We start from the raw sequence: 72,089 nt of genomic DNA, 5'->3' as shown, positions 1-72,089 counted from the left end.
TGGACTTTTTGTCAGGAAGAATGAAGTGGTCTAAAGAAATGAAAACAGAAACAGCAAAGGAAAAAAAATAGATGCTGAAGTTTCTGGTTAAAAAAAAATACAACAAACATCCAACTCCATATTATCTACAATCCTGCTTCCCTCCCTACTTTATAACATTAGCTTTTGAGTAATGTAAGAACAGAGCACCCTGCTCTCATGATATATTACATTAATACATTATCAGAACCAGCTGTTGGTCTAACGGTATGCAAGAAGGATGAAGGGTTTGGGTGATATATTGCTTAAGGGGAGTGCAGAGGAAGCATCAAGCAGATCCCATAAAGGATAGCAATATGTCTGGGAAGCCCACAGAACTACCCAGATTGATTTATCAGGGACAACCCTCTCCACCATCAAGAAAGAAGAGTCTGCTGGGCTAGTAGAATTTATCAACATAATTATGCTGAATGATTTATTAAGTGGTAACTAACAAAGGCATCCAAAGATGTTTGCTTAGTTGAAGTTATTTATCCATACTTAAAACTTTGTGAAGCATTATATATATGTATATATATACATGTATATATATATATTCATTTTGTCCTCACAAAAAGTCTGTAAGGGTAAATATTACATGTATTCCTATCCACATTTTTGCATATGAAGGGCAAGGTTAAAGTAATTTGCTCCAGATCATACATAAGCACCAGAAGAAAGATTCATTTCCACATCCACCCTTCTGGTTTCAAGGCTAACATTCTTTCCATCAGACCCTGATGTTTTGATCCGGTGTATGTTGTATATGTATGCCCTCCACAAAAAGTCCTATTCCAATAGTACTGTAGCACGAGGCGACCCTAGGATCTTATAAGTTATGGCAGCAGAATTCAAATTCTGCTAGCTTCTACCATGCCCAAGTGGTTTTGAGGAGGAGCCAAGGCTTTTCCCTTCCTCATATCCCCAGCACCTAGGCACAGTGCACAATTTCCTATATGAATGTAACCAACATAAAGTGGCCCCCACAATAAGATTCTAGTGATGATTACAGACATCACTTCAGCTACCAAACATTGATCTTGCCAAGAGGGGAGCCATGCCATAGAGGCTCTTCTGAGCAGAGTCTATAGGGAAGAAAGATTTCCTATATATTGAAGTCCTCCAAATGTTCGTGTTTACAAATGTTATTAAACATAAAATATCGATAAATAGTGAGAGAGGCCAAGAGTTGAACAAGAGGAAAAGAATAAACTTTTGGGGGAAACTGTGTGGTACTTTGAACTATTCCAAGCTATTCCCCCAATTAAAAAGCTATCCATTTAAATGCCAATTTTCTTCTGATAATAATACATTATTATTGATCATAGAACCCTGAAATATCTGAAGATTCAAAATTAAGGGAGACCCAAGGACTCTGGAAAGCTGTATAGTATACATGGCAAGAATGCAATGTATTAGAGTTATGTCATGCCCACAAAGCACTACTCTTAGCTACTCCCAAATTAAATATGGATTTTGAGGAGGTGATAACCTTAAACCATGTTTGACATCCCAGTCAGTGTGACGCTATATTGCTAGACATACCAGAGACACATTTAGTCCAGTGACCAAAATATATTTAATTTGGACATGAAACAATGTAATTAAGAAGAGAGTGAAACAAAGAATTAAACATTCTTGGTACCAATACACAAAGGCAAGCAAATCGCCTATGTATCCAAGGGAGTTATTAATGAATATTGATTCAATTCTTCTGTCTCAAAGCATAGCAAGAAGGTGCTTGTAAAATGCTCTAAGGGTTGGATATAGCACCTACTGGGATTAGTTCTTGGTCATCCTGGAGAATGCTGGAAGTTTCCAACTTGTCTTTATAGAAGACAAGTTACAGATGGACTTGTAGGTTTCAGCACATGATAACTACTGCCCCAACATTGTCTTCTCTATCTTTACTCCCATGCTGTAGCTCTCTCTCATCACTCCTAGAGTAGCTCTTCTCATACACTTCTTACGATAAAGAGCCCTCTAGAGCAGTGGTTCTCAGAGACTGGTTCCCTTTCATGGGATCTATGAATTTAAAACTATAATATAAAATTATTATATGTAACTATAACAGGGTAATAATACTGACACATTTTGATGTCTAATATGATAAGTATCAACAAATAAAAAACACAAAAAAGCTCTTTGGGGGAGTCTTCAATAATTTTTCAGGAAAGGAAAGGGAGAAAAAAGCATTTTTGAGTACCTATTAAGTGCCAGGCATGGTTCTTTATGCTTTACAAATACTATCTCATTTGATTCTCACAACAGCCCTAGGAGATTATCTTTCATTTGAAGGAAACAGACAGAGGTTAAATGACTTGTCTAGGATCACAGAGCTAGAAGGTGACTGAGGTTAGATTTGAACTCAGGTCTTCCTGGCTTAAGACTGGAAAAGGAGTAATACAAAGCTCTTTATTGCCACATTATTTATTTAACTTGTATGCAGAATAAATCATGCAAAAAGAAACAAATAAAAATTTCTGGGGAAAATATCAACCATCTCAGACATACAGATGATACCACTATGATGGCAGAAAGTAAAGGAGAATTGAGAAGCCTCTTAATAAGGGTGAAAGAGGAGAGTGTAAAAGCTGGCTTGAAGCTTAACATGAAAACAAACAAATAAACTAAGATCTTGGCCACTGGTGGCATCACTTCCTAGCAAATAGAGGGAGAAGAAAAGAAAGCAAAGTCAAATTTTATGTTCTTGGACTCAAAGATCACTGTAGGCAGTGACCAGTGCCATGAAATTAAAAGATGTTTGCTCCTTGGAAGGAAAGCTATGGCAAATCTTGACAGCATACTAAAAAGCAGAAATATCACATTGCCAACAAGGGTCCATATAGTCAAAACTATGGTTTTTCCAGTAGCAATACATAGCTATGAGGGTTAGACTATAAGGAAAACTGAATGCTGCAGAAGCAGTGTTTTCAAATTTTGATTTTGGAGATTTCTGAGAGACCCTTGGACATCAAGGAGATTAAATCAATCAATACTTAAAGAAATTACCTCAGGCTATTCACTGAAAGGTCAAAGAGTGAAGCTGAAGTTTAAATACTTTGGTCACATGATAAGTCAGGAGTCATTGGAAAAGACCCTGATGTTGGGAAAGACTGAAGGCAAAATGAAAAGGGTAAAGCAGAAGATGAGATGGATAGTGTTATGGAAGCAATGACCATGACATTGGACAGACTTCAGGAGATAGTGGAGGATAGAAACACCTAGCGTGCTATGGTCCATGAGCTCACAATGACTTGGACATGACTGAATAACTTACTGATTCCAGGCCTATTGCTCCATTCATTGTGCCAATTAGAGAATAAAGAAGTCCTAAGAGGGGGGCAGCTAGGTGACTCAGTGAATAGAGCACCAGCCCTGAAGTCAGGAGGACCTGAGTTCAAATCTGGCCTTAGACCCTTAACACTTACTGGCTGTGTGACCTTGGGCAAGTAACAACCCCAATTGCCTCTCCAAAAAAAGAAGAAGAAGAAGAAGGCCTAAGATCAAAAGACTATTTAGAGCAGCTACTCTAGGCCAATCCAAGTTCTGATCTGGTGATGTGATCATACTTTAAGTTTAGCACACTCCCAACAATTGTGGAAATGGAATCCAGAGACTCTCTTCCATGAATAATGTTCTCTTTGGTCCCACTTAATATGTAAAAAGAGATTTCTTACACACTAAAGAATTAGAAGTAATATGAAATATATAACCCAGTAAAAGTATAATCAGAATAAAAGGTGTCCAGTTCTCTAGCAATATTCTCTGGCATTTACATAGTACTTTAAGGTTTAAAAGGCACCTTACATAAATAATCTCATCACATCACAACAACTGTGTTGGAGGGAGAGTGCTATTATTAGCCCTGTTTTACAAATGAGGAAACCAAGGTTGCAAGAGGTTAAGTGACTTGCCCAGGGTCCCAAAGTTAGTATCTGAGGCAGAATTTGAACTCGGGTCTTAGTAATAGAAGCTAGGAAGTACATAATGCTTAAAGATTTTAAAAGGGTTTTACAAGTATGATCTCATTTTATCTTCTCAACAGCTCTGGGAGGTAAGTGCTATTATTTTACCCATTTTACACATGAGGAAACTGAAGCAGACAGAAGTTAAATGATTTGTCCAGGGTCACAAAGCTGGTGTCTGTGTGTCAAGATCTGAATTTAGGTCTCCCTGACTCTAAGTGCAGCACTCCTTCCTTTGCACTGCCAAGATGCCAAGAGCAAGAAAGAACAGATGAACAGCCTGAGTTCTGCACTGGTGCCTACAGAATGTTAAGTCATAGAGGAAGGCTATTTGTTTACTGGGTTGACTCTCTCTGGAGGACTCACGGGAGTACACAGGATAAGAAAATAATATGCATGGGTTGCAATCAGCCTTACGGTAGGAAGTACCTACATTAATGATATCACATATCATAGGATCACAGATTTAGAGCTGAAAGAGACCTTTGAGATCATCTATTCTAAAGCCCTCATTTTATAGGAGAGGAAAATCAGACCTAAAACATTTACGGAATTTGGTCAAGGTCACACAGGATTAAGTGGCAGAGATGATTTGAACCCAGATCTACTGACACTAAACACAGAACTCTTCCCACTGAACTAAACAACCTCCTAATATGTGTGTTTGTTTGTGTATGAATGTATGTATATACTTTTCAACCATTGTCTGCATGCTATGAAATTCTTCAATTTGGAATAGGAGAAAATCTAGAATAAATGAAAAAAAAATCTTCTGAGAGCGTATGTTTTGTTGCTAAGTGTGTTCTTACCAGATCACATACAAAAGGACTACTTGTCTTCTTTGCAAAAAAAAGTATTAGGGATGCTTGACAAAGAAAAAATAAAGGAGGGGGGAACAAAAATAAGCTTGCGCTATCTCATTATACAAATACAAGATGAGACGATGTTCAATTGGATGGGATTACATGCTCACAGAGAAAATAATAAGGGCAGGAAGCTTTACTTACCTTCTGGTGAATTATCAATGGGACAATATACAAAATAATGACATGTGTCAGATGACCTCTGAAAATAAGTGGCTGATTCTTTACCCCCTCAATATTTCCTCTTTACTCTCCTTTTCAGAGGTAACTAAATGGTGTAGTCAATGAAGCACTGGAACTGGATGGAGTCAGGGAGACTTGACCTCATAGTTATATGACCCTGAGTAATTCACTTCACCTTTCTCAGCCTTAGTTTGCTCATTTGTAAAATGGGGATAATAATAGCACTTATGTCTGAGGGTTGTTGTGAGTACGAAATAATTGGAGAGTGCTTTGCAAATGTTAAGGCAGGCACTATATAAATGCTACCTATTGGTACCTTTCATAGAAAGAGAGCTAAGGTTAAAGAAACTTGAACTTGACCAGGAATTCTTTTTTTTTTCTTTTTAGAGGGGGAAGGAATCGGGGTTAAGTGACTTGTCCAAGGTCACACCACTAGTAGTATGTGTTAAGTGTCTGAGGCTGGATTTTAACTCAGGTCCTCCTGACTCCAGGCACAATGCTCTATTCACTGTACCACCTACCCATCCCTTGACCAGGAATTCTTACCTGATTTTTCATTAACTATGCTGATGTTATTTCATTCTAAGAAAACCCACCTTTGAAATTTCCCATCAGGAGGAATTTCTTTCTATCGATTATGTTAGAGGAAGTACACACGTTTCATTATGCTGGGCCTTCTTTTTATATATGTTCCTCCAGAAAAAGCATATTCTCAAATGTCTGGTTGTCCCAAACCTAGGGTAGTCTGGCTGCTCCTGTTTCTCAGCCTGGGGTTCTGAGAGGAGGAGAAGGGAAAAGGGATGACCTTGACCAATATATACTGTTTGTGTTGAGGAATATTCCTATAGCTGCAAAGGCTTTCAGAATCTGACAGTAGCTTTATATTACAATGTCTGGCCACAAAGGACCTTTCATCAGGAAGCAAGCCCCTGAAAAAGACTGACAACTCTTAAAACAAATTGCCATGGTGCGGGGGGATGTTAGTCAAAGGACCACAGTTCAAATCCCACTTACCAAAACATGATAACCTTTGAACAAGTCATGACATGTAATGTGATAGAATTATGTTGTCTTGTTAGAATTAGTAAAGGGGATGGATTCAGAGAAACCTTGTAAAACTTGTCTGAAATGAAACATAATAAAGTGAGAAGAGCCAGGAGAACAATTTATATAATAATAATGATGTAAAGACAAACAACTCTGAAAATCTTAGAAACTCTGATCAACACAGCTACCAACCACAATTCCAGAGAACTCATGATGAAACAACCTACCCATCTCCATCCAGATAGAGAGGAGTGCTCAGCACACAGCAGGTATTTAGTCAATACTGATGGACACACACACACACACACACACACACACACACAAACCACAATATGGCTAAAGTGAGAATTTGTTTTATTTGACTATATATATTTGTAGTAAGTTTATTTTTCTTTCTTTTCAATGGGGAATGGGGTAGGAAGGAGGATTAGTGAGAGAAAAAGAATTCAGACCTGAAAATAAAATAAAATTGAATAAATATGAATTAAATTTTTTAAAAGCCCATAACATTAAAGTCCTATGTAAAGGCTAGCAGGCCAACTAGGTGGCACAGTAGCTAGGCTTGGAGTCAGGTGATCTGAGTTCAAATCCAGCCTCAGACACTTACTAGATGTATGAGCCTGGGAAAGTCACTTAATCCTGTTTGCCTTAGTAAACATCTGTAAAATGAGCTGGAGAAGAAAATGGCAAACTACTCCAGTATCATTGCCAAGAAAACCAAAAATGGGGTCACAACATTTGACATGACTGAAAGGACTCAACAATAAAGAAAGGTTCGCTATGATTACCCCACCTCTTCCATTTATTACTTTTTTGACTTTGGGCAAGTCTCTGGTTTCCAGTTTTCTTATCTGTAAAATGGGCAGGGGGAGGGCAGTTGGACAAGGTGGCTTTGAGTTCTAAACTCTTGATCTTATGAATAAATAGGAAGTGTAAATCTTGATGTCAACTGTAGCAACTGAAGTCTTCTTCTCTGGGGGATCCCATAGGCATTAAAATCTTGGTGCACACTTTTGAGAATGTTTGTTCTGCTATTCAAGGGATTGAGAGCCCATTGGAAATACTGAGAATACTGAGAACTAGGGAAATGGATGATGGTAGTGGTGGTGATAGCTAGTATTTACATAGTGCTTTAAGGTTTGCAAAAAGGCTTACATATTGTATTTCATTTGATCCACATGACAACCCTGTGAAGTAAGTGCTATTATTCCCATTTTATAGATGGACAAACTAAGGCTCACAAAAGAGAAATAACTTACTGAGGGTCACACAGCAAGTAAGTTTCTGAGATAGAGATCATACTAGGTATTCCTAAATTTAAGTCTGGCATTCTATCTCAACTCTTTCAGATTAAAGCAGGAGCACAAAGACCTGAATTCAGTAACTAATTAGCTAGGTAAACTCAAACATGGCATTTAGCTTCTCCGTGAGTCAATTCTCTTATGTGTAAAATGGCACAATTATTTGACTTCTCCAGCTCACATGGCTACTGCCTATATAAAACTAAACCTTAGATGGTACTTGTTATGTGTTGTCCATCCTTCTTTCCTGAAAAGATCAGTGACATCAGGAAGGTGATATCTTGACTTGTAAAGGATTTTAAAAGAGCCACTGAATGACATCTAGGTGATCTGAGTGCAGATCACAGGCCCTTACTAAGAGGTCTTTGTTGCTTGCTATGGCTGAAAGGATTTACCCCCAATAGCTGAGTTTCTGACTTTTCCAAATGTATCTCAGCTTGGCTGACAGGCACATGATCCATCGTCAGATCTGTACTCAAAGCCTAACTAACTAATTGCTGCTAACTAACTTTGGATCACTGCATAACCCCAACATCATAACCGAGTCAGTAGAATGCAGCAGAGTAACAGGACCTGAACTTAAATTCTGGACTTTCTCATTTACTATCCGTGCCACTTTCGAGGATGTCAGTTTCCTCATCTGTACAATGAAGGAGTTAAATTAGATGACTTCAAAGATTTCTTCCATCCCTTAGAGCTATGAGCTTATGATCTCCCTGCTATGATGTTGTATTCAAGGCTTTCCCATTTACCTGAGTTTCAATCATGGGCTTTCTTTCCCATTTAGCACTTGTGTGATCTCCTTGGGTCTCATTTTTCTCATTTGTAAACTAAGGAGATGGGACTAGACAGCCTCTAAGATGTCTTCCAGCTGCATAGTTATGATCCTGGGATGTCTCTGCCATGATGAAACACTGGAGTAGACATTTGTGGAAGTCTATACCTATGTTAGGTATTATTAATGTCTGTATCTTAGCTAGATTCTATTCATATATTTTTCAACTTGTGTCACTGACAGTTGTAAATTAATTACTTACCACTGTCTCCCTTCTTTCCCTTTCTTTTCTCTTGCCTCCATATTATCCAGTAGAGGGGCTGCCTCAGGGCATCTCTACCACTTCTGCCTATGCCTAATCATTTCTCTCAGTGTGATAAAATAGGAGTAATATTCTCAGGTTTGTCTCTACCCAGGGGACAGCTAATAGACTTGCACACCAGTCGGCCGCACACCCCATGTGCATCCTAATCCCTAAAATAAAACTCACTTTTCATCATGGAAGGTGCATCTTATCTGATGACATGATATGCTTGACAGCTTGCAAGGCAAATATGTTCCAATCACCCCCACATTCTCTGCTGAAGCACAGACCCCAAAGGGAATGGTGATTCATGTAAAACCTTGTTACCGCCTGTGCAGAAGCCTGGGAAATTGGAGCCGGATGGGTTCCTTCCAACATTAAATTGCAATCTCAAAGACAAAAACCAACCTCCCTACCACTCAGGAAACCAACCAGCCAAGACCAAGCAATGCCCAGGAGTGAACCATCCAGGTAGCAGATCAACCAGAATTGAGAAACAGGAAAAGAAATAACTCAGATGCATACAGCCCTCCTGACGCATTACACAGAGTGTTCAGAATGAGCCCAGTGTACCAGAAGTTAGCCTCAGCTAATGCCCACTCCAAGAAAAACTGGGGAAAATGTTCACTTCTTGTCCTTCCACCTCTCCTTTCATATCCCTCTCTGACTTTTCTATTCAATCTTGCCCTCTGAAAGGAACTGGCCCACTAGACTTTGCCACTCTTAGAAAATCATTATTTTATTAAAGTACTAGAAGTAGGAACTCAAATACTTATTGTCTTATATTCTCTGTATATATATATATACATGCATATGTATATAAATATGAACAATGACACAGATAACTAAATCTACGTTTATGTCAATATCTATATTTCCATTTAAATAAATATATATACATATACATAATACATTACAATAAATATTTGAATTAGTATTCCATGAGAGGTGCCAAACCTGTTTTATCTCTCCATGTGGATTGACTGGGGAACCTGCTTCCAGAAGAATCAAGGTAATGAGGAATGGAAGTGCTTTGAATAGATGTTTGAGAATATGTAGATATTCTATAACTGGTTCTGTTCTGCTAACCATATGGTTAGGAGGAATCTTTTTCAAATGTCTATGTGCCTAGAACTGGGAATGTCTTCCAGCCTCACCTACTGTCTTTTTTATAACTCACTTTGGCTATGTTATGCTTGTAGTTGGACTCCTTTGCTGATCTGTCCAATGAGAGACAATGCTGTGAGGCGAGAGGCCTTAGGCCTTCTCCACCAAGGCTGAAATGTGCCCAGATCAAACAGTCCCCTTTCTTTGGGCTATATATTTATTCTCTTCTAGGTGAAGGGACTGAAGCCTTTGCTCTTGTGAGTTCCTAAAGGTCAGGAGAGTTCCCTAGTGTGCCAATATTCCAAAGTCCATGATTTTCAATCAGCAAATCAGCTAAGTATCAGTTCCCAGGGGGTCATGGATAGACATTAGGGATCTAGCCAGGTGATAACTGAGATGGAGATTCACATGGCATTAATGCCACAACCGGACATAAACTTGATGACTCTAATATTCCACTGGAACTGAGGTAAGAGGGAACACACTTCCCCCGAAGACCAAAATATCACAGAGAACAACATGTATACCCTTTAGGTATTAAGGAAAATATTTACACAGTGTTCTGGCTGTATCTCTGAGGTAAATATCCATTTGGAAACTAATTGATTTTAAGTGGTTAAATAGAATTGGGCTGCCAGTCACTGGAATCTAACAGTGGGGTAAGGGGGACACAGCTAGTGAGAATTTGAGCCGTGATAAAGAACATACCCCAAGGGGCATCCAGGTTGCGTAGTGAGTAAGAGTGCCGTCCCGGGAGTCGGGAGACCTGGGATTGGTTCCGGCCTCAGATACTTAACACCCAGACAAAATAACTGGCCATGTAACCTTGAGCAAGTTACTTAACCCCAATTGCTCTAAAAAAAAAAGAACATACCCCAAATCCCTTGAGGGTGCCGACCCCTGAGAAGCAGATGTAACCTAGAAGAGTAAGGTCAGGAAATTCTTGCTACATACTTATCATTAATAAATGCTTGATTGATTGGATGACATTCCTATCATCAATATTTACATTTTTGATAAATGGCTGCAAAAGAACGAAAATCTCAGAGATCCAGAGGAATTAGCTCAAATGGTGGAATCTCAGGCATGGTATAGACATTTTGAGAGATTTGGGACACTAGTAGGCCTCTCCAATTTTATCACATAAGTAGCTACCTACTTTGAGTACTCATGAGACTGGCTTAGAATTTTTTTCATTTTTGGGTCTCCAGGAAGGGAATTTTTATGACTTTGAAATCTATTTAATACTGGTAAGATGAAGTTAAATTTACAAAATTGATAGCGGAAGAGAATCTAACAAAAAGGAACAAACTAAACTTTCAATCTCCAGATGGGGTTTTTCTCAGGGAGAGGAGCCCCACACTTAGCTGTAAGATTCTAGAATTGTTTTTCTAAGCATACCACTCAGGGTAACAATATACAAAAGCTGACATTTATACAGGCCTTTAAGGTTTGCAAAGTGCTTTGCATATATTATCACCTCTGATCCTTACAACAGCCTTCTGTGGTAAACAATAAATCTATAATTAGTCCCTTTTATATTTAAAACATGCACACACAGACATGTTCACACATGCACACAGAGGCAAGTTACATGGCCTACCCTGAGTCATATAGCAAGTAAAATGTCTGAGGCAAGATTCAAACTCAGGTCTTCTTGACCCAAGGTCCAACAATCTGTCTACTATATCATATCACCTCTTTGATCTCAACGAAGCTCTTTTCAGTCTATGTCCCCTGACTCTTGGTTCATTTTCCAGAAAGAACTCAGTTCTCTTTACTTGAGGCATTTAAAAAAAAGTGTCATCCAGACACAGTTTGTAAAACTGGAATGGTAGGTATTAAGGTTGATCAATAGAGGAGGCAATTTTGGATTATCTAAAGAGATGGTACATCTGGAAGAAGGGCCAGAGATGCCAAATACAATGCGGGGATATTCTGCTGCGGGAGTTGAGACAAAGGGAGCTTCCTTACACTGCCAATCCTGAAGTCTAGTCAATAAGAAATTCAATAAGTATTTTTCAAGTGCCTACGATTTTCCAGGAACTGTCCTAAGTGCTGAGGATACAGAGAAAAACACAAGGTAATCTCAGGCATTGGAGACCTCATGGTCTGATGGGGAAGACAACTTGCAAATAACTATTTATAAGCAAGAGAAATACAAAATAAGTCCTAGATCATCTCAAATGGAAAGCACTGCTATTGAGGGGGACTGGGAAAGGCTTCATGTAGAAGGTAGAATTTTAACTGGGACTTGAAGGAAGTTGCTTCCTGGGGAAGCCAGGAACTTGAGATGAGGAGAGACAGAAGTAATCATCTAGAATCTAGAATATTATTCTAGGTGACAGGGTAAAGAAAATTCAGTTCAGTTCTTATAATAACAGACTGGAAGAAAGCTTTAAGATCACCTTGTCTAGTTTTCTGATTTACAGGTGAGAAAATGAGCCCAAGAAGAAAATTGACTTTTTCAAGGTCACAAAATTCTATAGACGATTAAGAGTTAACTCTGGTGTTCTGAGTCTATCTAAGTATTCTTTCCAATGCTGTTTATCTTGAACTAAACACAGTGGTATGGAAATGGGTTTGGACCTGCCACCCAGGCCCAAAGAATTATATCACTGCACCACTAATACAAATAGGCCTAATAAGGAGAATATCAAATACCTAATAAGGAGAATACCTAAACTGGAGAATACCAAAGATCTGGATAAGCGAGATTATGCCATAGTGGAATACACATATAAAAGGGACTGACTGGTGTCTAATTAACAAATTAGCAGCTTTTTTTTACATGCCAGTCATTTTTATGTCAATTGAAAATTGACTAAATTAGATACTTTATATACAGCACTAAGCAGCTACATGGCACAGTGGATAGAGAGCTGGGCCTGGAACTAGGAAGATGTAAGTCTAAATCCATCTCAGATACATGCAAGCAGTGTGACCCTGGGCAAGTCACTTAACCTCTGTTTGTCTCAGTTTCTTCAACTGTATAATGGGTATAACAAGAGCATCAATCTCACAGGGTATTGTGAGAACCAAAAGAGATATTTGTGAAGCACTTAGCAGAGTGCCTGACAATCGTAGGGTCTTAGATATTTATTTCCTTCTTTTGAAAACACTACATAAATGCTAATCATTAGCAACACTTTTCTTGCTCAGCTGAGTTTGTTTTCTTAGAGAGGAAAAATATCCTTCCAAAGGATTTTTAGTGCTGTGAGAAAACTGTCCAAGCTGAAGGACTCCTGACTCAGTATCAAGGGAGGAAAGGCTCTGGAGCCATCAGAATGATGATTCAATAATTAAGTAGCACTCAATACATCTACAAATATGTGGGCCTGCTCAATTTTTATTATAGGCAATGTGTGGATTTGCTCTGCTTGGTTGAACTTTGGTGCCAGGGCTGGTTTCACTGGAGCTCAGGGGCAGGGGGAGTGAGGAAGTCATTGGGAAGTGGCATCGATGTAATTTAAAAAATCAATAAACTTTTATTTTATTAAAAAATAAAATCTTAAACTTCACTACTGACCATTTAATGATGACCACAGAAGCCTGATTCAAATGAACACAAGTTGGAATAACAGATTCCCTCGCTCCTGAATTTCTGTCCAGCTTCCAAAGTTGTGCAATAAGGAACCTTGCTAGAAATGAGCAGCACATAAAATAGAAAGAAACAGTCTCTAAATTCCACCCCAGGGATGAGATTTCCTTTTGGAGGATTTTATCTTGTTAGAGATCAACAAGGAGACAAGTGAATTTAGGAAATGGAAAGAAAAAAAGGCAAAAGAAACAACCCTCTATCCAGACAGAGAGAGTACCAAGACAGGACAAAGTGTGCCAACAGAACAGATGATTCCATAAATATTGTATTAGATAATAAAATGCAAGAAGCAGCCAGTCACTTTGAACACCTTGGCCAAAGTTCTACAAATCAAAATGACAGCTTCAAAATCCCGCTAAGGATGTATTTGGCATGAACAGCCCTGATTTGGGCATTGGGGTAAACACATCAGCTCAACAAAAAGTCCCCAAAGGGAATGGAAAAGGGAATATCCAGCACACTCCTCTTCTCTTGCCAAAATGAGAATGTTGATCCAAGAGAGGATGGGTATACCTCTTACCATTGGATGAATATACAGAGAGACAGTATGGGGTGATGGAAGGAGTTTGAGGGTCAAGGAACCTGAGTTATAGCTCTGACTCAGCTCCAGATGCATAGCTCTGGGCAAGGTTCATAGATTGGAAGTTGGAAGGGACCTCAAGGGTCATATATAAGTATACATATAGAGATAGAAGTGCCATTAGATTCCATCTATTTCAAGATCCCCATTTTAAAATTTATTTTTATTTATAAAGGACGTAACTAGAACCCAGATGGGTTAAGCAATGTTCCCAAGCTCACACACCTAACAAATAGCAGTCAGGATTTGAACCCAGAACTTCCTAGAATCCAACATTCTTTCCCACTGTATGTGCTATACTGGTGGAAAGGCCAAAGCCAAGACTCAGTGGTATTGGTGAAAAAGTGAGGAAAAAAAGTGCTTATTTTTTGTTTAACAGTGAACCAATCAAGGGGAAATTCAGAAACAGGAGCCTGGTGGAAAGGCCCCCAGATAATTCAAGTTTCCAAATGAAAAAGGAGCTTAATCTGAGAAGGGACCTCAAACTAGGAAGCAGCATGGATGAGAGAAATTCAAGGAATGGAATCTGTCGTGGGATGCTCAGGGTCCAGCACTAAGCATGGTCAGAGACATGAATAAGAAATGAACAGACCATGTGGGTAGTTCAAGGAAAAACCATGAACTCCATTTATTGATTCTTAGAACAAGGATTTTATAGAACATTGAGACAAAAAAGACTCAAGTATTATTTTTTTTTAAAGCAATCGGGGGTAAGTAACTTGCTCAAGGTTACATGGGCAGTTATTTCTGGGTGTGGTGCTAAGTATCTGAGCCCAGATTTGATCCCCAGGTCATCCCAACACTGGAGCCAGTGCTCTTACTCACTGAGCCACCTGGCTGCCCCATCGAGTATTCTTATCATTATCTTAGTCTGTCATATCCTGGAAGTAGCATGGCAATAAGCTTTGTTCTCTATGTGCCAGAAAGTCTTAGGAAAAGTTAGTTAACTCCTCTCATATGCAATCACATTACAAAGGATGCTCTGAGAGCTGACTTCAAGGCTGAAGCCAAAGCCACATCATCAAGGACATCTGCATAAAAACTGACCACCTAAGAATTTAAATATTTTGGTTTTGAACAACTAAAGTCTTGGGGCACAGCCTTTTGGTCTCACAACTCAAACAACATCCTTTTAAGTGTATCCCAAATCAAAAAACCCAAGGAGCAAGCTTAACAAAGCTCCATCAAGAAGGGCCTTCTATAGAGGCACATAGTCTGAGTCCTGAATCAGGATTCCTTGGCTCCCAACAGGGATCATAATGGCTTAAATGAGGTCATATGGCTCTAGGATGAGGTGGGGGGGAAAAACCAAGAGTCAGTCCCCACACTAAAGCAATAGTGTAAAGAAGCCAGTTCTAACACAAGGGAAGGTGGGCCATATTCCTGACTGGAGGAATCATGCATGTCATACAAATCATAAAATTTAGAATTGGAAGGAACCAAAGATTAGGCCGCAATATCCCAACTTTTTCTTGGTTTTGTGGAGCCCTTTGGCAATCTGGTGAAGCCTATGAATGCCTTCTCAGAAAAAAAAAGTTTTTTTTTAAATGCCTAAAATGAAATGCACAGGATTGAAAATGAAATTAGTTATACTGAAATACAGTTATTGAAATAAATATTTTTAAAGAGAAATTCATGGCCACCACCTTCAATTCATGTAAAAGGTGACTCTGAAAAAAATTTGGAGCTACAGAACCCACAAAATGACAAAGAGAAGCTAACCTCCCACTGAGGACAGCCCGGCAGGCCAGCAGGGAGCAGCCAGTGCAGAGCTCTATGCCAGCCTGAGGTTTTAGCCCCAGGGCAGGCCTGACCAACTGCTGGTTGGAGGGACTCCAGGTCACTATCAGCTGTGGCAGTTTCCCGAATTATCAACCCATAGATGCTAAGGACAAAGTGAAAGGACAGTGCACTGTGGAATTTTGGATCCGGTAGTTTGGGAGTGTGGTTGGCTTTTATCCCCTAGAGGGAGAAGCTGCTGAGGCCTCATGGCTATGCAGCCGCCACAACATGGCAGCTTCAGCTCCTGGCCTGGAGACTGTAGGGGGACCAAGCAACCAGTCTGAGGGGTAATTACTCTTGCTTTAACCTGCTTGGATCTGGATTGAGGTCTAGAGTGGAGGTCCTGGGGTGTGTGGCCAGCTTGCCAGAGTGTGTGGAGGCTTCAGAGAGGGCACCCAACTAATACCTTTGGCAGCTGAGAAAACCCCAGCATTTGGTACAAAGTTCCCCTGTCTGGTAGTAGAGTCCTATTGTGGCAAAAAGTCCAAAAGTCAAGTAATTGAGTGGCAACGTGAGCAAACAAGGGAAGCAAAGCAAACAGAGGAATCCAATATTAGACTGATATTTTGGGGACAAAAAGGATTAAAGCATGGAACAGGAGGAAGATAGTGAAGTCAGAACTCCTGCACCAAAAGCTTCCAAGAAAAATATGAGCTGGTTACAGGCCATAGAGGAGCTTAGGATTTAGAAAACCAAATAAGAGAAGTGGAGTAAAAATTGGGAAGAGAAATGAGAACAATGCAAGAAAATTATGAAAAGAGATTCAACAACTTGACTGAAGAAAATAACACCTTAAAAAATAGACTAACTCAAATGGCAAAAGAGGCTCAAAAAGGCAATGAGGAGAAGAATGCCTTAAAAAGCTGAATTTTCCAGATGGAAAAAGAATCTCAAAAGCTCACTGAAGAGAATCATTCCTTCAGAATTAGATTGGAGCAAATGGAAGCTAGTGACTATATGAGAAATCAAGATACTATTAAACAGATCCAAACAAAGGGAAAAATAGAAGGCATTGTGAAATATCGCATTACGAAAATCACTGACCTGGAAAATAGATACAGGAGAGATAATTTTAAAATTATTGGACTACCTGAAAGCCATGATCAAAAAAAGAACATAGAAATCATCCTTCAAGAAATTCTCAAGGAAAATTGCCCTGATATTTTAGAACCAGAGGGCAAAATAGAGGTTGAAAGAATCCACTGATCACCTCCTGAAAAAGATCCCAAAAAGACAACTCCTAGGAATATCATAGACAGGTTCTGGAGTTCCCAGATCAAGGAGGAAATATTACAAGCAGCCAAGAAGAAACAATTTTAATATTGTGGAAACACAATTAGGATAATGACAGCTTCTACACCGAGGAATTGAAGGGCTTGGAATATCATATTCTGAAGGGCAAAGGAGATGCAATTAAAACCAAGAATCACCTACCCAGCAAAACTGAGTATCATATTTCAGGGGAAAATATGGTTATTTGGGGGAATAGAGGACTTTCAAGCATTCTTGATGAAAAAACCAGAATTGAATAGAAAATTTGACTTTTAGATATAAGAAGCAAGAGAAGCATGAGAAAAACAGGGAAAAGAAATCATAAGGAACTTACCAAAGTTGAACTATTTACATTCCTACATGGAAAAACAATAATTGTAAGTTATGAAACTTTTCTAAGTATGAGAATAAAGGGAAAAGAAATGTATATATACACACACAAACATATATATGTCTATATAGAAGGGTATATGGGCTTACGAATACATATATTAATGTGTGTATATATGTGTACAGGTATACATAGATAGAGGGCACAGGACCAGTTTAATGGGAAGGGATGATACTTAAAAGGTGAAATTAAAGAGGTAAGAGAGGAATATAATGAGAGAAGATGGGGAGAGACAGATTGGGGTAAACTATCTCATATAGAAGAGGTAAGGAAAAATGGCTGCAATGGAGGGGAAGAACAGGAAGTCAAAAGGGAATGGGTCAACCTTATTCTCATTGAATTTGGCTTAGGGAGGGAATGACATACACACTAAATATGGTATCTCACCCTACAGGAGAGTCGGGGGTAAGGAGATGAGAGGGGGGATGATGGAAGGGAGGGCAGGTTGGAGGAGAGGGAAGTTGGAAGCACCCACTTTTGAAAAGGGACAGGATCAAAGTAGATAATAGAACAGTGGGAGGTGGGATAGGAGAGAGGGAAGTATAGTCAGTCTTTCACAATATTTCTACTATGGAGAGATCCACCATGCTCTACTGGAAAGTAAGAGGAGGTATGGGAGAAGACATGGGAGAGAGCAGATTGGAGGAGGAGATATCCAGTGGGATCACTATTTTGGGGCAGTGGGTAGGGAAAAAATGGGGAGAAAATTTGTAACTCAAAATCTTGTGGAAATGAATGACATAAATTCGAAATTAACAAAGCATTTGATAAACAAAAAACAGAAAACAAGAAAACTGGTGTGCAGAGAGTGGGATGGTAAGATTATACAACTGGAAAGGGGTAGAATAAGGGCTTGAACCTAGGTTTTTTCCATGTATGATGATTTTTCAGTTTTATGAAATATTTTGAGTAAAAAGCATGATAGGCATGAAAAAAAGAGAAGTTCATGGATACTAGAAGTTCATGGATTAAGAACCTCTGATTCTACACTACTGTGCTATAAGAAATGATAAGCAGGTAGATTTCAGAAAAGTTTGGAAAGGCCTACATAAACTGATGCAAAGTGAAGTAAGCAGAACCAGGAGACCATTGTATACAGCATCAGTAACATTGTATAATGATTAACTATGATAGACATAGTTCTTCTCAGCAATACAACAATACAAGACAATTCCAAAAGATTCATGATGGAAAATGCTATCCACATCCAGAGAATGAACTGATAGAGGCTGAATGCACATCAAAGCTTACTATTTTCACTTACTTTATCTTTTCATAGTTTTTCCCCCTTTGTTCTGTTTCTTCTTATCCAACATGACTGATATGGAAAAATGTTTTATATGATTGCACACATATAACCACATAACCATATAATTACCATCTTAGGGAGGACTGCATATTGTGGGGGACCAAGCGACCATTCAGAAGGTAATTTAAAATTAAGGGTTGAGAGAGGAACATAATGAGAGAAGGAAAAAAAGGAGAGATAGAATAGGGTAAATTATCTCATATAAAAGAGACAAGAGAAAACTGTTACAATGGAGGGGAAGAGCAGAAAGGTGAAAGAGAATGGGTCAACCTTGCTCTCATTGAATTTGGCTTAAGGAGGGAATAACATACACACTCAATTGGGTATCTCACCCTACAGGAAAATAGGGGGGAAGGGGATAAGAGGGAGGATGATAGAAGGGAGGGCAGATCAGGGGGGAGAGGGTAGTTAGAAGCAAACACTTTTCAAAAGTGACAGATCAAAGGAGAAAATAGAATAAGTGGGGGCTGGGATAGGATGGAGGGAAATATAGTTAGTCTTTCACAATATAACTACTTTGGAAATGTTTTGCGTTAACTATACATGTAGAACCTGTATTAAATTGTTTATCTTCACAGTGGGGGCAGGTGAATAGGGGAGAAGGGAAAAGTATGGAGCTCAAAAGTTTTTAAAAAAATGTTAAAAAAAATGTTTTTTTACCTGCAACTGGGAAATAAGATATATAGATATTGGGGTATAGAAATCCATCCTTCCCTACCAGAAAATTGGGGGGAGGGAGATGGGGGAAGACATAAGAAAGAACAGATTGGGGGAAGGGGTATTCAGTAGGCTTGCTATTTTGAAGTGGGTATAGAGGAAAGATGGGGAGAAAAATTCATAACTCAAAATCTTGTTAAAATGAATGCAGAAAACTAAAAATAAATAAATAAATTGAAAAAAAAAGAATGGTGTTAGTTTCACTCACCAAAAGTCATATGTCACTTTAAGTGTCCTCTGGTTAATCATTTTCTCACCTAAGGAGAAATCCCCAGAGTTGGCTTCCTACATGGTGCTCCCTCCCTTTTCTACTCTTTAGTCAGGGTCTGAACCAAAAGTGTTTGGTAGAAGTTTAACAAATAGATCTCCTTGGGGGAAAGATTTACAGTAACATACTTTTATACTTAATCTGCATAATTAACACTTCTGCATCATTTTCTTAAGTCTAGACTATCATAAAAACAATAACTCAATCTCTGATTTGTGGTTTGCTGATTTTTGAGGTGTAAATGCTCAAACTGAAAATTTAATAATTAACTCTTGCCTGAGATAGCTCCAGAATGCACCTGGACCAAATGCTATGCATCCTGGCTTCTTTCATTGACTCTGGGAGAAAAGTTAATAGAAGTAAAGGGGTTCAACTAAAGAGGTACAGAATAGACATGAAAAAAAGGGTCAGATAGTTCCCTATGAGTCTGTGAACATCTGGTGTTATTAGATCATAGACTTAGAGCTGGAAGAGGCCATGAAGATAATCTCAACTACTATCTTGATTTTTCATATGAAGAAACTAAGACTAATAAGAGGTCAGTTAACTTGTGTGAAGTTTCAAGTAGCAGATTCATGATTCAAACTCAGCTCTTTTAATTTCTCCTTTAGTTGTTGAATGAAGAAAAATACAGTAACAACAATATTTATTTAACCCTTACTGTGTATCAAACACTGTTCTCAAGTTCTGGAGATACAGATGGAAAAAGAAAACAGTCCCCACTCTTAAGGTATGCAGAGTCTAACTGGAGGAAACTACACATGTATTATGTAATATATTACAATTGTCAAATGTATACGCTATGTAGAATATTGTATGCCTATACTCTGCTTCTCCACATATTCTTTTGTACTGAAGGGTAGGTTTTAAAAAAATAAATAAATACATAAAAGATCAGTGATGATAATCCTACCACCTCACACTCCCCCCCCCCCCCAGATTCAAGTGTTAGGAAATATGGTAGCCTTTAATTACCTGAAATGAATGTTGAGTAGCTCAAAAGTAGTACAGAATAGGGAATTGTTGAGAGCTTGTAACCAGTTAGGGGCACCAGAGAGCCATCACAATTGGGACCCTGGGTCATGGGAGTAGCCATTACAGGGCTGTGCAAAAGAGTGATAAGGTTCCTACTTATGTGAAAGAAAGTAATTCGGGCATAAACAGAATTTTTGTCTGGAAGTCTGGTAGTTCTCTGTAGGGCTGGCTCAAGGCAAAATCCAGATGTAGGAGAAATTTGTCTTTACCTCTTTTCCTCTTTCATCCATCCTACTCTCTGTGCCCTCTTCCCTTTGTGAGTCTATCTAATATATTTCATAGGCCTGAGGTGCTGATCTCTTAAGGACCCTTCCAACTCTGATTCTTGGGTTCTACTAAATTGCCTTTAGGATAATTTCCAACTCTAAGGTTCTATGATTCTGAGTGAAGAATCACATAATCACAGAATTTTTGAGATGGAAAGGGCATCTGACAGAAATAGAAACTGAGTGTAAGTTGTTATTCTTGGGCTACCCAGGTTCTTTCTCTGTGGTTTCTTACATGGGCCTGTCTCGCCTGAGGTACACCTTATATTCTATACCTTTTCTGACTCCCTTCTTGCTCTTTCAATTAAAACTTACTAGTCCTATGTTTCCTTCCCTCCAGAAATGTTTACTCACATATAGTACTGTTAATGATGCATTAATGTGATCTTGAATGGATTAAAACCTCACACTTATTTATCAAGTTTAGTAAAATTTAACACATTTTAAATAAGGAACCATAGCTGATGTGACAACTCTCTATTCATAAGAAAAGTATTTTATGCCTTTTCCCTTCTGGATGAAGTCACCTGGGTAATCTATAATAGTTAAAAGGCCTTTTTTGTCAACTTAATTGAGTAAGAATTTATTAAGCAGTTAACCAAGTGTGGTACTACCCACTGTGATATTCAAAAGTATCTTTGAGCCCATCCACTCTGGAGTTCCCTTTAAGTATTCATATAGAGACTGTCTACTTTGGTCTATGTTGGTTCATTCATGCCTTCCTTTAACTTTGCTTTCAGCACAATATACTGGAAATCTTCTTCACTTTCTCCTGACATTGAGAGGGTACCTATCATTGGAGTACTGTGGCTGCCCCTTATCATCCTCTGTGCTTGCCATGTCACCAGTCAATCTTCTTTTCCCATTATACAGTAATACCTTGGCTGTGTCTTTTCTCCCTCTTCTTTAGAATTTCTCTGTGGTTATTTTATACTGAGGTGTGTTCGCATCCATCAAGCTCCTCTCTGTTGTTTTCATTGTTTAGATTCTCCATTGTTCTCTTTGTGATTCTATATTAATTTTTAATTGTTCAGAGTGATATTCCATATCTATGAAGGCTCTACCCTTGAAGAACTTATATTCTACTAAGGGGAAATGCCATGTATATCAATAAGAAAGTACAGAGAAACTTTGGTACAGTAGGTTGTAATGGTAAGGGTAACTTGAAGATCTTCCCTTCCCTTTAATTAGCGTAAGGGAATTTGAAGACCTTCCCTGCTTTGAAAATAAACTCTGCCCCTAATAGGCCGAATGCAATCACATGGATCCTGTCATAGGAGGAGTTTGCTAAAGGATGGAGCAGAGCCCATAGAAAGCTGGGAGTCAGAACTAGCTAGATTGGGAGGAGGAGAGCATGCATCTGAGGGAGTCAGATAGGCTTGTGAGTAAAAGTTGATGTTTGCCAGCTAGGCTTGTGTTGCTTTGTGGGAAGGCTAAAGGATGGTGTGGCTCTCTGCTACAATGTGATGCATTAACTTCTATGCTGCTATGATGGATTCAGTTTCCTGGTGTTGGGATTTGGTTTTCTGGTGTCTGAATGAATGTTTTGCTTCTGTCTTCTTCATAGAGAGTCTGTTATATTATGTGATTGACCATCATGCAGATATATTTATAGTGACTATGGGTGCTGTGAATATTGCATTGGTGCTACATAGGAATGACTAATAATTAGAAGAAATTAGGAAAGGCATGCTTTTGAGTTGAGCCTATAAAGGAACTAGGGGTTCCAAGAAGTAGAAGCAAATAGGGTGAGCTTTGCAGACATGATAGATAGCCATGTAAAGGCACAGAGATAAGACAGTAGAATGTAGCATATGGGAAATAGCAAGTAGCCAGTATCAAATATTTACTAATCTGTTAGTAACTCTGGAAAAAATAATATAGAGCACAATGCCTCGACCTCAAAGGTTCACACTCTGATAAGACACAATGAGACAAAACACAGCTCCAGGTGGCCTATGGTAAGGGCCAAATGATTGGCACAGATAAGAAGTGCCCCCATAGTAGGTCATTAAGCAACTACTATGTGCCAGTACATAAAAAGAAAAGCAAATATAGTCTCTGCCCTCCGCGAGCTCACCATCAGGGAAGGAGAACAAGTAAGAAGGCATTGGAAGGGCTGGCGGAGTGGGCGGAGATGCCCAGCGCGAGGACATCACGGAATCCTGACGCCTGGCGGGAAATGAAGGGGTAGCCATCCTGACTGCCCTCCTTAAATGGAACATCTGGAAGGCGCCGTCTGATGTCTGCCTTCTGTCCTTCCCAAAGGAGGGGGAGAGGCCACAGGGAGATGGGAGTTTCAGAGTCTAGGAGGTCTTGCAAGAAGATAAGGTTCTGGAGACAATTAGGAAATCCAGGAGAAGACCCAGAAGAATATGTGACCTTCTTAGAGGAAGAAGGACACCAGGGCTTAGACACATGTAGCATATGTGGAAAAAGGAATGTTAGGCATTCTTGGCAGAACATTGGCATAAAAGTGGTATTCCACATGGCATGCTCAAGAAACACTGAGTAAATAGCTAGATTTGAGATACTTTGAATAAAGAAATAACAGGACTTTGTGACTGATGGGGATATTAGACAGGAGGGAGAAGTCAGAGCTAAAGGTGATCCAAAGGAAGGACAGTGGTGTCACTGACAGAAATAGAAAAGCAAAAAAGAAGAATAGATTTCAGGGAGAGGATGATAAATTCAGTCTGGACATGTTGAGGTTGAGACAGCAACAGAACATTGAGTTGGAGGGGGGGGGCATAGGTATGAAGGTCAACATGCTAGTATAGCGCTCAGAAGAGAGAATAGACTAGATATATAGAGAGACTCAGGACTTGAGTTATGGGAATGTTTGAAAGTTTCAAGGGAGAGAATCTATAAGTTCTATAAGTCTAAGTTTTTAGATATGTGCTGAGTTTGAGGTGAGGAGTGGACATATGGGAAATGAATAAGAGTGATCGATTGGTTCTGAAGAGTTTACTTAATGTTTGCTCAGAACTAGAAAAAAAGAATGAAAGTAAATCAATCACCTTTCATTGAGAATCAGCATTAATGTCCTAAACCAAAATCTGTTATTCATATGAGTGTTTACCAAAATCTCTTATGGATTTTCAGGAGGAAGATCAAGTCCCCTCACATAGGTCATCTGAATGGAATTTGGACTAAATTAATTCTCTCCTCCCAAATAAAACTCCAATATGTCTTTATCTGAGTTCTCTCTGGATGGTAAACATTCTAGAACTTAGGAATAAAAGAGATTTTATTCTGAAAACTGCACATTCAATTTAACAACCTTTTGATAAGGTCCTAACATGTTCAAGGTACTATTACATGATTATGAGACATGAAACATAATAGTCTCTGAAGAATTGAAAATGAATGTCATTCTTAGCACACTAATGCATTGTTGATGGAGCCGTGAATTTGGTATAATCATTCTGGAAAGCAATTTAGAATTATGCAAATAAAGTGACTATCCATACCCTTTGACTCAAACATTCTATTGCTAAGCATATGCTCCAAGGTAGTAATTGACAAAAAGAAAGACTTGAAATACACCAAAACATTAGAGCAGCACTTTTTGTGCTAGTAAAGACTCGGAAACAAAGTAAATGCCCATTAGTTGGGAAATGGATAAACAAATTATAGTATATGAAACTAATGGAATATTATTGTGCTTTAAGAAACAACTAGCATGATGAATATAGAAAGATTTACATTTTACTGATGGGGCAGCTAGGTGGTATCATGAATAGAATGCTCTCCCTGGAATCAGAAGGATCTGAGTTCAAATCCAGTCTCTACCTACTAGCTCTGTGACACTGAGGAAGTCACTTAACCTTGTTTGTCTCAGTTTCTGCATCTGTAAAATAATCTGGAAAAGGTAATGGCAAATCACTCCAGTATCTTTGCCAAGAAAACCCCAAAAGGGGTTCATGAAGAGTCAGACACAACTGAAAAATGACTGAAAAACAACATGTCAAAGGTACTGTGCTAAGCAATTTACAAATGTTAGACATTAGATTGATATCAGAAAAGTGGATATAAAACCGATGATAGCTGGCAGCTGCTTGAATGTGAGTACAAAAGGAGAAGGAGGAATGAAAAACAAATCCAAAAGTGAATGGCTAGAATTGTGGTGGTGTCCTCTATAGAAAGAGGTAAGTTTGGAGGAGGGATGAGTCTCAGAGGGAAGAAAATGAGTTGAATTTTGGCTATAATAATTTTGAAATGCTGACAAGACATTTGAGTGGAGATATCTAGAAGGTGGTTGGTGCTGTAAGACCAGAGTTTTCAAGTGACAGTGCATGCTGCATATTCATGTTAGGCAGTCCTCTGCATAGAATTGATCTTTAGACTCATGGGACCAGATACAATCACCAGATCATGAAGGAAGAAGGTTGAAGGATGATAGATTTCAGAGGGATTAAACTTCTTTGGTTAATGGCAGAAAGCAAAACTAGGAATAGTGGATAGGAAAAAAAAACATAGAAAATTCTGACTTTGTATTAAGAAAAGATTCCTAAGAATTGCAGGGTGGAATGGGTGATTCAGGAGGTAGTAAGTGAGTTATCATTGTAAATCCTCAAGAAAAGTCTGGATGAATTGCATTCATAGTATGTTGTAGATGGGGTTGTTGTCTAAGTATGGATTAGACTAGATAGTCTCAGATGGCCCTTCTAAAATGACGTGCTGAAGGTCTAAGATTCTGAGGTCAGAACCTTTAGAGTTTGGGCTTCTAGACTTGACCAATCTAGATATCAGTCTCTCTCTTTTTTTTAATCTTTAGGGAGATCAGATACTTGAGATTGTGCAAGATAAAAACTATATTCTCAAGGGTGGCTAGGTGGTGCAGTGAATAGAGTACTGGCCCTAGAGTCAGGAGGACCTGAGTTCAAATTTAACCTCAGACACTTAACACTTACTAGCCATGTGACCTTGGGCAAGTCACTTAACCCTAATTGCCCTGCCTTCCCACCTCCAAAAAGCAAAACAAAACAAAAAAAAAAAAAGCCCAACTATATTCTCTGCTCCATTGGATCACCCTAAAGCAAGTTATGATAAAATTGCCTCAGAGAAAATGAGCTTTGGAATCAAAATCCCTGGGTTTGAATCCTGACTTTCATATATACTTCCTTCATGATCTCGAACAAGTCATGTTACCTCTCCCTGATCTTTAATTTTCTCCTCTGGAAATAAACTCATTTGAGCAGATGATCACTAAGGTGCCTAAATCCTATGAACCTGTGAAACAATTGTCCCACAGACCTAAATGTGTTCTCTTTAAAGTCTGACAGGATGTGCCTCCTCAAGAACAACTCAAGGCTCTGCCTAAATCCTCTTTCCTAAAGCATTCTTTATTTTGTCTTTCATTTACTCAGGCTGAGACTCCACTCTCTTCATCCTCCCCACCAAATACCCTAAAATTTATAAGGTCCAGAGATCACACTCTCTTCAGATGAGAGCAGGTCCACATATTTGCCATGTCAAAAGGAGATTAAGGGGGAGAATGTTTTGTTTCTTCCTTTTTTCCTATTCAAAATTACCTGGCTTGGCTGTTTACATAGCCCAGATTCTCTAGATATGTTGATTCCTGATTTGGTTTGTTTTTTCAGTCCTGTCCAACTCTTTGTATCCCATTTGGGTGGGTCTTTTGGAAAAAAATCCCAGGGTGGTTGCCATTGCCTTCTCTAGCTCATTTTTACAGATGAGAAAACTGAGGCAAACAGGGTTAAATGACTTGTGCAGGTTCACATAGTTAGTGCCTGAGGGGAGATTTGAAGTCAGGAAGATAAGTCTTCCTAACTCCAGGACCAGCACTCTATCCATTATGCCACCTACCTGACATAAATATTAGTTGGTGTCATATAGACCTTGGTCCCCTGTCTTAGATTTTTTTGAACAGACAAAAAAGGAAAATCAAGTCATTTCCTTTCATGGGCTGACTAGTCAGTATTCAAACTCTTTATGAAGTAGTTTTAGAACATTTGCATACCTATCTCCACACCCAGTCCTGTCTTTTTCCCCCTAAAATTAGTCATGAAATATGAGAGGCAAAAGGCACGAAGGTCTTGGTTAACCACCCTTCTCTCCTCTGTTCCTTCCCTTCCCCCACATCATTGTCCCTACAAGAGTCAAATAGGTATGGGGGGAAATAGTAAAAATAACAACATAAACAATAAATCTATGCCTCCATTCACAAACTAAAAGCCATTAGCATATCTGCATACAGGTGAGCCCTGATCTGGAAGACCCATTTGATTCCAGTGGCCATATTCCTAGGACCACAGCCTGTCAGAGAAGTAGTGTTACCTGGTGGACCAAAGAGACTTTGGAGTCAGAAAAATCTGGGTTCAGGTCCTACCTTTGGCAATACTCACTCCATGTGATTAAAGGACAATTATTTAACATCTCAGGGTCCCCAGGCAACTCTTTAAGATTATAATTTACCAGATTACTAAACTGTATGAAGACCAGGAGTCCCTTACACCAGCGAAACTGTAGGTCTAGACCAGGAGAAAAAAAAAATAAGAAGGGTATTCTTTTTTTTTCTTTTTGTTTTTGGAGGGGGAAAGACAGGATAATTAAAGTTAAGTGACTTGCCCAAGGTCACATGGTGAGTCAGTGTTAAGTGTCTGAGGCCATATTTGAACTCAGGTCCTCTTGACTCCAGGGCCGGTTCTCTATTCACCATACTAACTAGCTGAGCCAAGATGGGTATACTTTACTAGTTGCATGAGCTACTATATAGTAAGATAAGTTCCCTGGAAGTTGAGATATTCAAAAGGATGGGGATATCAGGCATCAGGTAAAGGTCAGATTGCATGACCTCTCAGATTCCAACATTCCCACTTTAGTATTCTAGATTTTCTTTCTCCATTCCTAGGGGTATGAGTTATACTACTGAGATAGTGTGATTTAAACAACCTAGCAAGTGTTTTTAGCTAATAATGAGTTTACATGTATATAACACTTTAAGGTTGGCAAACTAATTTACTTATTTGACTTGTATCTAACAGCAATTTTTGGAGCTAAGTGCTATTCACCTCCTCATTTTTTTAGTTGAGGAAACTGAGGCAAACAGAGGTTAAGTGACTTGCTCAGAGTCACACTTCAATTAAATGTCTAAGGCAGGATTCAAGTATATGTCTTCCTGATTCCAAGTCCATAACTCTTACCATTACACTAACTAGTTGTCAAATTTAGCATAAGAAGCAAAAGGCTTCATTCTACTTTCTGAGGAGAGGAAAGTAAAATTGTTCTTGGGATGGATGATGTTTGGCCATTTTGGGGAGGAGGCCACTTGATAATGATTTCCAGTTTAGTTTTCCATTTAATTGTTTTATGGGCAATGCTTTGTCAACAGCCTATCAACTTCATTGATCTCTGCATTCCAGGAAATAATTTGCTGTTGTGAAGTGGAGCCTTGGCTGCTGCTCTGAATAAAATGGACTGATTAAGCAATATTAATGCACTTTGGAGTTTATAAACAATGACAGATAGGAAAAGGAAGAGGGACTGGGCAGCTGAAAAATCCACAATTCTTCCAGGGAATCAAAACCTCTTCCTAACTCCCTAAAAGTGTTTGGCAGTAAGTAAAAAGCGTTCATGGACATAAATGATGCATGCCATTCAAAAATGTTTATTATTAATATTATATTTTATTAATTCTAAAAATGCAATGGAAAATACAGGTGGAAGATGCACGTATTTGAGCTGCAATGAGGTTCATAAAAATTGCAAATTAATGTGCTTGCATCTGCATGCAAAGAGTTTGTAATATAATTGCCTCCTCTAAGGGATTTCCCTAAGCCATGAACCCACTAAAACCCTCAGCTTCCTGGGACAACAGCTCTTTTATGAAAGTGACCCAGGGGACCCCTGGTCTTTTGCCTAAGGATTTCTTCTTACTCTAATCTAAACTTCCTTGTACCCTAGTTTCTAGTTTATGGCACCAGCCTCCTCTGATTCTTAGTCCCTGAGGAAGTTTAACTCCCCAGGTTGAAAGACCAGAGGCACCTTAATCACTGATTATCTGCCTTCCTTCACCCACCTCCACCCCCTGCCCTAATATTCTGGCACCCTACCTTCTTTTTCACCAACAGATCCTCAAGGCATCTTTTTCAAGGGGTTCATTCACAAGGAAAATTGTGAAAAAAAAATTCAGAAAGATTATACAAGGTTAAGAGAATGAGAAGGGAGCATAAAATAGGACTGCCCAAAGCACTGGATCTTACTCCCCATTTTATCTTAGTTTCCTGCTGGAGTGCTCAGCTCGGATAATTCCATAAATGCTGGACAGCAATTTTACCCAAACCAAGAATGATCTCATTCTCCCCATAATCTCCTTTTCTCCTCATTTCATTTTAGCCACCACCCCAGCCTCACTAATTGTGCTTTCCTCAGCCAACTGCCCTCAGGTGTACAATCTTAGACATAATTATGAAGTCTTCTGTTTCTTATGGGAATTTAAAGTGCTTTACCAATACATTTCTCTGCAGAATCACTCTTTACTGGGGTTGTTAGCCTGCAGCCCATGAAATTTAAAAATATATATTTTGATAACTATTTCAATATGATTAGTTTCCTTTGTAATCCCATGTATTTCATTTTGTGCACTTAAAAAGAGTATTCTGAGAAGGGATCACCAGTCTGCTAAAGACATCCATGACACAAAAAAGGCTAAGAAACCCTGCTAGAACTAGATAACTTCCCATTGAACTCACTCATTTCAATTCAATTTAATTCAAAAGCATCTATTAAATTCATATTCTGTGCAAAGAATTCTGGATAATAAGTAGGCAAAAAACTGAAAAATAGTTCCCTACCTATAGGAGTTTATATTTTACTGGGAATTGGGATTCAACATTTAAACAGAAAGTTTCAATAAAACTTGAAGGTGGAAGAGTAAGCAATAATTGCTGTTCAGTCATTTTTTTTACAGTCGTGTGACCCTAATTGGGGGTCATGCAAAGATACTGGAGTGGTTTGCCATTTCCTTCTCCACTCATTTCACAGATAAGGAAAAGGGTTAATTGACTTGCCTAGAGTCACAGAGCTGGTAAGTATTTGAATAAATGTCTGAACTCAGGTCCTTCTGGTTTCAAGGCTATCACTCTATGCACTTTACCACCTAGCTACAAGGGAACCAGAATGGAAATCAGGAACCAGAATCAAAATTGAGAACAACTTCTTGTAGGCAGTGGCACATGAGTTAAGCCTTGAAGAAGCTACAGATTCTAGGAGATGGAAGGCACAAGGGAGAGTTTTGGGATTCACAGAATGGCAAGCAGTTCACATTGGTTGGAAAAGAAAGCAATATGAAATAAGTCGAGAGAGCCTAGAAAGAATGAAGGCAGACTGTGAAAGGCTTAAGATGCCAAACCAAAGAGTTTGTATTTTAACCAGGGAAAAGGAGGGCTCAAAAGAGATACTCAAAAGAATTTCCCTCGACACCCAGGGAGAAAAAATCAACCAATTTATTCCCAAAGTTCACAAAAGACTGTCCTTTTCCACCCTTCTTCACAACTATAAATGTACTTAAGATTTGATGTCACAGTTTTGGGGAAAACAACAGAAACTGGGGAAGTCTTGGAGGCTATTTAGCAGAAGCAGTGAGAGCCGCTTTGCCAAGGAAGGCTCAGGGAGAAGTGGGTCACCAGAAAGGATTTGCATACAGAAGGATGCTCTGAACTGACTATTGAGACTCCTAGTTCAAGTCAGGATTTGGTCCCTATTTACCTTTCTGGCCTGATCTCCCACTCTGCCTTCTCAAATACTCTGTGCCATAGCCAGACTATACTCCTTCATGATGCCTGAAAATAACTTTATTTTTGATACCTCTATGCCTTTGTTCTAGCTAGTCTCTATATCGGAAATATCCTTCCTTTACTCTCCCTAGTTTTCTCTGTTCAATTTGTAATTTTCCTTCTAGGCCCAGTTTGAGTATTATGTACACCATCAAGCCTGCTCTGAATCCCACTCTCCACCCCACCCCAACCTAGACAGAATGTATTTATTTCTTCTCCAAATTCCCATAACTCTTTATACCTATCTTATCTTTCTTGATGGTGTGTGGTGGAAAGAACATTGGATTTTGAGTCAGAAGGGTTTAGGGTTCAAGTCCTGACTCTATCACTTACTAGCCTTGTGACTACTGACACAGTAGATAGAGAGCTGGGCCTGGAGTAAGGAAGATCTGAGTTCAAATATAACTTCAGACATGTATTACTGGCTATGTAATACCAGGCAAGTCACTAAATCTCTGGTGGCAGGGGTTTCTTCAACTGTAACATGAGGATGATAATAGCACCTATGCCTCCCAGGATTGTTGTTAAGATCAAATGAGATAGTATTTGTAAAGTGCTAATGTCAGGGTCTGGCACAGAGTAGACACTTAATGCTGATTTCCTTCCTTCTTTCCTTTTTCCCTTCCTTGTTTCTTTTCTTCTTCCATCTCTTCTTTCTTTTCTTCCTTCTTTCCTTCCTTCTTTGGTAGTAAGTGATATGAGTCATGGAACACTACAGTCTCCAGAAGACAAAAGAGAGACCCACAGTGAGTGTCAGCATGATATAGCACCTAGCAAATAAGGAACTTTGAAGAAGAATCCCACCTCTATCACATACAACCTGTGTGACTTTGGGTAAATTATTTAAATTATTTGGGATCTAGAGTCCATGTTTATTAAATGATGGACTTGAACTAGATGGCTTCTAAGCTCTCCTCCAGATCTAGATCTATGTTCATATCAATCAAGGTGGGGGTTGGGGTGCAAAAGAGAGGGGAGGGTGGAGAGTGAGAGAGACACATGCAGTACTTTTATTCTCTAGGTATCAGGAAAAATTGAGGAAGGCCCATGTGACAAACTTATGGCAGCACATGTAGAAGAATCTCTTGGGATGGACAATCACACATGGGTCACAAAAGCATCCTTGGAAATGAAAGTCCATATCAATAAAACTACAGATCCATTTAAGTGACTGGGAAAGTCACTGCACCTTTTTGAGCCTCATTTTCTCTCATCTCTAAAATGGGGATAACAATACCTTCATTATTATCTACAGCAGCAAAGTGGTTCTAAATGTGAAAAGTGTAGAACTTTGCAATAGTGTAATACATTGTAAAGCCCCATACAAATGCGAGCTCTTATAATTATTGATTACTATTATCTCAGCAACTATTTTTGGGTATCTTATCTCCTCCATTAATGAGTAAACTCTCAGAGATGATCATGATACCCCTTCAGGGCACTTTAGTATAAGACCTTGCACATATTTGTTGCACTGTTGAATGGCTGCATTTAAAACGCATTCTACTATTCTTCAAAATAAGGATGAAAAGCAGCCACTATTTTGGATTTAGATTTTGGTGTTCTTCTCTTGCTTCAATGAAGGATTTACATTTCACTCCCTTCCTCCTCCCCCCCCCCCAAAAAGGTAAGTGCAGCAGGATTTGAACTAAAAGTGAACTCCAAATAATTGGAATAAAGGGAGTAAAAGGGCTTTCCTTAGACTTTTGAATTTGTATTAAACTAAATTAAAATTTTAATAACATTCAACCTTTTGTTCTGGGAAGTGTCCTCAGACAAATAACATTTTGGAAAGACCATTGTCTCAGGAGGATTCAGACTCCTGGGAGTTTGCAACTGAGAGGAGACTTAGAGGTCGGCAAGAAACTCTAAAGTATCAACACCTTGTGCTTTGGCCCTGAGTTGATTCTGGGGACTTTGGGGGGCATCAGAGTCCACCCAGAAGACTGGTAGAACCCAGTGATAGTGCAGTCTTTCTGCAATCTGTCTCTCCCTAATGAATAAAGAATTATGACCATTCCCATGGGGGTAAGAGGGAAGTTAACCTTTGCACTATCTAACAAGACAAGAGTTTACTAAGCAAATAAAATGGGCAAAGAAGATTGCAAAAGGCTATATTTAAACTTCTTAAGGGAACAAATTATTTTCTAAGGATTTCTAGGGTATGCTAATGATTTGTATGCAAATGAATGCTAATTACAGATAAATCTTATCTGTTTATTACAGTAAGACCAGTACTCCATTCAGGACCTGGTTAGGGTTACCTAATGTATTTGAAAGCATTCTAGTAGTAGGGGTTCATTTAAAATTATTCTCTAAGAATTTCTATAATTCATCCTCTATGCTAATGCAGATGTACCACTGACCCTCACCTCCATCAATAAGTTATTCCAACTTATTTAGTTTCTTTTGAATTATAAAGGAAAATGTACAATGTTGAAATATCACCTTTTGCAAGAGGATTTAAATGGCATCTCACCACCCCACCTCCAGCTTTTAATGCCCTCCCTTTACTAGATTACCTTTATATACTTAGATAGTTGAGAAATATAGATAGATAGATAGTTAGATATTTATTATATGTGCCTAGATATTTACAGATTGTCTTCTCCTTTATATTCCATGCTTTTTTGACAAGGCAATTGGGGTTAAATGACTTGCCCAAGGTCACACTGCTAGTAAATGTGCTGAGTGTGCAAGACTAAATTTGAACTCAAGTCTGCCTGACTCCAGGGTCAGTGCTCTATTCACTGTGCCACCTAGCTGCCCCTAGATTTCATGCTTTTTGAAAACAGGAATGGTTTTGTTTGTTTGTTTTGTTTTTAAATTAGCTTTTCTTTGAATTCCCAGCACTTAATGCAGGGCCTGGCACATAGTAAGAGCTTGATAAATGTTTGCTGTCATAATTTTAAATATTACCAATAATTATAAAGAGTCAAATTCTTCCTCAGAAGACTCCTTTGAAGCTGACTTCTTCCACCCAAAGCCTCAGTTTACCCACGTATTTAGAATGTTTCATGTTAATTGTTTCCTCAAACCAGTTTTTCTCTGAGTTCAGTCTTTGGTTTGCAGAAAGGTACAGCAGAGTCAGTCACATAGCACTAGTTTAAAAACCATAAACAGAATGGATTATTTTCTGTTACATAATTTATTTTGAACCAGTAAGAGGTCATAGGATCATAAGATTATAAATGTAAAGAAAGAAGGGACCTTGGAGACCACCAAATTCAACCCTCTCATTTTACAGGTGAAGAGTGATTAAGTGATTTATACACAATCACACAGCTAATAAATGAAGTAGAATCTGAAGTCTTTTTGACCCCAAGTCTAACTGAATGTCTCCAATGCTTCAGCAGCAACAGACTTTGAAGTTTTCTTTTTGTTCAGTTCTCTCTGTTTTGGGGAAAAAATTCAATATGTTCTCCCTTGCCTCATAAAGCCAAGGACCACTTAATGAAATTGAGGAATGGCAGAATTCCATCTCAGTCACACATGACCACAGGCAAATGGCTTTGCTTCTTAAAGCATCAGTCTTCTAATCTGCAAAATAGCCATAATGATACTATACTGCTGACCTCAGTAGGTCATTGTGAAGAAATAGCTATTCAACCCTTAAAGTATTTTAAAAATATGAATATTGTTATTGGGCAACTAGGTGACTCAGTCATGAAGATTCATCTTCCTGAGTTCAAATCTGGCCTCAGATACTTACTAGCTATGTGACCCTGAGCACATCACTTAATCCTGTTTGCCTCAGTTTCCTCATTTGTAAAATGAGCTGCAGAAGAAAATGGCAAACTTTGCAAAGAAAACGCCAAATAGGGTCACATGACTAAACAAAAATTACATTATTATTATTGTACAGAACTTCAAATCAGAGGGTCTGCAATGGGTTCCAGCCATCACACTATCATTAACCAACTTCCTTTTCTCTTATATTTTTCTCCCTCTTGTGCTCCTTTAATCTTTTGGCTCCACAAAGAAGACATTGACTTTCTACTGATCTTTTCTAGGACCAGATGCTCCTTTTCGTACCCTCCCTCCCCACCCACCACAACCACATAACACTAGGCAAAGAAGTAGATAAAGTTCTCATTTTTATGGATCTCCTTTGCCCAATTCACCAAGAAACCTTTTTTTCCTTTAAAGTTCACTACCCAAATATATTACTCAATCCAAATCCTGGATGCAGTCAGCTAGGAACCCCCTGATCATTCCTAATATTTCCTAAAGGAATTCATTGCTTGGATAGTAGATTACCTTTCCACCACAAATCCCTGCCTTATATTTGGTGCCTTCAATAGACATAATGATGTTTCCTTGAATGCCTTGGTTCAAACATCTCAACTCCTACAACATACAGTCACTTTCACTTTTCTCACAACATTACTACACTCTCAATCAAGCACAGATATTCTATGTCTATGATCAAGAACTCTGGCATTTCTCTATGTAATCATAGCTTCCTATCATTCCATCTTTATAGGTGCATTTCATCTCCCAAGCCTATTCTTCCTCTTGACTGACTTGTAGTTCCTCCATCACTTATTGCTGTCCTAGTGCCTAATTTCCCTTTCTTCCCTATAGACTTATGACTCTATAGTTAACTATTTCAATGGTGTGTTGTCCTCTCCTTTTAAATGCTTTGCCCCGCTGTTCATACTTTGCCGGTCTTGGACTACTGCCACCATCCACCTCTTCCTGTCCTACTCACATGCTGTTCGACTATGGCAGAGGAATTCACACAACCAGGCTAACTAGCTCCACTACAAATTTATGTGATTTACTCTCAGCTGGACCCTCACTATCACAACATAATTCTTTTATTCTTCCCCAGATGACTCTCAAATTCTACCCCTGGCTCCTCCAAAAATATATCTTTTCTCCTCAAACCTCTCACAATAACTTTCTCTTCTCATTTTCTCAGTCATAAACTTCAACTCATGTTTTAATTAGATGATCATGGCTATTCTTTTGAATTCTCTGTCTCCCCTTCCCCCATTCTATATCTCAAATCCTCTTAATATCTCAGTCTTTCTTTTTTTACTCTACTAGCTAATGAAGAGATGACCTTTTACCTTGCAAAGGCCAACCCTCCACCACTCATATACTTGGTCCCACTGCCTCCCTTTCTCTACCAACTTCATTAGTATATTAAATAGGTCTTAAGGTATTTATTGGTATTAAGAAAGATTCAAAGATTAGATAAACCAGTCTCTGCCCTTATGGGACTTACAATCTAATAAGGTACTTAAGCAGGATCAAGGTGCATATTTGTAGTCTCTAAAGGCATTCCATACTGTGCCTTACGAGATAAGCTTGGGGTTGCCAGGTGGCACAGTGAGTAAGAGCAGCGGCCCCAGAGTTGGGATGACGTGGGATTGAATCTGGGCTCAGATACTTAGCACCACTCCCAGAAATAACTGTGTAACCTTGAGCAAGTTACTTAACCCCAATTGCTTTAAAAAAAAGAGAGAGATAAGCTTAATCTTGGGGGGTTGACCCATTCAGCTTTTGATTACACAACTAATATTCTTCTTTAAAGTAAATTTCATTGGTGACTTTCATTTAGACAATAGTCATTTCTAGACTTACACTCTTCCCCATTTGAACTCTTGCTTGAAACAAAGGAAAACAGCTAAGTAAACACAACTGATTTAGTGACTAACTGTGACAATATATGCAACCTTCTCTCACAGCCTTCTGACTCCTGGCCTAGCTAGATACCCACTTATTTTCTAATTCTTTGTTATGACAAAAAAAAACTATATGAATATTTTGGAACATATTGCACCTTTGTTTCTGTCTCTGACATCATTAAGGACATAATTCCAGTCGTTGTATTGTTGGGTCAAAGGATATGGACAGACTGCCAATTTCTTTGCATAGTTCTGAATTGCTTTCACAAACTATTGGATTAATTCACAGTACTACCAACAATCAAACAAACAAAAGTATATTTGTCTTTTCACAATCCCTGCGATACTGATTACTCTCATTTTTTTGTCATCTTAAAAATTGTGCAGGTGTGAGATTAAGCCTTAGGGTTTGTTTTCATTTGTGTATTGCATATTATTAGTGACTTGGAGTTTCATTTCTTATGATGATTAACATTTTGTAATTCTTTTAAGAACTATTTTTTCGTATTCTTTGACTACTTATGTTGGGAAATGGCTTTTGGCCTTATTATGTATTAGTGTCAATGCCCTAAAATTTTTAGATGTCAAACATTTTTTCAGTTGTATTTCATCTAATTTTTCCATAATAGACATTTTCTCTTTTTATTACATTAAATGAATATAACTCAAATCATCTCTTGCTTTTTAAAAACAACTTTATACCTTTTTTTGGTTAAGAAGTCTCCCTTCACTATAATCATAAAAGATACTTCCTTTCTTTTTGTTTTTTAAATGATGTGACCTTTACAATAATAATCAGGTTATATATATAATTTTAGTTTACTGAGGTATATGGTGTGAGATACTGTACTAAACTTAATCTGTGAAAATTGCTTTCTGGTTTCCCCATCAATTCTTGTCAAATAGGGAATTATTCCCTTAATATTTAAGTTCTTGAGTTTGCCAAACTTCAGAAAACTCTTTTCAATTGTTTTTGTTTCTTGTCTGTTGGTTCTGTTCCACTAATCAACTTCTCTAATTTTTAGGTAGTGAAAATAGTTTGGATAATTACTACATTGTTGTATTATTTGAGATCAGAAAGTCTTATTTCTCTTCTATTACCATTTCCCCCCCCATTATTTTCCTTGAGGTTCCATACACTTTGTTTTTCCAAATGAATTTCATTATTAGTATGCATTGCATGGCCCTAAAACTGATTTAAACCAGGTAGCACTGCATTTTATTACATTGGCACAGTCCAACCACGAGTAGTAGATATTTAATCCAAATATTTAAGCATTCCTTTATTTCTATAAAGACTGCATTATAGTTGTATCTATATACCTATGTATATCTGCCTAAGCCCCTTTCTTGTCTTCATAGGTTACATCCCAGAAATTTTAAGTTTATTGTAGTTAATTTGAGTGAAATTTCACTTATTATCATTTCCTCCAGTTCTTTTTAATATAGTATAATGATGTTAATGATTCCGTGGATTATAGTGCTATTTTCTGAAGCTATTAATCGTCTCAATTAGTTTTTTTTTCTGCTTATTCTCCATGGTTTTCTTAGGAAACTATTATATCATCTGCAAACAGGGGTAATTTTATTTCTTCTTTGCCAATGTTTATACCTTTAATTTTTCTCTTTTTTATTGCTATAGCTAGACATTCTAGAACCATCAAATAATGATAGAGAAAGTTTATATCCTTGGTTCCACTCATTTTCCAAGTCAAGATCCACTTCGCCAAACTGAAACAATCTCTCTTAGAAATAAAGCTTTTCTTTTGATTACATTGTTTCTCAACCCACAATTCCCTCTTTAGTGTTCTATCTCTTATGCTGTACATGCAAACTTAGCTAAGGGTAGCAATAGCTTCTGGCCAGGAGTGTAGTGGGAATGGACAGTCATATAGAGAAATCAAGGATATATTAAAGCGCTTTTTAATTAGACCACTGTGGTCTGTACCAGTCCCGAGTTACAAAGATTAAATAATGGCTCCTGGCATCTACAATGGGTGGTTTGCCTATAGTTAAGGGGAGATTATTGACTATATTGCTAACTTATGAGTGCTCATTAGATCTTGCAGAGCAAAAAAAAAAAAAAAACTCTGCTTAGCACAACAAAACAATGCACTTTATGTCCTGGCCCTTCTGAAGGTCATAAACCACTTTAATTAAGAACAACTTTAATAATGAAGGACTCAAGAAACCTCACAAGGGCACTGAGAGCATCTCTGAAATTAAGATGAAAAATCTTCCATTTCTGTGCCTTCAAAATGACCATTTTATGCTGAGCTAAATGCTTTTTTCTCAGCAGTGTCCAGCTGCAGAGGTGAGCAGAAAGCAATGGCACCACCTGCTATAAGTGACTACCCTTTCAACCCACCTAGGGAAGCCAGATTAGTCTACACAGCAGAGTGATTTGAATCTGAGGGTACTCCAACTATTCCTGGCCTGTCTGTTTCTGTCTGAGTCCCTGCTTCTGTTTCTTTCTCTTTGTCTCCATCTCTGTGTGTGTCTCTGTCTCTCTCTCAGAGTAAACTCAGAAGAGAAGAGAGATAGGACAAAAGTTGTGTTTTTGCTCTCACTTTCTTCATGTGAAGAGGAAGGCAGAGTGGTGTAGGAGATATAGTGCTAGATTGGGGATCAGAAAACCAGGGTTCAAATCTTGTCTCCAAGAATACTAGCTATGTGAACATGGGCAAATCACATAAATTCTCAATGCCCCAAACCATAAGTCGTAGAAAAATTGCTGCTCTGAAGTGGCAGAAGACATTCCTTCACTTTAAGGTCCTATCAATGATGGACATTACAAGGCCACTGTTTTTTAAATGGACCTGGTCATGAAGCTATGAGTCAGTGAAAGCAAGAATGGATCCTTTGTCTGAACACTTAAGTTGTTATCAAAGTGATTCCCCTAGGATATATTCACAATTCTTCTTTCTAAAATGATGGTCAATTTCTTCCCTGGCTCCAAGGATTTTCAGGGAAATTCTCAGTCATGGCTTCCCAACTTTAAACCAATTATCCTGGAATCTATCTCTGAAATACAACATTTTAGGGACCTCATGATAACAGAGATGTGTGTGTGCCCTTTTTAGAGGGCAATTGGGGTTAAGTGACTTGCCCAAGGTCACACAGCTAGTTTTTATGTTAAATGTCTGAGGCCAGATTTGAATTCAGGTCCTCCTGATTCCAGGGCCAGTGCTCTATTCACTGTACCACCTAGCCACCCCCTCGAGGGTTTTTTTTACAGCTTGTAGTGATGGGCCCATATTCTGAGAGCAGATTATTATAGGATTCAAGTTTCCTCAAGTAACTCCATTTCCTTTACTTTTTTGTCCCAGATACAACTGACCAAAGTATGTATGTTGTGTCTTCTGTGCTACCTCTAACAGTGGGGATTTTTTTCTGCATCCCACTGGGGAACAAGATCCTAATCTAATCGGGTCACCAGAAACTCAGTGGCTTAGGATTAAAGCTCTTTAATTCAATTGAACCATATTTCTTAAGTGTTAATAATAAGGAAGGTGCTAGGGATTAAAAATTGAAATAAGACTAGATTAAGATATAACAAGAGTTTATTACCTAATTGGTGGTAGGATAACAAATGTACAGAAATAGCTATATTAAGTAGAATATGATAAACCAAGGAAACATCTAGATAAAGTATCACAAGACATTTAAGGAGAGAACACCTACTTTATTCTGGTAGGGATCAGAGGATGTTTCATGGAGGAGGTGGTGTTAAAGTTGGGGGCTGAGGAAAGGGAAGGCTTTCAATGAGCAGAAATGGTTGGGGACAGGAAAGGATGATCATTTCCAAAAATCGTAGTCTTAGAGGTGGGTTTAATACCAGCATTCCCTTAGTTCAGTTCCACCTGGAGAGAAAATAAGGTACTCAAAAGTCATTGAATAGTTACAAACAGAAGTTTACTTTTCCTTAACACAGTAAGGATCTTTAACATGGATATAACAACACTCATTTTGCTCTGGCCACATTCTCCTCCCCACACCAATCTCTTTATGGAAAAGGTCTTGGTCAGGAAGGAAGAGTATGGTAACTCACATGGTCTTCAGAAATTCACCAAGTTGGAAAATCCCTGATTCCATACACATAGATAGGACTTGTTATGTCTTCAGGGGATCAGAAAGCTAAGTGAAGGAAGGCAGGGACAATCAAGTGCCAGGGACAGTTTTGTTGCCTTTTAGGGAAAACAAGTTCCTTTTGATGGGGAAAGGGGGTAACCTGGTACTATCATGTGGGGCAGTATAAATAAAGATTCGGATATGGGAGAGAGGAGAATGAGATTGAAGGGGGAATAGTCAATAAATAAATGCAGTTTGCCTGAGATGCAGGGTATTTGAAAGGAATACTATTTATGCAGAGATCAGAAAATCATTTTGGAGTCATAATGTCAACTGACTTGAATTCCAAATTGAAAAGTTTATACTTTCTTTCATAGGTAATGGGGAACTACTTAACAGTTTTGAGTAGAGAAGTGACATTATCAGAGTGGAGCATTGGAGAGATTACTCATAAATCTGAGCTGGAGAGAGGAGAAACCAGAGGAATAGGAAGCTATAACTAGGTCTAGGTCAGAGAAGATGAACGAGGATAAGAGCTTGAGTTGTTGGTATGGGAATGAAAATTAAGAGAATAATGAATGAGTTAGTGAGAGAGCAGAATTTACAGAACCTGGGAGTGGATTAACTTGAGGGTGGGGGGTAATTGGAGAAAGCAAAGAGACAAAGATGACTGGTGTTTTAGCTTTGGTTACTGAAACAAAGTATGAAAAACAAAGTACTGAAAAAGTTTATGGTGAATACGTTCACCATAAACAGAAATTTCAAGGAGAAAAGGATGCAGCTTTTTTCACCCAAGTTAGTGATGATGACCAGCTAAACAGGAATGGAATAGTCTGACCTCAGGATGTTATAAGAGTTCCCTGGATAGATCAAAGGATCTTTTTGTAGTAAAAACAAAAGAATTTTGTAAAGCAGAAATCAGTCACCAGATGCAGTTAAGCTTCAACACCAGGAATCCCAGATTTCTTTGCATCAGAATCCCAATGGAGGATTTAAGAAGTGGAATTGATCAAGAGCTAAGCATCAGGTTAGATCAAGCAGACCAATCTCCCTGGAATATCTGCCTATTTATCTAGCACACCATGAATAGTCCCCCGATCACAGCAAGTATGATTAAAGCAACATACCACAGTGATCATGAAACAGTGATCACAGTTGATCCAGGGCAGAGAATGGGAACAATGATAGGAATTTCATTTGTTCATTATTTGGTCAAGACTACTTAAGGAATTCAGTTTAATTCCATATCTATTCACTAAATGTCTATAGGTTCCCACCATTGGGGAATTAAAAAAAATCTAAATCAAAACAGTCCCTGCCTTCAAAGGGCTTACATTCTACTGGAGGATAATACATATAAATAGATCAGTAAACATGAGATCTTTTGAGGAGAGAGGGACAATTATCCCTCTAACTACTAGGGGGATATGGAAAGACTACACAGAGAAGGAGCCACCTGAATTAAGATTTGAAAAAGGTTAAAAATTGTCACAGCTGTAGTAAAAAAAAAAAGTACATCCCAGAAATAAGAGATAGTCTGAGAAAAAGCATTGAGGCAGGAAAGGAAATGTTGAGTTCTAGGAATGGCAAGTAGTTGGGTTTTGCTGAGTACTGCTGTATGATTAGTTTGAAAAAATTGCCTGGGGTCAAGTGTAATGAGTTTCATATGAGAGACTGAAGAGAATAATTTTATCATTAAGGAAATTAAGAAAGTATCAAGCTTTTTGAGCTAGAGAGCAAGTTGTTTAGAACTGCTTTAGGAAGATTATGTTGGCAGTTGTTCGGATAACTGATATAATGATGATGATGATGGTGATGATGATGATGATGATGGTGATGATGATGATGATGATGATGATGATGATGGTGATGATGATGATGATGATGATGGTGATGATGATGATGATGATGGTGATGATGATGATGGTGATGACGACAATGACAACAATGACATTTATATAGTATGTTGAGGTTTATAAAGCCCTTTGCAAATAGTATCTAACCCTGGCAGGTAGTTGCTACTACTATCCCCATTTTATGGATAAAGACACTGAGGCAGACAGAGGTTAAGTGGCTTGTACAAGATCACATAGTTAATAAATGTTTGAGCCTGTATTTGAGTGAAGTTCTTCTGAGATCCAGATACTACATTTTATCCATTGTGGTATCTACCTGCCTGGAATTAAACAGGAAGATACCAGAATGAAAGAAGCCAATCAGGAGTCATTATAATAGTCCAAGTGAGTGATGATAAGGTCCTTAACTAGGGTAGTAACTGTGTGAGAGGAGAGAATGGGATGGATGTAAGGAATATTGTGGAGGTAAGACTCAGCAGAACAGGGCAACTAACTAGATCTTGAAATTTGGGAAGAGATAAGGATTGAAGATAATTCCAAGATTGGGGATCCATGTGAAAGAAGATAATGCTCTCAAAAATACCTAAGTTTGAGAGAAATATGGATTTAGGGAGTGAATATTGAATCTTGTTTGTGGTAAAGACTGCTTTGGTGGGCTAGCGAAACCTATAGACTGTTTCTCAGAACAGTGTTTTAAAATATATGAAATACATATTATTACCAAGGAAACCAATTATTTTGATGTGTGTGTGTGTTTCATGTGCCCCAGATTAAGAACTCCTGGGTAAGACAGTAAACTTCATTTTGGATATACTAAATTTGAGATATCAATAGACTTTCTAGATGGAACTGTCTAGCTGGCATTGAATGATGTAGGATGAAGTTCAAGGAAAACATTAGTGTTGGATATATAAACTTAGGAGTCATCTTCATGTGGTATATAATGAAAAGAAAGGAAAGGTTGGGATACTAATGCACTCTTAGTGGAGCTGTGAACTGATCCAACTATTCTGGAGAACAATTTGAAACTATGTTCTATCATGAATAAAGTTCTGAGATACAAAGTTTCCAGGTATTAATAATCAATTTATTAACTAGGTTAACCAATAATCAATAGATTGATGGTCAGAAGTTTCTCTCAGTAACCAAAGACCAAGATACAAGGACATCTTAAATGTCCTCCTCTCTTCTTGACAACACATTATTGGGCCATCCCCTGACCAGGAAAAGGCCACCCTAATTGAGGACACTTAATGAGGAGGTAGGTTAAAAATCTTTCTTTCCTCCTTCTAAGAAAGTGGCTTCATCATGAGACTCAGCAACTTCTAGCAATCTGAGAACCCTGATCAGGTTCTCTTTGGTTTGGTTTCTCCTTCAGGAGCTGAATAGCCCTAAATTCTCGTGAAGGGGAGCAAAGACAGGAACTCTTTCCCCAAGGGAGGGACCTAACACAAACTAGAACCTATTTATACCTTAAACAGAAATCAGGGTAAGACCCAGATGCCTTGAGCAGAGCTGGAATGCTTCTGACATTCTTTAACTGGGGAAGGAACTCCTCTCTAAGTTAGCCTTTTTACAGCAAAGTGAATATTGCAAATTATTATTAATAACCAAATGGGCACAGCATTAAAATTAATTTCTTAATCCCTCTTTTTGATTCACTAAGTGACCCTCAATGAATCACTAACTATCACAAACCTTCCTCAAGGGTTTTTGACTGAGACTTAGGTGTTTTAACAGGATGGAAAGTAAGGTAAGGGGAAGAAGGAGAGATTGACTGATACATTAACATAAACCATTGAGGGCAGTCCCCTTTGGCAACCAGGCCTTACAAAGTACAACTGTACAAGGGGAAGAAGTGAGAGGGAAAGATAACCCACTCCCATTGTCCATTTCATCAGTTCATCATATCTCAGAGCTCAAATGTCTCATGCAGCTGTCTGGTTTCTGAGACCATCTAATGTAGTCATCTGTTCTCTCCTCTTTTGCATTTGGAATAGATTGGTTATCAGAGCAGCTTCTTCTAGCAAATCTGCCTCTCTGGTTCAGGTCACTTGCAGAGATCCCAAAAGCTCTTGAAAAACAGTTCTCAATACAATTCAATAAAGTCACTTTAATTTTGTTCTTCCGATAAATAGGTCATGTGGTAAGAGCTAACTCAAACCTTATAGCTCTACTAAGAACACCAAATTAGGAGCCTCTAAACCAAAGAATATACATTTTTCCTTACTCTATGATGCTCCTATCCTATCTTAGACCAAGTACTTAATTTGAATGCTAACAACAGGCTGAAGAGAGAATCTGAAACAATCTATGAGAATTCGGCTTGCAGAATGAATCTTTGTGGTTATGGATATAATATTTACCAATGTAGTTATGAAAGATAAGGAGGGAAATGACCTTTAAATTGGCATTAACTCCACTATCATTTAATTTCTAGTGTTCCTCTATTTCACTTCAGATTCAAGTCTCAGAAATAGGAGAAAATTCAGTTTATTGTCTTTTGTGATCCTATCATTTGTGATATAAGTTAGCAAATTGTTATGTTGATGTATTTAGGAAATTCAAATAGTTGCAAAATTTAAAAAATCTGAAACAAATGTTTATATGTGACATATTTAATTATCTGATCTTTTTTCAAAAACAAAATTTTCTCTCTTCATTATTTTCTCCAGTAATTGATTTTAGCTGCTCAGTCCAAAGGACTATAAAACTGTACATACCCTTTGACCCAGTGATACTATTACTAGCTCTGTATCCCAAAGAGAAAAAAGAAAAGGGGAAACAAACTATATGAACAAAAATACTTTTAGCAGATCTCTTCATGATGGCAAAGAATTAGAAAATGAAAGGATTCCCATCAACTGGGGAATGGCTAAACAAGTTGCAGCATGTGGTTGAGAGGGAATACTATTGTGCTGTAAGAAATGAGGACAGGATGCTTTCAGAAAAACCTGGGAAGACTTATGTGAACTGATGCAAAGTGAATTGAGCAGAACTAGGAGATCATTGTACATATTGTATGATGATAAACTATGAATAATTTAACTATTCTAATCAATACAATGATCCAAGATGATTCTGAAAGACATATGATGAAAAAATACTGTCTTCGAAGAAAGAACTGATGGAGTCTGAATGCAGATTAAAGTATACTTTTTTCTTTCTTTTTCTTTTTTTAAAAATTTGTGTTCTCTTTTACAACATGGCTAAAATGGAAATATGGTTTGCATGACTGTACATGTATAAGCTAAGTCAAATTGCTTGTCTTCTCAAGGAGGAGGGAGAGGAGGGTTAAAAGGAGAACTCAAAATTTTAAAAAGTGAATGTTAAAAATTTGTATATGCAATTAAGAAAGGTTTAAGTAAATAAAAAGATAATGGGGAAGAGAGAATTCTTTCAAGTTCCTGTATAAAAGGCATTTGTGTTAGTTTTAAGCATTATTTAATACACCATGGCCTTAATAAACTTGACATTGGATATGGCACCGGTAGCAGAGCAACCAGAGCTTTGTCCTAGGGAACATGGTCATTTCAGTATTATAGAAATGACTGAGTTTAGCATCTAGTTAGCTAGAATAATCAGTGAAAAGAAGAAACTGCCAGATAGTTTCTTTATTCCCCATCCTATTCAGTGCTCCACCACCACCGCCCCCCCCCAATCCCTTGAATAATCCATAATTGAATTTCTCTAGCATATCCCTAACCAGTATGGTCCCCTCTGTCCTTATCTTATTAAAGTCTAAGAGTCTCTCACATAACTGAATAATTTATATATCTTCCATAACTGATTTTATCTTTAAAAGTTTATAATAGGCAGAGGTTCTTAACCTGGAATATATTAACTTTTTAACATTTCAATAACTATTTTTCAATATATTTGTTTTTTGTGATCCTATTATTTAATACATTCAAAAACATTATTCTGAGAATAGGTCCCTACCTTTCACCAAACTTCCAAAGGGAATCATTACCACCACTACCACCACCCAAAAAGAGGTTAGCCCTCCCCCCAGATTAAGGGGCTTATTTCATACTATTTGACCTGGATAAGTTTGTTTGGTTTAATTTGTCTTTTGCATACTTGCCTCAAGTGACAAAATTGCTAATTACTATCTTCTTGTTATTATGTTGACCATTATATTGTATATTGAGTTGAAGAGAATACCACTTATTATATGTGTATGAGATAATAACAGAATGTAAGAGATAGAAGGACCTCAGAGATTATCCAGTCTAACAGTTGGAAACCTGAGAGCTAAAAAGTCTTGGAGTTCAGAAATTATTAAAAGAGATATCTGAGTCTAAATTTGTATCAAATATTATCATTTACTTAGATCCAACAAATATACTGTAGGCCTCAGTATGATAAATAAGCAAGCCAACCTTCTGTAAATTCAACGTGTATCCCATTCATCTATATTCCTATTTATCAAATATATGTATCTGATCATATGATTAATAAAATACAAATTTATTTGCTGAATTAAAAAAGAGGTGGGAAACTAGACCTACAGAATGCTTCATTTGCCATAGCTGGATTTGCTATGTTGTTGGTTTTGCTTAACTGTCTTTGTTACAAGAGAAGTCTGACTGGGTAGATGAGTGGGAGTATCTGAAAATGACTGCGATCTCAAAACAAAAGTGATCAATGAAATTTTAATTTTTCAAAGAGGATAAAAGGGATGGATCTAGGTTGTGGGGTCAAGCAGGTCCAAGCAATGGCAGAACCCAGGAGTTCCTCGGTGCCATACAAAGCACACCCTTTCTGTAGCATACATTAGTGCCACTATAACTTGCAAGACTCATTTGCTTAGAGTATCAAGCTTTCTCAAGCATAGCATCCCCCTACTTCCTTTGGTTAATTAATCATAATGATACAACTTCCAAGAAGTCCCTCTCTCTGGTTTACAGTAAATAAAATTCTTAGCAAGAATGATCCCACAGATGGTAATACCCTCTGCCACTCCCACATCATCCTACCACTTCTTTTAATACAGGTCCCCCAAGCTGATCTTGCAACATGGCATGTGATTATAACATATCTGGTAAGCCTAAAGCAGAGTGGTTTGAGTGGAAGAACTTAAAATATGAAAATGTATGAACATATGTCCTCCACTTCATGGTCAGAAGGGAATCAGATCAAGAATCTAATGATGCATTTTTCCAATTAAAAATTCAAGCCATAATGAGCAAAGCCATTCAAACTAATAATTACACAAATTCCCATTAAGTGTTATACAGTAATTACAACAGGTGCTTTTAACCAATTTAAAACACAACTTAAATTTAAATTCTCTTAGTGAAACATTGCAATGAGCAGGTGTATTGCAGTCTCAACAGGTGGAAAAACTGATTAGAAGTGCTGGCGCCATAGAGAAAGGTTATCTACCATCTGCAAGTGGCCCCTCCCAATGCTACTCTAGGGCAAGGCAACCAGTTGGGCAGGAAGCTCTCAAAAGATGAATAGCAAATTTAAAACTCCCAAGTTCATGGAAGTTTTGTCCATCACTGAAGCATAAAGTTGGACAGGACTTTAAGATTTTCTAATTTCTCCACTTTTCTCACTTTATAGATGAGAAGAATGAAACCCAGAGAAGTCAAGTCATTTGCTTAAGTTTTCACAGCTAGTGGCAGAACCAGGCTGGACTCCAAGACTAGAGAGGTCTTTCAAGTTATGGGCTCGTTTTCTTTCTACCCTGTGAATTCCAGAGACTTGTCACAAGTCCTGCACCCCAGCAAATGGTGAGGAAACAAGGGAAGCAGGTGGGAAGGAAGATTCCCTGCTTATACCAGGAGCTATTTCCTGGATCACCTGTGATTTAGTATAAAATGCTGACAGCCATAGTGATTCCACTGGCAGCAACCAGCTCCCATACATTTCTAAAAATCCAATTCACTCTTCTCTGACCCCTCAACCCTTAGAGAATGGACCCTTATTCCTATTTAGGAAAAGGAAGCACAAAGTAGTTAATTGAGAACAGGTCTCCGGCTTGGGTCCAAATCCTGCCTCTGACCATGTGACAATGACCATGTTACTTTCAATCTGTGAGACATCTAAGAGGTACAGTGGGAAGAGTAACAGATTTTGAGACTGGAATAAAAGGTCTGAGTTCAAATCCTAAGTCAGACACTACTGTGTTTCCCCGATAATAAGACCTATCCCGAAAATAAGCCCTCCCCGTACTGTGTAAGATTCCTTCTAAAATAAGCCCTCCCCCGAAAATAAGCCCTATTGAGATTGCTACTGTAGTGAAGGTGATCCCCTGTGCTACACGCTACATTACAGTACCCTCTGTATGCACTGTGTCCCCCCCTCCCCGTGAAACGCACGCCCCACTCTGAGCTGCATCCAATCAGAGCTGCAGCAGTGAGTGCGTCATCCTGTTCTTCCCCAGTGATTTGCTTATTGAATAAAGGTACATTTTTTTGTTCACATTTACCTGTTTATTAAAATTGCTGTCAATGTTCATTAAAATAAGCCCTCCCCTGAAAATAAGCCCTCTGGTGTTTTTCTGTCCAAAAAATAATAATAAGACAGTGTCTTATTATCGGGGAAACACGGTAGCTATGTGGACCTTAGCAAATCCCTTAACTTCTTTCAGACAGTTTCCTCATCTGTAAAATGAGATCATAATACTACACCTCTCAGGAGTGTAGTAAGGATCAAATAAGATTTTATATATTGTGCTTTGCATACCTTAAAGTGTTATATCATGTTATTTCACATTATTATATATATAAGTAATATATCATTATTATTTAACTTGTATGTATACCAGTGTGTGTTGTCTCCCCCCATTAGAATAATGTAAGGATGTAAGCTCTGTGAGTGCAGGGACTGTTTTTGCTTTTTCTGTGTGTTCTTGTATCGAGAACTGTGCTTGGTACAAAATAAGAACCTTACAAATGTGCTCCTATGACAGACTGATTGACTTAACACCTCTGACCGTCCCAGACAACTCACTAATACTTACAAGACAGAGCAGTGGCATATTGGCGTTGAAAGAGAGACTTTGTTCATGGGAATTTCTTATGTCAAAGAAATCCGAGATCTGCTTTCCTCTTTCCCCTATTTCCCCCCACCAAAAAAATCCTTTTAAGATCCTATAGGAAGGGTAGGTTTGGGATCCTCATAATCACAAGTGCCTGCAGAGCTGAGAGTCCTAACCCCACCCAATCATTCCCAACTCTTATTTGTTCACTTTCTGATTAGGTTTGAAACTGGCACTTGGTAGTTCTCAAAGTGATTTTTAATAACTCAGTCAATACCCCGGCCAGATATGCCTTCCCAGAAACTGTCTCTGCCAAGAAACATTACTTACCATTCTTTAAGTGCCTGGATTACACATCAACCTGTGGCTTAGCACTTAAATACACATTAAGCACAATTCCACCCACTCCTCCCTTTAGGATGGTGTTTGTGGAAGGGAGAAATAATAGATATCGTTCCAAGGATATTCCCAGTTGTGAGTATAGGGGAATAAAGTAGACTTATCCCCAGAACTCTGCTCAGAATGAGCAGTTTCCTTCAGAACAGCCTAGTTCCCGAGTCCCCATGGAGTGAATTGGTCCTAGGGCCAACAGCTTCATAATAGTGGTCTTCTATTTGTTTTATTCCATAAATTGAAAACAAAATAAAAGTTTAAAAGTAGTGGCTTTCCCCCAGGTATCATCAGGAGCTTTATCATACAGACTTTAATTTAACCTTAGCTGTATATCAGACAGCCAGGTAGTGCAGCATACAGAGTGCTGAGCTTGGAGTCAGGAAGCCTTGTGTTCAAATCTGGCCTCAGACATTTACTAGCTGTGTGACCCTAACTAAGTCATTTTGACCTCAGTTTCCTATCTGTAAAAATGAGTTTGGGAGCAAGACACAACTGAAAAACAGCAACCCTTCTTACAAAGCTATGAGATTTATTTATTCAGCCAGGGTCTTCCCTCTGTTTCCTCTCTATAAAAATAGGACCAATAATTTCCACACTCCCATGCTTCCTTTCCCCCAGCCTATTGTATGGGTCAAAAGAGAAAAGAGATACAAAAGTGCTTTGGGAAACTTAAAAGTATATATAAAAATGAGGGAGGGCCATTATTTTTGTTTGCTCCTCTTCTCTCTCTCCCTGCTCTGAAATCCATCCCAAGCCCAAGTAGACAAGGTCATTGTCACTGATTTGCCCCTGTAGATCAGCAACAAAAATAATAGCTTTGTTGAAAACATTTAATGTGGCATCCCTACATAGCCTCATAAGACCTGGATCAGGTCCATGTGCCCCAAGACACCAAGTACATACACTGAGCCTTCAGTTCAGCCATTTTTTTCTGCTTAATTGAAAAGTCAGGTCAATGGTTAGGAATCCCTAATGCAATTTATTTGTTTGCATCAGGGTACCTCAGCTTGGCCTATTCCAGTTATGGTTATTGTTGGCTCTGCAGTTGGCTTTCATTCCTTTTGACAGGAGGCAAGATGATGACTTCATAAATCTTGTTTCAACAATTGCCCTAGCTAAGAAAGTCTTTGTCAGATGGCTCATGCACCACTCCCTTAAACCAGCACTTCTTAAACTGTGGGTCACACACAACCCCATATGGGGGAGCAAAAAATTTGGCAACAGTAAAAGGTTTCTCAATGAACAATGACTAAAAATTCATGAAAAAATCAAACACATAATGAGTGCAAGGTGTATCTGGCAGCACTTGCCCATGTTGCATCACTGTAGCTTTGGTTTTGAATACACAGCATGCCCATTTTGCACTGTGCATGCAGTCACACCATGACCTGAGAATAGGAATTTTTATCATTTTGTGTGTGTGTTGTGGACACTTTCGGTAGTCTGTTGAAACCTATGGACCTCTTCTCAGAATCATGTCTTTGTATGTATAAAATAAAATATATGGGATGCCAAAGCAAGCCTCTTATATTGAAATATAGAGTTAGCAAAATATTTTTTTAGCAGAAAGTTAAGAATTATCCTAGAGGTAACAGGGAGTTGTTAGAGTTTCTTGAGTACAGGGTTCACATGGTTGTATCCGTGCTTTAGGGGAAATCACTTTGAGACTTGCATGGATAAAGGATTTAACAGAGGAGAGAATTGAAAAAAGGAGACTCCTCTGTCACTGCCCTTGTTCCTCTCTATCTTTGCAGTCTTTTAACATATTTATTACTCTTCTCTACAAACTCTATGGCCTAGCCATATTGGAACATACAACCACATCTTGCCTTTCCTTACACAAGTTACTGTATTACTCAACTCCTTTTATATTCACTTTCTTTTAGGTCTAGAATGCTCTCCTTCCTCAGTCCTGACTCTTAGAATCCTTGGTTTCTAAGACAAATGAAAAGTCCAAGAAACATAGGTTCTAGGTGTTTCACAATCAATTTATTAATAGGGTTAGCAGATAATCAATAAATTGAAGTCAATGGTTCTCTCAGAAACCAAAGACCCCACACTGAGGCTGCTTGAATGTTTAAATACCTTTAGAAGAGGAATTGTTCACCCTTCGGGGTAGAAATCAATTCTGATTAGTTAAAATTAATGAGATAATGAAGATTACAGTGAGAGGTGGGCTTATTCTAATGAGGGGCTAGGGAACATGACTTTGATCAAGTTTGACATTCTTTGGGTAAGGTCAGAAATGTCCTTGAGAGACCGGACTTTGAACAGCTAAGCAAAAAAGAGAATCTCTGGGCCCCAGATATAAAATTTGTTAGGAATAAAACAAAACAACCATTTTTCTCCCTTCCTTTCTTAACTCCAATGTAACTTCTTGCTAGAAGTCCTTCCTGGTTCCCCCAGCTGCTATTGCTTTTTCCTCTCAGGCTAATTTCCATTTACTCTGGTTATCTTTTATGTACTAATTTATGTATATGTTTTAGAACTTAAATTCCTTGAGGGCAGGGATATTTTTTTCTTTTTTTGTATCCCTATGGCTTAGCACAGTTCCTAATAAGTAGCCATCCCTTAGTCAATGCTTGCTGATTGACTGACTTATAAATTGCAAAACAGCCACTATCTATATTGGCTGAGGTTATTTCCTGCATCAATGAAATCACAAGTCCAGTTAAAAAAAATGAGAAAAACACTTCTCATGGGGATAAAAAGAAACCCCCCAAAAAGTAGTTTATGTCTTCTGGGAATTTGCAGTAACCAGCAACAAGCATTTATTAAGCTTTTACTGTGGACTAGGCATTGTCGCTAACCTTCAGATTTTCAAGAGGTTTGATCAACATGCTTAGGAAGGAGTATAGATAAGATCAAGTGGTTGGTCTGAAGATAACTCTCATTATGTGTTAATATTTGGCCCCTGTAAGATACTAAATTGCTAAGTCATTCACCCTAAGAAAATTTATTGGAATCAGATGAAGCAATGATGTCACCAGGGACCTCTAGATGAGACTGGATACAAAAATCTAGTTTGTTCAGACTAAGGAGCTTGAGGATGCCCTTTAGTCTAAATTCTAGGGAAGAACTGTGTCCAGAGAATGATTCCAGCTCATAAGCTAAACCAAAGAAATGCCAACAAGAAGATCAGAGAGATCAGAAGTTTTGGAGAGAAAGGTTTGGAAAGAAAGGTTGTTTCAGAAGAAAGAACAAAGACAAGAGTGAATTTTGCTTCAGGCTATTTCTGGAAGAAGAAGCATACTCTAGGATCTTCAAGAATCATAAAGATGGAGACATACAAGATCTTGTGACTTTAGCCTAGTGGTGAATAGTAAGATAATATTAACATGGGACAGTGCATATAAACAACTGAATACTGGACTACAAAAAAAGGGTATATTACAGGAGTTAGAAGTCTAGTGAGATACATTATTTCTAATTACTTTGATCTGCTTGCTAAGTGCCTTATATTATTTTGTATTTCATATTTTTGTTGGTACTATAGCTATCATTATTTGATATTTGTGGTTGAATAAATTAATTATTTCACGTTTAGTCAATTTAAATATTTATATACCTACAATCCTGTTATTCTATCCTAAAACCTAACCTGCTCTGTGGGTTTTTTTTTCTTTTTTCTTTTCCTTTCCTTGAGAAGATGGGGAATGCTGGTGGGGAGAATCATTAAAGAGACTATAATTTTCACAGAACTGAGGAACTCTCTTCATCCCTACAGAACTGTAATATGCAGTCTTACAGAAGCAGCTGGATAGTATTGAGAGGTTAAGTAACTTGCTCATGGTCACACAGCCAGTACTTGCTAAGGATGGGACTTGTATGAAGATCTTCCTAATTCTGAGGCCAGCTGCTTCTCTGGTGACTATCCTAAAAGTTGGGGAGGGGGAGAGACAAATTTAGTAAGCATTGACTACGTGCCAGACACTGTGTTAAGCTCTTTACAAATATTATAATACCTGCTCCACGGTGAATGATGGGAAGGGTGTTGTCCAAAGACCATCCTAACAAATTTATTTATGCCTTTGCCAAGAGAAAAGAGAATATTAGTGATACCATCTTACTGATGTGCCAAATGGAGGCTTGGGTAAGTCAAGAGCCACACAATTGACACCTCTGAATCCCCAGCACTGATGAGCTATTACATTGAGTTAAAGCCCAGAATCACAGGACTTCACACCTTCTTGGACCAGGGTAATGAAAAAACAGCAGGAAGATTTTTCTTTATATGCCTCAGTAATCCAGAGAAGATACCGCTTAGGAAGTAAGTGCCTTTTTCATTAGGGAGCCATCCGGATGAATGTTGCCCCTTTGCTGAGCACTAGAGAGAAGTGGCAACTAATTCTATTAATAAGTATGTAGAGAGCTACCTATCAGCTGCTTGACAGTGTTAATGAGAAGTGTGTATGTGTAACATATATATATATATACATATATATATGTGTGTGTATGTGTATATATATGCATATATATTTGCATATGTACATATGTATTGATATCTTTTATAGCTTGCAATATATGCATAATACTTCATAACTTACAATGTATTTTATGTGCATTATTTTATTTTATACAACAATGCTGTGAGGTGGAATAATGGAAAGAATGCTGCCTCTGGAATCAGACAATGGGGTTCAAATCATACTTCTGATTGCTTAATATTTATGTGACCATAACATCCCTGGTCCTCAGTATTTTTATCTTTAAAATCAAGGGATTAGACTAGGATCAGGGGTGGGGAAGCTTCAGGAAGTTTGGATTCAGTCAAAGGGCCACATTTAAGGCCACATGGGACCTCAAGGTGGCAAGTTCTCCACCCTGAACTAGGTAAATGGCCTTTGAGATTCCTTCCAGGTTTAGAGGTATAATCCTATAACTAAGTAGGGAAGGAATGTGTTTAGAGAATGGTTCTACCTCATAAGCTAAACCTATAAAGTAGTTAAGTGTGATGAATTTAAAACCCTGAAGGATAGAATTTCTGGGTAATTAATAATCAATTTATTAATTAGACTAGCTAATAATCAATAAATTAATGGTCAGTGGTTTCTCTTAATAACCCAAGGTAAAAGACTTGGAGAGCCTGAAAGCTTTAAATAATCCCTGAAAGAGAATTCCCCTGACAAATGGCAATTAACCCTGCCTGGTGGACATTGAATGAGGAGAAGGGCTAGAAATTTTCAACTCCTCCTAATGAGAATGTGGTTTAATCATGAGACCCAGCTGCCTCCAGAAATCTGGATAAGGAAATCCATCTCTGTTCATACCTCTATGGTTTGTATTCTCTTTCAAGAGCTAGGTCACCCTAAGCTTTAAGGGAGGGGTACAAATACAAGGACTCTTCTCCTCAGAGTAAGAACTAGGCTGGACTGGATTCTGTCTATACTCTAAACAGAAGTAAGGTCCCTAATTGGGTGGAATGGACTCCAAGACTGAAGAGCATGATGTTCCGTGAGGGCTAGGATAATCTCATCAATCAGTCATATCCTACAGAGACAGACTTTTTACAATTTTTTTTTTTGTTTTTTGGATCGGGGAAGGCAAGGTAATTAGGGTTAAGTGATTTGCCCAAGGTCACACAGCTAGCAAGTGAGACACATGGCTGAGGGCAGATTTGAACTAAGGTACTCCTGACTCCAGGGCCAGTGCTCTTTTCACTGCACCACCTAGCTGCCCCTACAGTCTTTTTTTTTTTTTTAAGAGACTATTGTTAAAGGAGAAAATAAAGGAGAAAAGCCTGGATCCCAAATTAACAATTGGTTTTTAATATGATACTAAAATAATTTCTTTCATAGGTAAGGTATTATTAGCACCATTTTACAGAAAAAGAAATAAATTATAGACTGTGACTTGTCCAAGACCACTAGTAAGCAGTATATTTGAAAACTCTAAAACAGTGCTTTTGACCCCCTAATCTACCACTATTCATGCTGCTCCTTGAACTTTTCACAAAGGGCTGAGCTCAAGCATGTATCTCCAGTCTGATATGGTTTGGTTCTGGGTGGTAAAGAGGGTGCCAAGCTAATTCCTCAATGAGTAGTGGATCTAGCAATGAATCCAAGTTTCTCTTGATGTGATAGGTATGTTCCTGAAACGTTAGTGTCAATTAGGTTTTTTTAAAAATCATATGAATCACATGTTGGATATACTAGGGGAGATTGAGTTGTAAGGGATTTCAAGTTGCTATTAAATGGGACCCAGAACTGAATAAGAACTTCCTCTGCCATCCGCTCAACAAAGGATCATCCAGTCCTGGATGAAGACTTCCAGTAAGTAAATTACTATTTACCTATTACTCCAAGGGCAACCCATTCTACTTATATAAAGCCTAAATTTCTCTCTTTTCCACTTTCACTGTTATCTTTCAATTAACCATCTTTAATAGCATGAGCACCTTAAAACACACCTGAACTTGACATAATGAAAAAATAAGTGAATTTCTGCCTGACTCAACCCCCTTTTTCTTCTATCTAAAGCAAACAAAACTTTGGGGTGCTATTATGTTTATGTTCATATTTTTAAATATTTCTCACTAGCATTGTAATTTGGTTCAGCTGCCCTTGGGAGCATTGCTGGATGCATGCTGGTAGGGGTACACATATGTGACCCCGCAGGTGTGGTGAGTTGGGGTCCAGACTTGGAACTCAGAAGATCTACTTTCGTATCTTGCTCCTGTCACTTACATAGCTAGGTGTCCATGGGCAGGGAACTAAAACTTTAGACAGCTTTATTCTTTCTACCTTAAAAAAATGAGAAAAATGTTGCCTAAAAGTACCTACCTCACAGAAGTATTGAGCCTTATTTGAGAAAACAAGTTGTAAGAGTCTTTTGAGCTTCAAATAACACCAACTATTTTTATACTAATAAATATATCAATAATTATACTTATTTTATTATCATATGATTCATTATCGTTATTTTGTTTGCCTCAACTTCTTCCTAAGTCATGAGATAGCATGTTAATAGGACTTAGGTCTTAGAGTCAAGAACACCTGATTCTAAATCCTCCTTCAGCCATTTAACCATTTATATAACCCTAGGAAGTCCCTTAACCTCTCTCAACTTCAGTTTCTTTATGAGTAAAATGTGGAGATTCTACTCATTGAACTCTAAGTTTTCTTTTAACTATAAATCTATCAATATATGATCCTTACTAAAATAATAATAATAATAATATAATTAAAAAGGAGGGGGAAGGGTCAGCCAGGTAGCACAGCGAGTAAGAGCACCGGCTCCAGTGTCGGGATGACCTGGATCAAATCCGGGCTCAGATACTCAGCACCACACCCAGAAATAATAACTGGCTGTATAACCTTGAGCAAGTTACTTAACCCTGATTGCTTTAAAAAAAAAAAAAAGGAGGGGGAGAGTAAACTGGAATCAGTCATGTCCTACCAGCCTCTAGATTCTAACTCCATCTCTTAGATAGTTTTCATCCAAATCTGCAAGTTAAGAGAATGTAGAGACTGGAATTGAAATTGCAATCTTGCCTTTACTATGACACCCACATCAACAGGCAGCCCACACTTGTCCTCTCTCCACCTCTCTCAATTTGCCTGGGGACACCAAACAGGAATTGCATTTAGTAATCAATTGACTCCCTTTGACTTGGTTTGGTACTTTTTCTAAATAACAAGAGCCAAGCAGGCCTGGAAACACATCAGAATCAACACTGTAAAATCTTTATTAATGAAGCTATTGGAGCCATGCAGAGAAGACATGGAAAGCATATGCAAACGTGCTAAGGAAATTATTTCTATCAGCCTCAGCTATTTGAAAGCAATTGAAAAGTTTCCATTTGAAGAAAAGACATTTTCATGATGTGAGTTGAGAGTGCTGTGTGTCTGCAACACTCATCTACCACAGCTTCTCTGACTCTGATATTCCTACATTTTATTAAACCACAACTAAGTGGAGTCATGCTGTGGAAATATTGTGTAGCTTTTTAAAGTGATATCATTACCTAATAATTTTGAGAGCTTTATATTGCCGAGGCAGGAAGGAAAATAGATGCAAATAGCTTGGCAAAAACCACACAATGTCTTGATGCTCTTCCAAGATGGCCTCTTGGGTAAGGGTGAGGGGGTGGGAAGAGGGAGTGGAATTGAAAAGAAATCAACTTGGTTAGCCTGGCACAAAGAGTGTAATGGGAATGTTTATGTGGTGAGGTGCAAAGACATTATTCCCTTGGTTTTTCTAATGTTTATCTATTAACATTTTAAAGTTTTTTGAAGGCAGGGACACTGCTTCATTGTTGTCTCTGTCTCACCATTAGAAGAATACCTGTCACATTGTAGACACTTAAAAACACTTGTTGATTGAATTGGAAATGGAGCAGAAATGTGTTTTCTCATTGTTCCATTTCACTCCTGACTCCAAGTTGTATATATTGTGTCGACCAATCAAGCAAAAAACTTGATGCACATCTGGAATTCACACAGTTAGGTGTGGGGACCATTTGTTTGGAGGCTAGACTGGACAGATAGTCAGAATAGGAGAATGTCTACATATGTAGTTTTTGAAGAAACAATAACAATGATTATTCTAGCATTTCTATTGTGCTTTCAAATTTACAAAGTTCTTTATGTACATTTTCTCATTTGATCCTCCACAACTACATGAGGTCCATGCTATTATTACCCCCTTTTTGTGGATGAGAATCAAACAACTGGTAAATATTTGCAACAGAATTTAAAACCAGGTCTCCCTGATTACAAGTCCAACAATCTATCCATTCAGCTGCCCAAAATTATTACAATGAAAATTCCAGAAGGCCAAAAATCTTTCCATGATGGGTGCTGCTTGATATTTCTTATTTCCTTTAGATTAAAGCACTGTCAATTCAGCAAACATTTATTAAGGACATATCATGTACCAATCTCTGTGCTAAACACAAAGAAAGGTGAAAACAGTCCCTTTCCTAAAGGAGCTCACAATCTAATAATGGGTGAGAAAAGATGCAAAAACAACTACATAGACACAAGATATACACAGGATGAATGAGAGATTACTTCAGAAGGAAGACACCAGTATTAAGGAAGATGTCTTGAAGAAGATAGATGTGAAGGAATCCCACAAGAGTAGAAGTGAAGAGGGAAAGAATTCTGGGCAAGAGAGACAACCACTGAACATATATCGAGTTGGGAGATGGAGTATCTTCTTCAAGGAGTGGAAAGGAGGCCAGAATCACTAGATCAGGGGAAACTGTGGCCTTGAGGCCACATGTGGCCCTCTAGGTCCTCAAGTTTTTTTTAATGTAATCCAGCTTTGTCAAAAGTGCCACACTTAAGGACCTAGAAGGCCACATATGGCATTGAGGCTGCAGGTTGCTCCGCCCTGGTCCAGATCATTTGGTACATGGAGCATATTAAGGTGTAAGAAGACTGAAAAGATAGGATGGGGCCAGGTTTGAAAAATGAAACATTAAAAACATGACTGTAATTTGGGATAACATGTTAAACCATCCTAAATTCATCTCAGGTCAGCTTTATCCATCTCTTATGTGCTGAGCATAGAACTAAGTTGACTGTAGTAGCATCAGTCACCAACACCTTACTTAAAACTCATTTTATCAGATTGTATTCAGTAACCAAGCAGAGCCTAAGGGGATAAGATAAAGCATTGGACTATTTTGAGATGGAAAGGAGATAAGGAGGAATGAACTCCTGCTACAGAATATAGGGCAATGAACTTGAAATGCTGAATTTGGAGTCAGTTCAAATCCTAGCCCTACCTGTGTGACCTTAGAAAAAAGCAGTTAACCTCTGTGGGGATCAGTTTCCTTACCTGCAAAATGAAGGCTGAATTAGATCCCCTCTAAGGTAACTATGATGCTATGAGGGGGGCCACTGTGAGGAGCCTACTCAAAGTTGAGGGTCAGTGACTGTTTAGTCATCAGGTGTTGAAGTAGATAAAACACTAGACATGGAATCAGAGAAAATCTAGGACCAGACAGTGACTTTTTCTTATGGCCTCTAGGATTGAATACAAAATTCTCTGTTTGTCATTCAAACTACCTTTTCAGTCTTCTTATACCTTATGCCTCTACATGTACTGTTCAATTCAGTGACACTGGCCTTCTGGCAGTTTTTAGGAATAAGACACACGCATCTCTCAGTGTTTTCTCTGACTGTCTTCCATGCATGGAATGTTTTCCTTCTTCCATTAGGACTACTGACCTCTGAAGTTCCAATGAGTCCTCACCTTCTATCTGAAACCTTCACCAACCCTTTTTAATTCCAGTGGCTTCCCTCAGTTAATTATTTCCTGTTTATCCCAAATCCCTCTTAATTCCAGTGTTTTCCCTCTTTTTTATTATTTCCTATTTATCCTATACACAGCCTGCTTTATATATGTCTGTTTTCATGTTGTCTCTCCTATTTAGATTGTAAACTCCTTGAGGGCAGGGATTATGCTTTGCCTCTTTTTTTTTCTTATCCCTGGCATTTAGCACAGTGCCTGTCACTGTGTATTAAGTAGACCCTTAATAGATACTAATTGATGATTTCTTGATCCTGAGCAAGTCATTTAACCTTTCCCAACCTGAGTTTCCTCATCTATAAAATGGGCACAGTAATAGCACCTACCACTCAGGGTTGTTATGAGGATAGAATGTGATAAGGTTTGTACAGGACTTCTCAAATGTTAAAGCTCTAGATAAATGTTATTTATTACTAGTGCCAGAAAGCTCTGGAGATCTTCCTATTATAGTATTTGTTACTACCAATTGATGAGGTATGGGCTCAGGGAGCCCCCTCTGGCTCTCCTTGAATCTTTGAGGTATAGGCTCTGGGAAACCCCCATTGAACTCTGATTAAATCATCTCATTTGATGTGGCATTTGCATAAGGCCATAAGCCTTACATTGTGGCTGAGCCCAAATCTCTGTTACTAGACTTCCCACCCTTGAGCCTATCAAAGTATTGATCTACCCTTGAACTGGCCTAGCCCACCATTGTTTGTGGTCTCCAGGTGGCCTCCAAGGACTTCCCACCCTTAATCACTCATTAACCTCATTAACTCCTCCTGAAGACCCTCCCCCAACTCCTCCTCTAGACCACCCCTAGATTGCTCCTACAACTTTCTGTATATAAAACCCCATCTTGTCTCCATGTTCGTGAGAGCTCCATAGAATGACCTAGCACAGGCTTACTCTGTGTCTAATACAAGTGAACTTTTAATAAACTTTACTTTTCTTTGGCTGAGAGAAGACTTGAGCTGAATTCATTCAGCAGGACCTGGCATGTTGGTATTTGGGGGTCTCCAGAGCAACCCTAACCCTCTTTATGGGTAACCTCTTCACAATGAGGGGAATCTCTGGGAGAAACCTTATTGATTGTGCAATCCAGCTTCCCTCATTGTACCAATGAAGACAAGTTGATCCAGAGAGGAGAAATGTGAATTGGTCATGGTCACACAGAGTATTACAGGGAATGAAATGGAAGTGTGGGAGGATCTGAAATGTACCATTTGGCAGTGGGAAGGACTGACACCAGGGGGTGCTCCCAGGTTCTCTTGAAATGTTCATATGAACATGTAATCCCTAAGCATTTCCTGCTTCTTCTAGGGCTGCAGTTAGCTACTGCCTAGCCATGGATTGAGTAGCTAGTGGTTAGAATATTGGAAAACCTTGGTTAATTGGAGTTGGGACACATATACATTGGAATCCAATCACAAGTTAATAACCACTTCCAAATCAGATGTGCTTTCCCCTAGATCCATTAAGTAACTGTCAGTTAACTAGGCAAGTGATTTAATCACATATTGCTTGGGGTAAATTCTCTCCTCTGACAAGGAGACAGTTTCTTAGGACTTCGTGATCCTGGACAAGTCCCTGAACTTCTGGAGACTGTGACTTCTTACATAAATGAAAGGGTCAGATTTTATGAATTCCAGAACATTCAATGATGAATTAAAGAACAGTAGGGAAATACTCTTATGGAATTAAAGCACTTCCACCACCACCACCACCACCACCCCCATTCTTTCTAGAGCAAAACTCTTTTCATTCTTCTCCACAAGATGTACTAGGGGAAAATCAAATATAGTAGGGGTGTATTTAATCACCATTTTATAGGTGAGTGCAAAGCTGAAAGTAGTGGAGAAACAGTCTGAATTCCTCTGGGTCAGGAATTCTGTAGTGAATATCCTCTTTGTCTGTTTATACTTGATTTCTTGGAACTTGTTTGTGCTTCTGATTTTCTCAAAATTTGGAAGTATTTTGTTTTTGGTTACTTTTAAAGGGAAAGATTTGAATGAATATTGGATTTGAAGTCAGATAACATGGGTTCAAGTCTCAACTCTTCCACTTACTAGCCATGAAACTTTGAGCAAATTATTGAACTTTTCTGGGTATCTGTATCATCATCATCATCATCATCATCATCATCATCATCATCATCATCACCACTAGCATTTGTATAATGCTTTAATGTTTGCTAAGTGATTCACAAGTATTATCTCATTTTATCCTCACAATAATCCTGGGAGGTAAGTATTATTGTTATTATTACCCCACTTTATACATGAGGAAATTGGGGTCAACAGAGATTAAGTGACTTGCTCAGGGTCACATAGTTACTAAATCTCTGAGGCCAGATTTGGATTCAGATCTTCTTGACCCTGAGTCTAGTCTATACTGATGGTGCTTGTGGCTTTCTAGATATCAGTACAGCTGTAGCCTCACCCTGGAACTTCCCTTGGTGCCTGCTGCCCCTTACATGGGAACATTCATCCTTCCCTGAAGCCTGCTCATCATAGACTATCCTTCTTCCACTCCTCCCATTGGAGACTTCCTCCCAGTTGTACCATTCAGGGGAAGGAAGGCCAACCTTCATTCTTGAAGAGACCTAGTCAGGAGAAGCCCTACCACCTTGGAGTCTATATCCCTGTGGCCAAGTTGGTACTGCTTTAAATCTCCATTTTCAATTATAAAAGCCAATCTGGCTGTTCTGTGTGTGTGTGTTTAAACAGGCTTTTTGTAATTGAAAATGAAGCTTTAAACACTTTGAAAGTGGCCGTGGGGACCTGCTCGCAGCAGCTATCTCGGATCCCCTCCTTTTGAGGAGTGAGTCCCTTTAGCCACATTGCAAGCTTTGTTTTCAATTACAAAAGCCTGTTTGAACATGGGCTGTCACATAGGCTGTTCAAACAGGCTTTTGTAATTGAAAAAGGGGGAAAACAAAAGATTTATAACCTGCACAACCCACAGTGGAGGGAATCTGGTCAGAAGACATACAACCAAGATGGCAGCTCAGAGTGAGGGGATAGGGGCTGGCCAAAGGAGACCATTCATATTCTCACTTCAAAAATGTTCCCTTGTACCATGATGAAACCAGCCTGAAACCGTGTTCAATTTCTGTTCTTGCCTAAGTTTTTGTTCTACCCCTTTAAAGAGCCTCCCAGTTACAACCTAAGGCAGCTGCAGTAACCAAGCAGGGCTTTTAATTAACTAACAAACAGTAGATGTAAAGTACCACAAACAATAAACATGGGAGTCTAGTTTACTTCTTTCCTTAGGAGAAGGAAAAATCTTAAAGGAGAGGTAATTAAAATACAACAACAATAATAACTTCCTATCCCTGGGAGAATATGGACTCAGAGTTTGATTTACTATGAAGTGAAAGGATATTTTAGGACATAAGGTACGTGTCTCCCATTTCTTTTTCTCAGCATTTGGAAAGGAAGACTCATAGACCTCTACTGATAGATTTAAAAATATGTTCCAGAAGCCAAGGGCAGTCATCTAGATGACTTCTTGGCCCTGAGAATCTTGTTTATAGTCAAATGAGAAGCTCTCAGTTGAGGACTGAGATAAAGGTGCCAACTGAAGATAGAGTCTTTATTTAAAGTAAAAAAAAAAAGAGATTCTAATATTTAAGAATAATTTAAAAGTTATTGTGAAAAAGTATGTATTGTATGCATTGGGGTATTTTATCATGCCTTCAAAAAAGTTCCCAGATAATTTTAGTAATTTTTTAAGAGATAGAAAAACACTAACTATAGCAGGAAAATTCCCGGAACATGGCAAACATGTCTGCAAATTTTTCACAAGGTAGAAAGTCTGAAATCAGGAGTCCAGTTGTGTATGGTACATGTTGATTTTGTCATTTTTAAAATGACATTTTAGTTTAGGCAAATGTTATCTCCCCTTAGTATAATGGCTAGCTGCATCTATGAATCCTTCAATGCACTATCTATAGATTAACCCCTTAGCCAATTATATACATACTGAGTCTCTGTTAACCTTGGTTTCTAACATCCATTTTGGCAAACATGACACTTATGGGTGGCAGACTAGGCATTTCTCAGTCAGCCCTGACCGCTAGCTGATTTAGTGACATTTCAAGCCTACAACCACACCTATTTTTTGTAATTGAAATACAACCCCCCTTGGGCTATTTCCCAGTGAATTATGGATGACACACCTTCGAAGTTGATATTAAAAATGCATGTCCCTTTAAGCACTGACCACTCCTTAACTCCTCCCTAATACCACCCTTACTCACCTAGTTAACATAATTGACATCTGAATTATTTTTGTGACTCCTTAAAAATTATACCTATGTCTTCTTTAAGTTTGCAGGTTCCCTAAGAACCCCTGCCTGCTGTAAAGAATAACAATAAACTTTTACAATCCTGACTTCAAAGTTTGCTTGGGCCTAGTGAATTCCTTCCAGACTCAAGAACTCTGGTCATTGATTAGAGCCCCTGTATAACCTACTGCCATCCCCTCATCATTTGGATCTAGAATCTTTTGATCTCCCTAATTAGAAAGCCATTATTCTCATTCTCTTACCTCTAACCCATTAATGAAAATGTTTTCACTGTCAACCATGCACCCTATTTGCTGGAACTTCCTTTTTCCACTGGTGCTCCCACAGCCAAAGATCACTGGTTTTATAAACATTTCTAGTTTCTCCCAAAATACCCTTCTCCCCACAGTCATCTTATTCCCTTCCCCTCTCTCCTCAGACTAAAGAAAGTAGGAAAGAAAAATGCTATCTTCTCATGCCACTGGACAATTTCCAGTTACATCAACATTTTCTCATCAAACTACTATTTAAATCCCCTGGGATACCAGAATTTAGTAGAACATCAATCTAGAAATATTGTTTTAGTTTATAGCTTCAATGTGTGGAAACATGAGACCTGGGTTTAAATTTTGCTTCAGGTGCATACTACCTGTGTCACCTTGGACAAATATGTTAACCTCCTTAGGCTACAATTTCGTCATCTGTAAAGACTAGATTAGATCGCTTCCATGGGCCCTTTCAGCTCCAGTTATGATCCTATCTGTGGTACTTTGTTCTTCTCAAAGTACAGTACCTGTCTAAATATAGAGTGCCTTTGATATATGTGTCTATATGTCTTGTGTACATATGTACATGTGTGTATATGTCATGTATATGTGTGTATCTAAATTGACATAAAAACTATACATATGTGTATGTATGTATGTGTATATATATATATATATATATATAGTCCAACTTTTTGTTTGTGACCCCATTTGGGGTCTTTTTGGCAAAGATACTAAAGTAATTTTGCCATTTCCTTCTCCAGCTCATTTTACAGATGAGGATCTGAGGCAAACAGGGTTACATAACTTACCCAGACTTGTAAATCTAGCAAGTGTCTAGGCCAGATTTCAGCTCAGGTCCTCCTGACTCAAGGGCTGGCATTCTACCTACTTAGTATGTATTTACATATGTGTATATATGTGTGTATATCCTTATACATATACATATGTGGATATGTATATGTATGTGTTCAGACCAACATATTAGATGGTATGATTATTTAAGGATAAAATCTGAAAAGATTTCTACTGGAACTCAAAATTATAATATTTTTGTAATGGGTTGCTTCTGACTTAAGACATTAAAGAACTCTGTTAAAATACCAAAATGGATCAAAACAACTGGAGAAATATTAATTACTCATGCATAGGCTGAACCAATATAATAAAAATAATAATTCTACCTATGTTAATTTACTTATTCAGTGCCAAAATAATCAAACTATCAAAGAATAATTTTATGCTTTTGGCTTTCAGAGCGGGATCACCAAAAGCAGCCAAAAAGGATCCAAGAAGACAGTGGTTGACCCATTTCTGAAGAAAGATTGGTATGATGTAAAAGCACCAGCTATGTTCAACATTCAAAATATTGTCAAGACACTGGTTACAAGGACTCAAGGAACAAAAATTGCCTCTGATGATCTCAAGGGTCGAAATTTTGAAGTGAGCCTTGCTGATCTGCAGAATGATGAGGCTGCTTTTTGTAAGTCCAAGTTAATTACTGAAGATGTTCAGGGTAAAAATTGTTTGAGTAATTTCCATGGAATGGACCTTACCTGGGACAAGATGTGCTCCATGGTCAAAAAGTGGCAGACCATGACTGAAACCCATGTTGCTGTCAAAACTACTGATGGGTTCTTGCTCCGCTTCTTTTGTGTTGGTTTTACCAAAAAGTGCAACAACCAGATCCGTAAGATCTCTTATGTCCAGCCAACAGTTCCATCAAAGTTGTAAGAAAATCATGGAAATGATGACCTAAGAGGTTCAGACAAATGACTTGAAAGAAGCTGTCAATAAACTGATTCCAGACAGCATTGGAAGAGACATTTATATTATAATATTTATTTATTATATTATATATAATTTATAAGGCTTGCCAGTTCATTTACCCTCTCTGTGATGTGTTTGTCCAAAAAATCAAGATGCTCAAGAAGTCCAAATTTGAATTGGGAAAGCTAATGGAGCTGCATGGTGAAGGTGGTGGCTCTGGAAAACCTTTAGGAGATGAAACAGGCACAAAAGTAGAAAGGGCTGATGGCTATGAACCACTAGTTCAAGAATCTGTCTAAAATAAGAACTTGTAAAGGTTGAAAAATAAAAATTTATCACTGTAAAAAAAAGAATAATTTTATAATGCTAAAATCCTTCTAGAAAAAGTGATAATGTATCTGAAAGAACCAAAGATCAAAAATGTCAAGAGAAACAATGGAAAAAAAATGTGAAGGAAGGTAGCCTAGTAGCTCCAGATTTCAAATTATATTACAAAGTAGTAATCATCAGAATAATGTAGTACTGGCTAAGAATCAGAGTGGTAGATCACCAGAATACTAATGTACCCAATACACAACAGTAAATGACCATAGTGATCTAGTATGTGGTAATCCCAAAGATCCAAGCTCTTGGGAGCAAGAACTCACCATTTGACAAAAATTGCTGGAAAAACTGGAAAGTTAAAACTAGACAGAGACCAACATGTCACACTGTATACTAAGATAAGGTCAAAATGGATAAATGACTTGGACACAAAGGGTTGTATCATGTAAATTAGGGGAGCATGGAAAAAATGTGCCCATCTGATCTATAAGTAGGGAAGAGTTTATGACCAAACAAGGGATGGAGATGATCATGGAAAGTAAGATGGATAATTTTGATTACATGAGATTTAAAAAGGTTTTTACACAAATAAAACTAGCATAGCCAGAATTAGGACAAAAATGGGAAAATGGGGGGACATTTTACAGCAAATTTGTTGATATAGGCCTCATTTCTCAAATATATAATTGAACTAAATTTGTAAAAAAAAAATAACAACCATTCCCCAATGGAAAATGGTCAAAGACGTGAAGAGATAGTTTTCAGATGAAGAAATCAAAATTATCAATAGTCACATAAAAATGCTCTAAATCACTACTGATTAGAGATATGCAAATTAAAACAATTCTGAGATACCATCTTACACCTTGTACAAGTAGGCTAATATGATAGAAAAGGAAAATGACAAATACTGGAATGGATATGAAAAAGAGTTAATAATGCACTGTTAGCAGAGTTGTGAATTGACCCAACCATTCTAGTGAACAATTTAGAAATATACTTAAAGGGTTATAAAGCTGAACATACCCTTTGACCCAGAAATATTACTAGGTCTGTATCCTAAAGAGACCAAAGTAAAAGGGAAAGGACCTATTTGTACAAATATATTTATAGCAGTTCTTTTTATGGTGTCAAGGAATCAGAAATTGAGAAGATGTCCATCAATTTGGGAATGGCTGAACAAGTTGTGGTATATTATTACAATGGAATACTATTATGCTGTAAGAAATAATAAGCATTAAGTTTTCAAAAATAACTTGGGAAGACATATGAACTGATGCAAAATGAAGTAAGCAGAACCAGAAAAACATTGTATGTACAGTGTAACAGCAATATTTTAAGGATGATTAACTGTGAAAGACAGCTAATCTGATCATTACAGTGATGCAAAACCATTCCAAAGGACATGATGCAAAATTCTACCTATCTCTAGAGAGAGGACTGATTAACTCTGAGTGCAGATTGAAGCATACACTTTTTTACTTTATTTTTCTTGGTGTGTGTGTGTGTGTGAACATGTTTTACAACATGGCTAATTTTGAAATATGTTTTGCATGACTTCACAAGTATAATTGAAATATTGTTTGTCTTCTCAATACAGGGGAGATATAGAATGAGGGAGAGAGTTTGGAACTAAAAAAAATGTTAAATTTTATATATACAGTGATTGGCAAAGATTAAACAAAATAAATAAAATATATACTAAAACCAACATGTTATTTGGAAAGGTTAATAGTCAAGTTACAATTGCCTGCTAAGACCTTATGTTAAATTACAGGACTAGCTCTGGTCATCTCACTTGACCTCAAAGGAATAAGGTATAGGACAGCTAAGTTTTGATTTGAAGGCAGCAGAGGTATGGAACACAAGATGCTACCTTAACTAACTGGCAGGAGAGAAGCACCATGAGGAGGACCCTTTTATAGATAGGAGGTAGTGACAGGGTACAGGCCTTGGAAACTCCCCCGGAATTCTCCTTGAACTTTCTCACACAGTCAAGTCTCTGGTATTGGCCTGAGGCATCTACCCATTCCAGTAATGCTCTCAACTGGCCTTGCATGGTTGCCTATGCCCAATCTCCCAATTCTCTGTTTTGTCCTGATCACCCCGGCTACTTTCCACCCTTGATCCTATCTAGACCTCATTCTCCCTAGGCCATGTGGTCCAGGTTGCTGGCATCGCAGCCTTTCTCTGTTACTTCTCAGTTACCCCATCTTACTGGCTACTCCCATCCAGATCTTTCCTACACCCCTTCTCCCAGTCACTCTAGTTGGGCACAAGTAGATCCCTCCCACAGTCTCTGTATATAAGATCCATCTTGCCTCCAGTAAGGCATTGAGATTCCTTAAAAATCTGGCCTGCTTGGGGCAGCTAGGTGGCACAGTGAATAAAGCACCAGCCCTGGAGTCAGGAGGACTTGAGTTTAAATCTGGCCTCAGACACTTAATGCAAAAACTAGCCTGTGAACTTGGGCCAGTCACTTAACCCCAATCGCTCTCCAAAAAGCAAAAAAAAAAAATCTGGCCTGCTTGCATTCGTGTTACAAATGCTCAGATTCCTTAAGAGTCTAATCAATGCTTAGATTCCTTAAAAGTCTGGCCAATATGGTGGATTTTTAGAAGCATGCCCACTTTCTATCAGTGTTCTAATAAACCTTGTCTTTGGCCAAAAGAAAGCTTGGGCTAAATTCATTTAGGCAGGGCCTGCATGTTGCTATTTTGGGGTTCCAGCACCCCTAAACCTCAACAGTAGCCTTGAACATCTGCAGGTTTCAGGAGAGGGGACTAAAAAGGGAGGATCAAAAAAGGGTCAAGAAAAATAATTTTTTAAAAATAACCACCAGGTTTGCTCATGTTCCTCCTTATTCATTATAAATACTTCAGTCTGTAAGTGGAAAAGGTGAAGGGAGAGTAGTCAAATCAAAACTGTCTAGGTCTACTTAATCTACTAAACATCTGCTGACACAGAAAATTGGGAAAGCACCTAGAGACAGCAGCACAGACAGGAGTGGAAATCATTTAATCCAGAGAAGAGACAACTGGTGATTTCTCTAAATCTCCGAAGGAACACTCTAGAGCAAAAGTTATTGAATTTTTATTTTCATGGATTGGCAGTCTGGTAAAACCTATGGACCCCTTCTCAGAATATTTTTTTTTAATTCACAATTGAAGGAAATGCTAAATTTCAATTTTAGATTAGTGAAGATGAAGAAGAGGAATTCCCATCCAAGTTCATGGGCCTCCTGAAATTTCTCCACGGCCATCAGATTAGAAGCCCTGTTCTAGAGAAGAGTGATCATCTATGCCTGTCTCTACTGAGGAGAAACATGGGGAAAAGAAGCTAAGGTCATAGTGGAAGAGATGCAGGCTAGATTACTTTGAGGAGGAAGAGGATCCCAGATTTCAAGGTCAACTAATTAAACTCTCTCACTTTACATAGAAGGAAACTGAGATACAAAGACTTGAAGTGATTTACCCAAGGTTCCACCAGTAGGAAGAGGGAGGCAGAGTTTCATTACTTACTTCCTCAGACTCATTTTAGGCTTCTATCCTTGCCTGGTGAGTTGGTGTGGTGAAGGGGGAGAGGGAGAAAGATGAGTTGACTAGCCCTGAAGTTATCCCATCCCCCATTTTTGTTAATTTAAAGTTTATTATTTTTCTTATTTAAATTTTAAATTTCATGTTCCATGAAAGTCTCATCTAAACTGCCCTATTACCAGTACATTAGCAACATTTTTCCCCCTCTGGTGAAAGATTTTCTGAGCACTCTCATGCATCATTAGCTGCATATAAAAATCATCAGCTGGTCTAGGCCAGCCACTGGCGAGGTTAATAGTTAAAACAACCCAGTATGCCCAAAGGGAGTCCCCTCTGAGGGAGATGATACTCGGGGGACACAGCTGGCTCTGCAGCTTCTGCTAGGCCCTTGACTCCCTTGTCAAAGCTGGGAAAGAAGGAAGGACACTGTCCCTTCACCTATGCTTTGGCTCGAATTCAGGGACCACCACAGACTATAGTTTTCTGCCTATGCCAAGCCAAATAGCTCTAATATTTCACATTTTTTAATATTAAAAAAAATCCTTCTGTAGCTGGGATAACATGCAAAATGTAACAAGATTTCTTCTGAATTCCAAATTTACTTAAAGTAATTAAACTCATTTATTTCCATCTGAATACACTGTGTGGTTGAAAGATTTTATGGAAATCTGAGTAATAAGAATGAATAGATAAATAAATTATGCTTGGGAGGAAGAACAGGAGGAAATGACCTAAGTAAGCAGATGCTTTCTCAGGAAAGTCGAGGCTCTGCCACTCTGCTCTCTGTTCCATGTCGTCATGGGGAATGAAAAATCCAGTGTTTGATTGTCATTTGTAATGATTTGCTTGTTGAGTGGGACTCAGATGGTTCTGAGCTGATCTGGGTGGAGCTATCTGGTGTGTGTCACTGCCATAGGCAAAAGTAGAAAGTAGGCAAAATTTGTCCTTGCTTCTCCCTACCCCCCTACACACTTACTTCCTCCTTAATCAATCCCAGAATAGAGGAATGGTTGAACTGGAAGGGACCTTAAAGGCCATATATCATTTTCAAGCAGTGACCATGCTTGAAAAAGAAAAGAAAAAAAAGGGAGGACCTTCCTCCCTGACTCAAGAAGCTTCAGAGGCTCCCTACTGCTTCTATGATAAAATGCAAATTCCTTTGGTGTTTAAAGGACTTAACAATCTGCCTTCAGTTTTTCTTTCCAGGTGTTTACACGTGATTCTCTCTCATAAACATTATATTCCAGGCAAATTTACCAGCTTTCTGTGAGATATACCCTTTGGGGTAGCATTCCATCTCCTACCTTTTTGCCTTTTCATAGGCTCTCTCTTCTCCAGGCTCAGGATGTTCTCTCTTATTCCTGTCTCTCTTCAAGGCTCAGCTCAAGTGAGCCAGTTCCTACATGAGGTTTTTCCTAAATCCCCAATTTCCAGTAGTCAACATTTTTTTCATTTATTTCGTATATTTTGCACTTACTAAAAGGTATATGTATTGTATATTCCCAGAAAAATTTAAATTCTTTTGAAGGACTGTTTTATTTTTATTTTTGTATCTCTAGCATCTGGCACTGAAGAAGCACTCAATGTCAAGATTGATTCCTTAATTGATTAATGTCCTGTTATCTTTTTACATTGTTTTCTTTACATTATTATGTGATTCTATAAGCAACATCAGTGCTCTAAAACATGGTGCATTTAAATAGGCACCAAAATCTAAGGTAACGAAATTTTTATGCCAGTATAGCTATGAAAGTTGGATAAAAGCACATATGATATCATCTTCCCCTGTCAGAGTGTGAGATCCTTGAAGGCAGACTTTCTTTTCTAGGATAGATGAATAGACAGACAGACAGACAGACAGATAGACAGATAGACAGACAGACAGATAGATAGATAGATAGATAGACAGACAGATAGATCTAGTGTATATATATAAGTATATATATATATATATATATATATATATATATATATATATATATGTATGTAATGTCTCCAGTACTTAGCATGGCACCTGGCATATAATAGATGTGTAATAAATGTTTATTGACTATTGACATTCAGATGATACAATATTTTTGGTGTTGTATAACTGCACCATATGGATCCACCAGTCA

General features: G+C 38.2%; 1 pseudogene; it reads left to right on the top strand.

Annotated features, from left to right (window-relative positions):
* Positions 1 to 40,963: 40,963 nt before the first annotated feature.
* On the top strand, positions 40,964 to 66,444 carry LOC138160886 (small ribosomal subunit protein eS1 pseudogene; annotated as a pseudogene).
* Positions 66,445 to 72,089: the final 5,645 nt, after the last annotated feature.

This window comes from Petaurus breviceps, unplaced genomic scaffold (assembly GCF_028583685.1).
Source record: "Petaurus breviceps papuanus isolate PSGF00001 unplaced genomic scaffold, PetGlider_PUasm1.0 118, whole genome shotgun sequence".
Taxonomy (NCBI): domain Eukaryota; kingdom Metazoa; phylum Chordata; class Mammalia; order Diprotodontia; family Petauridae; genus Petaurus; species Petaurus breviceps.
Note: the sequence above shows the minus strand (reverse complement) of the source record. Positions and strands in the feature narration are given on the sequence as shown.